The sequence below is a fragment of the Euphorbia lathyris genome, chromosome 4 (assembly GCF_963576675.1).
Source record: "Euphorbia lathyris chromosome 4, ddEupLath1.1, whole genome shotgun sequence".
In the NCBI taxonomy this organism is placed as follows: Eukaryota; Viridiplantae; Streptophyta; class Magnoliopsida; order Malpighiales; family Euphorbiaceae; genus Euphorbia; species Euphorbia lathyris.
The window spans coordinates 78,529,025-78,601,113 of record NC_088913.1 but is presented as its reverse complement, the minus strand read 5'-3'; positions in this window follow the sequence as shown (position 1 = coordinate 78,601,113).

Here is a 72,089-nt window from a genome sequence, read left to right as displayed (position 1 = left end):
TATGGCCTCAAGCAAGCTCATCGAATGTGGCATCGTTGCTTAACACAAGCCCTTTTGTCTCTTGGCTTTATATGCTCTAAAGCAGACTCTTCTCTTTATTATTTTCAATTGCAAAATGTTCGACTATTTTGTTTGCTGTATGTGGATGACATCTTGATTACAGGCAATTGTAACACTTCAATTGAGAAATTAATTCAGCAACTTCAAAGTCGCCTTGCTATTCGAGATCTTGGCAAGCTCTCCTATTTTCTTGGCCTTGAAGCTGCTTGGAGGGATACTTCCGTACACTTGTGCCAATAGAAATATATCTCTGATCTCTTACTCAAGAGCAAGATGCATGAGTCCAATGGCATTTCCACCCCGTCTTGTACCAGTACAAAGCTCAGCCGTGATGTTGGTGAGCCATTTACTGACTCAAGCTTCTATAGAAGTATTCTTGGCAGCCTTCAATATGCAACAATCACGAGACCTGACATTAGCTTTGCGGTTAACAGAGTCAGTCAATATATGCATAATCCCACACTTGAACATCGGAAGGCAGTAAAGCGTATTTTGCGCTATCTCAAATCGACTCCCTCTCTTGGGATAACCTTTCTTCGTGGCAAGACGCTTGATATTGTTGGTTTCTCTGATGCCGACTGGGGCGGTGACATTGATGATCACAAATCCACATCAGGGTTTGCTATTTTTGTTGGTCCGAATTTGGTTTCTTGGCGCTCCCGAAAACAGCACACTGTCTCTCGGTCCACCACTGAGGCCGAATACAGAGCTCTTGCATCTCTTGCCTCTGAAGTCTTATGGTTGAACATGCTTATGCATGAAATTGACTATGGCTCTTCCACAATTCCGGTCATTTGGTGTGACAATCTTGGAGCAACTTACTTGACAGCAAATCCCATTTTTCACAACAGATCAAAACATTTGGAAATTGATTTCCATTTTATCCGTGATAAAGTAGCACGAAAGGCCCTCCGTGTGTGTTACATTTCCACCCTTGATCAAGCAGCTCACATTCTCACTAAGCCCTTGTCCAAATCAAGGTTCCAACTGTTACGGTCCAAATTGACAGTTTCACCAGCGTCAATTTGAGGGGGAGTGATAAGGATATTATGGTCATTCCTCTTTAAGCTGTAGATAAGCCAGATTTAAACGCCTTGTATTTTGAATTCAAAAACTTATCTCTTCCTATTTTCTTGTAATCATATACTTCATGTACAGCCTTTATATTCGGCCAACATCAATGAGAATTCCACTAAGTATTTGAATTCTACAATAATAATATATAAATTAAGGTGTTTTCTATTACGTTGTTTTTACTAAAGTAACCCTTATTTTGTTTGTTTTTACCATTGGATGGTGGAGTGTAAAATTGATCCAATGGTAAACACAAAGAAAGTAATGGTTACTTTATCAAGAACATGAATTAATTGAGTTTTAGCAAGAAGTTTTGATTTTTTTAAGCAATTTTAGTTAGGTGAAATTCAATTTACTTAATTTTTATGATTGAATTTTAAAAAACATAAAACTTGCACGTAAGTGTTGCATTTCTCTATATTAGATCAATGTAGTGTGAGAATTGAAGTTCACATTTAGAGGATTCTTCTTTATACCTGCTATTAAGTATTTAATGGACCAAATTCAATTATTATTGTTTTCTAATTAATTATTTTGCAGTTAACTGAATTTTTGTTGCAGCACTGATATCATAATCCAAGTCAAGCTAATATTGGCTAGCTAGATGATCAAACACAATTAAAGTAAACTCGCAATGAAAATTTTCATTTTATTTAAAATATGTATTACATTATAAATTTAATTTATTTCAAGAGATATAGTCTAGCGGTGGCCAACACCAGGACTGTGGCCAGGTGTAGTAGGCCTCATGGCATACAAATGACCTTGAGGCTCTTCTTCAGCCATTGATATTGCAGCATCTGGAAGTACTGATTTTGCAGGTGGATAAATTGCATCTGAGTTTGATATTGATACAGTTACAGGTGGATTGATGCAATCTTTGCCATCCAAAACTCTTCCATTTGTGGACTGAAATATCATCAACATTAAAAGAATGAATAATGCATTCACTTTGGCCATTTTGGAAGAAAGAAAGAATAGAAATTTTTAGAGGGAGATGATACTGAAGAAGGAAGAGTGAAGAAAGAGGAGGCTACCTTATTGGTATTTATAGAGGAAGAGAGGCACCTATTGCATGTGAATTCTGAAAACCAGCAAAAGAGGATTTCATTTGTTTTGTAATTTTGCAATGTTTAAGAAGAAAAAAAAAATGATATCTTCTTTTATATCTTAAAATTAATGAAACAGATTTTCTTTCCTTTTGTAAGTTTTCTAAGTTTCACCACAATACAAAACCAATGATTCCCTCTTACATTATTTTTTAAGTCAAGAGTTACTGTTTGTCACACAAAGTTCACTAACTTCATCATTTATTTCGAATAAATTTTGTGAACTTTACATTATAAATTTAATTTGTTTAAAGATAAATAAGAAATAGTCTGGGGTGACCAATTCCACGACTAGATCTTAACTCAATTTTTGTTGTACCACTAGATATTACCTGGGTCTCCCACACAAGGTTCAAGCGATGAGTCAACAATATTGTGCTCTAAGTGATATATTCCCACCTACACCCATTCCTCAAAGACGATACAAAATGAAACTACATGAACATCAGGGTAAAAGGGATTGATTGTGAATGTGTAAAATTTAGTGAATGAATATATGAATCCCATTTAGATAACTTTAAAGTTTTAACAAATAGTAATTTTACGTGTGTTTCAAGTGTTAAATACACAAATTTTAACTAATTAGGTAATTAAAAAAATGGATTCATAATGTACTGGATCTAGTGTAATCACGATTCCTTATGCCCATTAAGAATGTTAAAAATATGCCTCCAAACAATTAACCCTTACTTTTAGGGGTGGCAACGGTACGGTGCGGGACCAGTATGCATTTATCACTCAGTCCCCAAATGTTTACGGAACTGTTTCGGGAAATCCCTATTAAATGATTCGGAAATTTTTTCATCCCCATCCCCTCCCCATAGGCTTTCGGTACGATTTCGGGGAATCCCCCTACCCAATAAATTAATAATATTAATTTTTGTATATACAAAAATTTAATTATAAAATATTTTAAAAAATAACAAAAAATATTTAGGATTGTATTTATTACATTATAGGTAACCAACAATTGATGGTTACAGATAATGTAACCAACAACAATTGTGGATTAGATTGCCTCTGTACATTTTTCGATATATAAAAGGTTACTAATTTATTATGATACATTGATATAAAAATAATGGTTAGAAATTAAAATTAATAATTTTATTCGGGGGATTCGCACGGGAATTTACACGGTAACCGGACGGGGATCCCCACAGTGCGGATATAGCAATCTCCATCCGGATCCCCATTTAGGTTTCGGGGAAAAAAATTTCATGGCCCCCAACCGCAACTCTAATTTTTAGGGTTATTCCCTATCCTCGTCAGTTCGGATACCCGCGGTTTTCGGATAATCCCCTCCTCATTGCCACCCCTACTTACTTTAGAAACTCCCTGATGAAAAACGACCTTCTATAGCCCTCAAAATCATCCTTAAATTAGCATCCATAACATAGAATCAAGTTTTTTTCCCAACCATTAATAAACTATTATGCCACATCAATTTTCAAAAATTATTTCGAACTCATTACTTAACATTTTCCCGAGTTTTCACTTCCAAATACTTCCCTTACACATGAACTTTAAACTTTAACTTTCGTTTCGCTCAAATCCGATTTCTACAGCATTCGATATTGAGCCCCAAAATCCAACGTAATTAATATTTTTGTACCAAACATTGCTACGATCTATTGAATTATAAATGGTAAATTACGGTTTTGGTCACTGAAATTTTCAAATTCACCCAGAATTACCATAAGAATACCACGATTTCTGAGACGACTTCCCAAACTTCCATACCTCATTTTCACTCATCTCAACAATATCAATAAGATCGGTTTAATTTCATTTAACCCCGTATGTATTGTTTTTTATGACTTGTTTATATTTCTAGTTTTTAAGTATTATTTCGAAGTTGTAATTTTCATGTTTTATGCTCATATTTGTAATCCAAAAACATTGAAAAATTATGAAATCAATAAAAATTTAAAAGAAAAATTTAAAAATTTGTGTTGCTTTTATTGCTTTTGTTTTCGGTACCATATTTTAAAGAATTGTTTTCCGACCGACCTGTCAAGCAACGTCGGGACCCAAGACCGTTGTTTTATTTTCAGTCCTTCTAACGGCCGTCAATCGTTTTTCGTTTAGAATTCAAGTCGTAGGCGCATTTATTTTATCCAATTACCGTTTTACCCTTCGAGAATTAGCTTCTCTGGCAATAATAAAAACAAATAAATTACAAATTTAAGAAACATATATTTAATAAACCATCAAAAACTAACAAAAATTCTAAATTATTCAAATAATCAATAAATAAAACACATTAAAAATAAATAGTTCTTTTTTCGTACAATGATAATCTTCATTTTGATATAAAAATGATGTAACAGGAGGTGTTACTTCATACATGTCATTAGTAATATTTTTTTTATCCCATTCTCATCCCAAACGTTTTTACACAATTTTAATACCTTGGAAAGTGTTGAGATTTACGAATACAGTCACATGTTGCCATGATTAACGCTAGGGTCTCAATTATACCATTTATAATATTTGAGTTAAATTGTTTTTTATTGTTAATACTAAAGATATTTTTGTACATTGTCCCTTTCCAATAAATAATCGGCTAAACACATTAGAAGCCCGCTGAACATATGGTATAAAAAACTAATTGGCCCCTTGAACTTACGTACCTAGTATCTTATTAGTTTGTTGAAATTTCTTAAAGTGATATACTAATCACCTGAACTTGTTTAAAATGATCTATTCGTCTTTGAACTTACTTACACCGACTTATTGTCACCTGGTCTTTAATAAATTCATATATATTTCAATTTCCGAAAATCTTCTCTTACTCTCCCATGTGGACTTAGTAAGATTAATAATGTAAGTTTAAGCTAGTTCAAGGAAAAATTGATCTTTTCAGGGAAGTTAACAATTTTAGATTAAGCTGGAAAAAAATATAATACTAATAACAATATATTAATTAAGATGCTTTATATGGTTATTTTGTTTTTTCCCACCATTGGAATGTGGAATGTAAAATTGATTCAATGGAAAAAACAAGCAAAGTAATAGTTACTTTGTCAATAACATGAAAATAACATGAATTAATTGAATCTTGGTAAGAAGTTTTGATTTTTTTAAGCAATTTTAATTAGGTGAAATTCAATTGATTTAATTTTTATGATTGAATTTTAAAAAACATAAACCTTGTAAGTACTTGTTGCATTTCTCTATATTAGATCAGTGTGAGAATTGAAGTTCATATTTAGAAGAATTCTTCTTTCTAATAAGGTTAATAGTGTCAATTTCTAATTAGTTAAGATAGACCTTGAATTGGTCCCCTATTTTTGAATTACAGATATCTCATGTTGTAACAAACTCAATCTGTTGTAAAGCTTATTTAAAATCTGTACGCTGTTAAGAGAGTTCAATTCCTTTACTTTCTAACAAACTATAGAAACGACTGCGTTTCATGTTGAGCAAAACGCACCGCTTCACTTATCAACGGTAACAAAGAAAGAAACAACTCATGGTGCTGGTCTATATAACAGCCACAGCAAGGATTACAATAGTTAAGTTAAGTTTTCCATTCTTCATCTCCTATTCTCAAATCTTCTGTAATTTTCCTTTCTCTCTTTGTAATTTCTTTTCATTCATCTGTAACTCCCTTCATCTCCAACATATTGTTGCAGATTATTCAAGATAATAAGATTAGTTTTGTTATGGTATAGAGAACACGGTTTGCGTTCGATTATCTTTTCGTTACAGAGTTCTCAGTCATTCATACGTTTTCGTGTTTCATTCCAAGATCAGGATCGAAACATTACTTTCTTGATTGAAAATTTCAATCAATTTCTTTTCTTGATTGAAGAAATTCAGACAATCTTTTGCTGATCCCTCTTTTCTTTTGCCAGAAAATCATAAAAATGGCACCAGAAAATACTACTACAAACGTTACTCCTGATCTTTCACAAAACCCCTCAAGCTGCTATTATCTTCATTCAGGGGAGAACCCAGGATTAGTTTTGGTAGCACTACTATTGAATGGAAGCAATTACCATTCTTGGAGCAGAGAAATTCAAAGGGCTTTACGGGCCAAGAACAAGATTTCTTTCATCGACGGCACGCTTCCTTCGCCGGCTGAAGCAGATCCAAACAAATCAGCTTGGGATCGTTGCAATACCATGATCTTCTCATGGATTACAAGATCTATCACCCCTTCCATTGCTCAAAGCATCCAATGGTTTGATAATGCGTCTGATGTCTGGAAGAATCTAAAATCTAGATTTGCTCAAGGCGATTCGTTGAAGATAGCTGAGTTGCAGGAAGAGATGTTTTCTTTCACCCAAGGTTCGTTATCTGTCACAGACTATTACACGAAATCGATGACGTTATGGGTAGAGTTGATCAATTATAGACCCTTGCACACTTGTCATTGTACACCTGCTTGTTCTTGTTCTAAATGGTTACTAGAGTATAAAAAGTATCAGGAAGAGGATTGTGTAATTCGTTTCCTCAAAGGCTTAGGACCTGACTTTGCTGCTGTTAGATCTCAGATCTTTCTTATAAAACCCATACCAGATATTACCACTGCTTTAACTTTGGTTACACAGCAAGAGAGGCAAATAGGACCTACTTCTACCGAGTCTACAGTCAACATGGCTATATCAAGACAATAGAAAGAAAGGACCTAAATGCACATACTGTGATAAACCTGGGCACACCATCGACCAATGCTATAAAAAACATGGTTTTCCGGCAGGGTTTAAATTCACCAAAAAGAAGGGCAGTGGTAGTGGGTGTTGGGAACTATTTTACCTTTTTTTAAAATAATTTGGGCAGATTTCTTTTCTTTAAGAAAGGTTTATAAAACAGTGGCACTTAACACTCAGCAAGACACTGGCTTAGTCAACTAGTGACTAGGACAGCTTCGTTGCTTAGGTCAGGAAATAGCACTTAGAGTCTATTCCTGAACCTGCTCGTTTCTAGCGCACAACTCAGCTTGACCTCTTTTACTTGGTCAGTTTTAGTTTGTTTTAAGCAAGCAATATGAATAAGGAGTTAAGGTTTAGAAATACTTCACTCAGCAGATTTATCCAGGTTCGGCTTCTTCTAAGCCTACGTCCTGTCCCCGGAACACCTCCGAGATTTCAAATCCTCTACTGAGCTCTTTAAAGGTAGAGCCTCAAACCTTTTACAATATCAGCAATTGAGTATGACAAGAGTACCTTCCTCTATACTTCTACTCAATCCTAATCTCTCCGCTGAGTACTTAAAACCGAGTACCCAGCCTCTCCTTTCTACTTCTAGAAATGATAAAGATTTTGTCCTAAACAACAATTGCTAGAACACCTTAGATGATTGAAAAACAATCACTCTAGACTTTTACACAAATGAATAGACTTTGTAGTGTAAGAACTTTGCTTTGCTTCTTGCTTGCAGAACTTGTAGAGATTTGGACAGCGTAATGGCTTGATCAAGTTCTGTGTCTTATGAAGCTTGTGATGGCACTATTTATAGAGACGTCTAGTCATTCGGTCATTTCAAATTTCGAAATAATCGTTGGAGGGAAACGGCTATGTGTCGTTGTCATCCTGACTTGCACAGAGCTCTTGGCCAATCACAATCGTGTATCTTCTGTCCTCGGTCAGCACAGCAGATGGTCTCTCCTTTCAAGGTAAAGTCAACTGGACAACATACTATGTCGTCTGAACTTTGCTAAAAGAAGAAACACTTTGTCTGGAAGTTTTCCTCTGCCGGTCTGCTGTCTTGTACGCTTTGTCGAGACTTACTCAGCAGCTTCATTGTGAAGTTGTTCCTGAAGGTCTTTTAGATCCTTCCGTTTGCTGAGTTGCGTTTTTGTCCAAAACGACAACGTCTTGACATACGCGGGCCGAGTGTACTGAGTTGTTTGACTTGGGCCTTGGCTTCCGTATTGGGCTTGGGCCTTCCAATCCTTATGACTTATAACATTTATACTCAACATTGAACAAACACATTAGTAGAATAAATCAACGCATTTAAACTTAGTGTGTTTAGAATATGTATTCTAATTTATACTTAAACAATTTTGTCAAATCAAAATTATGTGGAAAGGTGTTTCAACAAACTCCCCCATTTTGATGTTGGCAAAACTGTTCAGCAAGGAACTCAGTATGAGCTCCCCCATGATAGTTGACCTTTTTAATTATTCAGCAAACTCCCCCGTAAGGGTTGCACTACTGACTTAGTTTTAATTGCATCATTTAAGAATTTAAATGAGTGAGTCTAAGGTCAGTTTTTAGGTGTAGGTCAGCTATGTTACATATTCTATTTACTCAGTGTTAAGCGGAAGTTTTAGATATACAGAGCACGCTGAGCAAATTATTGTTCAATGAGTTCTTTATCAGAATGTTTCATAAGATCATAGTATGATGTCAAACATGTTATCAGCCTATTATTTAGTCAATAAATATTATAAGTGTTAAGTATAGCTGATTTAATTGAAGATACATAATGACTCAGTACTTAATAACATATATCATAACTCAGGATTTGAATAAGAGATGCAAATATGATATATAAATAGAAGTCAGTAATTACACAGCAAAATTTTTATAGATAAGGCAAATAGAATTAGATTACAAGTGACTCAGTCTAAGACTGGGCTAGCCTATCTATTTATTTTTCTTGTGTTGCAATGACTGACTTCGCTCATGCTGAGCTCTAGCTGCATATTCTTTCTCCCCCGTTTTGTCAACTTCAGGGAGTCTGAAAGCATCAGTTAATATAGCGCGAGTCAGTTCTTGGGATAGCTCCTTAAGCTTCTCAGCGCTTTCATTTACGCCATCAAAAATGGCAACTCCATCAACTGATACCTCATCGGGTACTTTGAGATCAGCAGCACTTAGCATATTTACACTGAATGCTTGAGCTTTGCCTTGCCAGATAAGAGCTTCAGTAAGGCCAGCAAAGATTTGGTGGAAGGTTTTTAAGAGAGCTGTGTCGTAATACTGACGTTGAATGTTGTTATGACGAATGTGGTTGAAAGTTTGTTGTGCGAGAGTCATCATCTCGTTCTGCTTCATTGCGTCAGTATCCATCTCTTGCTTATTCAGATTAAGCAACCTTATAGCCTCACCAATTTGCTCTACTGAGCACTGACTGTTCGACACCATTTGCTCATTGGTCTTAAGTTGCTCAGTATGAAGCTGAGCAAAGAGCATTTTGATTTCAGATGAAGTGGCATAGTCAGTGTTCACAGCTGACAATTTCTGGACTTGTTGATGAAGAGAGTTCAGGTGTTGCACGGTTGTCAGTTGGATCTCAGCCAACTTGGCAATTGAATCCTGCTTAGCTTGCTGTGCTTGGAAGGATATGACGACATTCAGCAGATCCTTGAGTCCCTTAACTTCAGTGAGAAGCTGAGTGACTTGGGAGAGCTGGGTGGTCTCAAGAATTGAAGATCCAGCAGCAGGAGAAGTGGAATGTTGAAGGTCTCTGATTAATGCTTGCACTGAGTCAATGATCTTTTTGCCGGACTCAGTGGCATTCAGATGGCTTTGTGAACCTTCAGGGACATCAGTATGACCGGAAGGAGGAGGAGTGAAAGGAGTAACCTGGTCAGTGACTGGAATAGTATGCTTAATCTGCACTTGAGTTGTAGGAATAGTTGATTGATCGGCAGAGAGTTGAGTTGGAGAAGTTGTAATGCGAATACTGTCTGTGCTGATGGCAGAGGTGTGTGGAGTCAGCACCATGCTTGAGGAAATAGCATGAACAGTAGATGGCTCAACCTGACTGGTTGATGTTGCAGAAGCATTGGGGTCGGCATGTTCCTGTTGAGAAGAAACAGAGGCTTGTTTTTCTAATGGCGCCGATGTAGTGGAAGTGGATTGGCGTTTGAAAAACTTAAGTTTGACGGTAGAAGGGTCCTTAGTTGTCTTTGAGATGACAAAGTCAGGAAGAGTTGGTAGGTGCACAGGAGGTTCACTGACTAGCTTCTCACTGGCCTTGACCAACTTTCGCCTTCTACGAGGTGGAGTGACAGTATGATCAGGTTCTCCTGAGTGAGAAGGGGAAGATTCTTGTTGCTCAGTATGAGGCTGGTCAGCTTGCTCTTCAGCTGGATCAACAGTCTGTTGGTCGAGTACTTGCTCAACTCCAGCGGCCAACTCAGTATCGGCATGCTCAACCTCAATCTCACTGGTCGTTTCCTCAGAGTCCTCAGCGTCATCCTGACCGCTGGCTTCTTCTTCTTCTTCTTCGGTACTGTCACCGTCAAGTTCTTCCTCAACTTGAGAGATGAAGTGATCATCTAGTTGTACCTCATGTTCATCATGCTCAGCTTCTGTACTTTGACACTGGGTGAAGTGAGAGTCACCCGGTACAACGAAGTCTGTAGGTATGGCGTTCAGTGGAGTCAGTGTTGAAGACTTCTGCTTCTTCTGAGGTTGCTCCATAGCTTCCTCAGTTCCAGGCTCACCTTGCCTGCTTCTTTTCTTAGCTGACTTACCAGCTGACTTCTGCCTCTTTGCTGGAGACTCAACGTTTTTGGAAGGAGTCTCAGCAGTTTTCCTCTTGCGGGAAGCTGGGGCCTTAGTCCTTCACCCTTTTTGGCTCAGCAGTTTCCTCAGCTTGGCCAGCAGCAGCAGCTTTACCTTTCTTCAAGGGCTGTCCAAACTTTAAGGCTCTCAGCGAGGAAGCTGTGATCTCAGTTCCTCGAGTCTTCTCCTCACCTTCGAGATCAACCTTATGGTCAATGAGGATTCTAGTGATGAGTGATCCAAGCCGCATCGTGCCAGTGCTTCGAAGGAAACCAGCAACAAGAAAGACTGGCATGTTGATGGGGGTGTATGTCAGCATATGCCAGATAAAGCATTGCTCGAAATTGGTTGCTGATGTAGTGCAGTTGATCTTCGGGTAGATGAAATAGGTCAGCAAGTAATGAGCCATCTTCTGGTGCTGACCCATTGATGAAGCTGAGACTTCTCCTGAGTGACCCTCAGGTTTGCAAAAGTTGTGTTTATAGTCAGTTTTATCCTGATCTCCCGATCTTCTCAGCCTTGCTCCTTCAGTTTTTAGCTTGAGAAGATTTCCTATGTAGAGAGGGTTGATGAAGATGGTTTTGTTTTTCACCTCAGTGCACAGGTAGTCAGTGTTGTCATTTGCAACTTTGAGGTTGTGGTAAAACTCCCTCACCAGGTCAGGATAGGTTTCATCCCTAACCGAAAACAGCCCAGTCCATCCATTCTGTGAAATCCACTCGCAGAACGGTTGTTCATTTTGCACGAAGTTTTCAGAGACCCATCTTGAGGGCTCAACTTTCCATTCGCGGACATTGTCAAAAACCTTGGAGTAGGTCCTGACCTTTACGGGTTTTCCCTGACTAAAGGTTTGGCCAGCTTGTCCTTTGCTCGGCGTAGGAGGATTTCCAGTAGGTTCATCGGAGCTAGTCTTTTGGTGGCCGACACCGGAGACGTTGTAGGAAATCTTAGTCATTTTCAAGGATGGGGAAGGTTTAGAAGGATTTTGAGAGAGAAAGAGTTTCTTTGCCTTAGAATTTCATTAAGCGTAAAGAATAAAAAATGGGGAATTACCCATTATTTATAGAAGAAATGAGCGGTGTGGATTTAATCAAATCCATGTGTCAGTTTTGCCTCGGGATTATGTATCGACAAAGATCCTGGCATTTATGACACATACGGCGAATACGTCATCCTAGGGCTATACGCGTGCTATTGCATTTATGCTAACGGATTAATCACTCAGTATTTAGAATGTCAAGCGTTTGATATTCTGAGAGGTCAGTGCATTATTTAAGGATGATTTTAAGTTCAAGTTCTAAACTAATTTACTCAATGTGCAAGTTTACTCAGTATTGTATATTCAGTCAGTTTCAAAAGATACTCAGCAAACAATAAATCATTCAGCATGTAATTCACTCAGCATTCAATATTCATTTAGCACAGGAATTTACTGAAGAGGATTAAACATACCAATTGCTTCTCTCAGTATGCTGAACTGCTCACGAGCCAGTGGCTTCGTGAAGATATCCGCCAGCTTCTTGCTGACTGTAGCCCTGAGCTACAAGCCTTGCTTTGTTTCTGACTACGTTTCCTTGTTCGTCCATCTTGTTCCTGAAGACCCATCTTGTTCCGATGGTCTTTTGACTCTTTGGATGAGGCACTAACTCCCATACATCATTTCTTCGAAATTGATCGAGCTCCTCTTGCATTGCGTTCATCCAGAATTCATCGTACTCAGCTTCAGCGAAATTCTTCGGTTCTTGTACTGAGACGAAAGCAACATTGCTGAGGTATTTCCTGAGTTGATTCCTCATCATCAGGGTATTCCCAGCAGAATCAAGGATTGCACTTTCGGAGTGCCCTTTAGGAATCCTTATTTCTTTAGGTAGATTCATGTCTTGTGTTGTTCCTGTTTCAACAATCTCTGCAGAAGTAGATGGGTCAGTAAAAGTAATTAGGTTCACTCTTACTCTTGGTCAGCCTTTTCGTGAATGACTCAGTAGCTGGTTCTGAGTCAGCGATGGTTACTGAGTTTGGATCATCTTCGGTCAGCGGCTGGTATCTACCTGCAGGGTCAGTTTCATCGAACTCTACATGTATTGACTCTTCTAAAACTTGAGTTCGCTTATTAAAAACTCTATATGCTTTGCTGTTTGTTGAGTAGCCCAGAAAGATAGCTTCATCAGCTTTTGAATCAAACTTTACTAAGCTATCTTTGGTATTTAAAATAAAACATCTACAGCCAAAGGCACGAAAGTATCCAATATTGGGCTTTCGTCCTTTCCAAAGTTCATAGGGGGTTTTCTTGAGTATAGGTCTAACTAGAGCCTTATTAAGAATGTAGCATGCTGTGTTAACAGCCTCACCCCAAAAATACTTTGGAAGCCTATGCTCATCCAGCATTGTCCTGGCTATTTCAACCAGAGTTCTGTTCTTCCTTTCTACAACCCCATTTTGCTGAGGTGTTCTAGGAGCAGAAAAATTGTGGTCAATGCCGCTGGCTTCACAGAATTCAACAAACTTTTGGTTTTTGAATTCTCCACCATTATCACTACGGATATGAGCTAATTTTAGGTCTTTTCATTTTCAATTTTTCTAACCAAATTTGAAAATGTCTCAAAGGTCTCATCCTTGCTGGTCAGCAAGATAACCCACGTATACCGAGAGAAATCATCTACAATGACCAAGGAAAATCTTCTTCCACCCAGACTCAGCGGCTGGACTGGACCAAAGAGATCCAAGTGTAGTAATTCTAACGGACGTTTAGTTGAGACAATGTTTTTACTGTGAAAAGATTGTTTGGTTTGTTTTCCAGCTTGGCAAGCGTGGCATAATTGATCTTTTTGGAATTTAAGTTCAGGCAGTCCCTCAACCGATTGCTTTCTTGCTAATTTGGCCAGGAGGTCCATGCTTACATGACCAAGTCTCCTGTGCCATAGCCAGGAATTTTCTTCCTTTGTGACTAAGCATACAGTTTTTGAAAACTTCCTTTCGAGGTTTAGCATAAAGACATTGTCTATCCGAGGGGCAGTTAAGATTAACTCATTAGTTTTACCCTCATATATTTTACATCCAGTAGCATCAAATATAACTTTTCTCCCATTGTCACATAGCTGAGCTACGCTGAGTAAGTTATATTTGAGTCCGCTGACTAGGGAGACAGATTCAATAGTAGGGTTACCTCCGACGGTTCCTGAGCCTACTATCTTACCCTTCTTGTTGTCTCCAAAACTTACACTTCCTCCTCGTTTACGTTCGAACGTGATGAATTGAGTTTCATCACCCGTCATATGCCTTGAGCATGCGCTGTCAATATACCACATTTTTTACTTCTCGGCACATCTCAAGCTTACCTGCATTGTAATCAGTTTCCTTTAGGTACCCAATTCTTTTTGGGTCCTGACTTGTTAGGTTCAATAGGTAAAGCATCATATTTTATTTTGTGGCGACATACATTAATAGTGTGGCCACTTTTTCCACAGAAGTCACAACTGACTTTCTGTTTAGGATTTTTTACTGACTTGTCAGCACCCCAGTGCTGAGCGTGCCAGCACACTTTAGTAGTGTGTCCTAACTTCCCACAAAAATCACATTGGACTTTTCGCTGGGGATTTCTTCTCTGCTGAGTACCTTGATACTGAGTTCTCAGCGGAAAATTGTTTTTGTTTGGAACCTTTAATTGGTTCTGAATGGTTGTGACATCCTTCCTCAGTTTCTTAGCAACTGACTGGACTTCAGAAACAGACTCATGAATGATTTTCATATTTTCATGCAAAACTGAGTTGTCTTGAAGAAGGTATCTGAGGTCACTCAGTTTGACCTCTTCTACTTCATCACAGCGCCGGCTGAGTGCTTTAATCTTCCTATTACACTTTTTAACAAGTGTATAGAGATCACTCAGGGCGTTACCCATTTCATTTCTGAGTTGAGAGAGTGAGATTACCTCATTAGATTGCTCTTCATTATCTGACTCATCAGATTGGTCAGCATGCTCAGAAATGCATGGCTCAGCAAGTTCGTCAGCCATAAAGCATATCTTCGCTGACTCGGTGGCCTCAGTTTCTGTTGACGAAGATTCATCACTGTCACTCCAAGTAGCCACCATTGCCTTCTTCCCACTTTTCTTGTCTTTCCTCAGCGTGGGGCAGTTTGACTTAATATGGCCATCTTGGTGGCACTCAAAGCATCTAATGGGCTTTGAGCTGTCCTTTCTGTATTTGCTGTCGCTTGAGTCAGCCTTATACTTATCAAAAAATTTGTAAGGCTTTTTGGAATATTTGTCGTTCTTCCTGAACAGCCTCTTCATCTTTCTTGTGAACATAGCCATCTCCTCATCATCAGTTGAACTCCCGTCAGTGGAGTCAGCCTTCATGACAAGTGATTTCTGCTTCTTGTCATCAGATTTTTCCTTCACCTCAAAGTTCTTCATTGATATCTCATGGGTCAGCAATGAACCGATGAGTTCGTCATATTTGTAGGTGGTTAAATCCTGAGCTTCCTCAACTGCTGTCTTCTTTGCTTGCCAGTCTTTTGGAAGACTCCTGAGTATCTTTTTGACTTGTTCTTCCTCAGTGAAGATTTTCCCAAGTCTCTTGAGCTCATTAATGATGTTGGTGAACCTTGCGTTCATGTCTGAAATTCCCTCATCATCGTTCATCTCGAACAGCTCGTACAGTCTCATCTGCTGATTCACCTTGGATTCTTTTACTTTGTTCGTTCCCTCGTAGGTGACTTCCAGCTTTTTCCAGATCTCTTGTGCCGACTCACAACCTGAGATTTTGTTATATTCTGCAGCATCGAGCGCACAGTGAAGCATATTGATAGCCGAAGCATGGTTTTGAAGCTTCTTAAGATCATCCTCTGTCCATTCAACCTCAGCTTTAACAACTGACTGGTCATCAACAACTTTCACAGGTACAAACGGGCCTTGGACTATAGATAGCCAGGCACTCATGTTTGTAGCTTGAATGAAGTTTTTCATCCTATTCTTCCAAAAGGTATAGTTTGACCCGAAGAATAGGGGAGGCCTGGTAATGGACAGCCCCTCAGGTAATATCTGAGTTGTCTGGTTTCCAGGGAGAAACCGAGTGTTGTTTTCGCCCATGGTATGGATCAACTCAAGGTTGTTAGACCTTTAGTAATGAGCTTTTAGGCTCTGATACCACTTGTTGGTCCCTTGTAAGGTTGCAAATATAGTTCTAAGGGGGGGGGGGGGGGTTAGGAACTATTTTACCTTTTTTTAAAATAATTTGGGCAGATTTCTTTTCTTTAAGAAAGGTTTATAAAACAGTGGCACTTAACACTCAGCAAGACACTGGCTTAGTCAACTAGTGACTAGGACAGCTTCGTTGCTTAGGTCAGGAAATAGCACTTAGAGTCTATTCCTGAACCTGCTCGTTTGTAGTGCACAACTTAGCTTGACCTCTTTTACTTGGTCAGCTTTAGTTTGTTTTAAGCAAGCAATATGAATAAGGAGTTAAGGTTTAGAAATACTTCACTCAGCAGATTTATCCAGGTTCGGCTTCTTCTAAGCCTACATCCTGTCCCCGGAACACCTCCGAGATTTCAAATCCTCTACTGAGCTCTTTAAAGGTAGAGCCTCAAACCTTTTACAATATCAGCAATTGAGTATGACAAGAGTACCTTCCTCTATACTTCTACTCAATCCTAATCTCTCCGCTGAGTACTTAAAACCGAGTACCCAGCCTCTCCTTTCTACTTCTAGAAATGATAAAGATTTTGTCCTAAACAACAATTGCTAGAACACCTTAGATGATTGAAAAACAATCACTCTAGACTTTTACACAAATGAATAGACTTTGTAGTGTAAGAACTTTGCTTTGCTTCTTGCTTGCAGAACTTGTAGAGATTTGGACAACGTAATGGCTTGATCAAGTTCTGTGTCTTGTGAAGCTTGTGATGGCACTATTTATAGAGACGTCTGGTCATTCGGTCATTTCGAATTTCGAAATTATCGTTGGAGGGAAACGACTATGTGTCGTTGTCATCCTGACTTGCACAGAGCTCTTGGCCAATCACAATCGTGTATCTTCTGTCCTCGGTCAGCACAGCAGATGGTCTCTCCTTTTAAGGTAAAGTCAACTGGACAACATACTGTGTCGTCTGAACTTTGCTAAAAGAAGAAACACTTTGTCTGGAAGTTTTCCTCTGCCGGTCTGCTGTCTTGTACGCTTTGTCGAGACTTACTCAGCAGCTTCATTGTGAAGTTGTTCCTGAAGGTCTTCTAGATCCTTCCGTTTGCTGAGTTGCGTTTTTGTCCAAAACGACAACGTCTTGACATACGCGGGCCGAGTGTACTGAGTTGTTTGACTTGGGCCTTGGCTTCCGTATTGGGCTTGGGCCTTCCAATCCTTATGACTTATAACATTTATACTCAACATTGAACAAACACATTAGTAGAATAAATCAACGCATTTAAACTTAGTGTGTTTAGAATATGTATTCTAATTTATACTTAAACAATTTTGTCAAATCAAAATTATGTGGAAAGGTGTTTCAACAGTGGGTATAATACAGGAGGACATAATAGCAACCACAATGCTAACATGTCTACGGATTATTCGCCTGAAGGAAATCATCAAGATCTTGAGATAGGTCAACCACCCACACTATTTTCACATGGACAGCAGACCCAAGTACATGATGCGGGCATTACTCTTTCGAAGTCACAATATAGAAAGCTAATGAGTATATTAGAAGAAAAAGACCAGCTTAAGCATCATACTTCCAATAACTATCCTAATTCTGCTAATCCATATATGGTGGGTAGTATAGTGACTGACCATGCTCCAATTGCACACGGCAATCAGCTACAACAGAGTGCAAATGGTTCAGCGAGTTACATTCACTCCACAGGTATCACTCATAACCCTATTAGTTGGTTAACTAATCTTGATCATTATGCTTGTGCTGTATTGCCTAATATTGTTGAGCATATCTCTACTAAGGTAGAATGGATCCTAGACAGTGGTGCCACAGACCACATAGCGAAACACTTGGCTTATCAATCTGTGTAGAAAGAACAGAAGAAACAACATCAATAGGTACTCTATTCCCTATATTATTTTTGCTACATCTGTTTCTGCAAAAAAACTTCCCATTTCTTTATTTCTTCATGCCTAAAGGCTGCTTTTCCCAACTTGTATAAACCTTGACTAAGCACTGCTACTCCAAGCATTTGCTTAGTAGCCAGGTCCTGTAAGAAGCAGCATTCAGGATAGAAAACAACACTTATCTTATTATCATGTAGTAATTGACCTACTGATAATAAATTGAACTGAAAATGTGGTAAATAGAACACATTTGTCAGCACAATTTTAGGCATCAAGTGTATTGTGCCAATGGATTTTATTTCCTGTGCAATTCCATCAGGTAGATACACATTTCTAGATAAATGTTGTTGCTGAACTAAGCTAAACTTAGAATCATCATGACTCGTATGAGTTGAAGACCCTGAATCAATAATCCAATCACCTTTCTCAAAATATGTAGCAGCAGAACAAGTAAAGATTGTACCTGCCATATCGCTCATGCCAACAAAACCAGCAAAATCTTTGCTGCTACCGACATTATCTGCTATTCCTTTGCCCTTTAAAAGTTTCTTTAATTCCTGCTGAACCATGTTTGAGAGTTTACTCTTAGGAATGACCTCATCTTCACTGAAATCATCATCCATAGGAGTATCAACCATATCCTGAACCAAATTTGCTCTGTTTGTTCCATAATTACCAGCATTCTTGTTCTGACCTCCTGTAGAATCTCTATTCCCTTTACACCACTCAGGGTAACCCTTCAACTTGAAACAAGTTTCTTTGGTGTGTCCTGGCTTTTTACAGTGTGTGCAAGTCTTCTCATCTCCAGACTTCTTCTTGCCTTTGTAATTATCATGTTTGACTGCATTATTCTTATGAAAAGATACTGCATTATGTGCAAACTCATTAGTAACCATATCTACAGAAATCTCTTTCTGTTTGGCTACTCTTTGTATCATTGCATACACCTTTTTCAGATTAGGAATAGGATCCATAGCCAAGATCTGTGATTTAACACCTTCATATTCCTTATTAAGGCCTAGCAAAAAATGCATAACCTGATCTTCATCATTCATTTTGACAATCTTCTCAGCTACATTACATACACATTATTGCATAGCACCACAATGACAAGTTGGTAAAGGCCTCAGGTATGACAGTTCTTCCCATAACTTTTTCAGTTTATTATAATAAAGCATAACAGAAGAACTTCCTTGAACTAAAGCCTGAATTTCTCTCTTAATTTGATACAGCATAGGACCATTATTTTCTTCAAAATGCTCAGTGATTTCTAACCACAATGCTGGAAATAGGTGCATGTATGTTTTTATGTGCATAATAAATGAAGCATTTATTATCCAGGAGATGGAGGATTATGCTTTGAACCTAGTCAAGAATTTAAAAGATTGTCTTGATCTCTACAACACATTAATTGAAGATGGAGATTAAGAAGCATCACATTCTATTTTTAGGGTTCTTTGTTTCCTATAAATAGAGGCTCCATATTTCTGGAGAATTAAGAGAGAAGAGTTGTAAAAAGGTTGTGAGTGTTTGCTTAGAAGTATTGCAGGAATTCTCACTCTGCACACCTGTGTAAATTGTGTGTGTGATCAAAACTAAGTAGGGTGTACTTGGGTTTTGGGTTGTGAGTGAGTGATTGAGTGTTGTAATACTTGTACTTCATTCTCCTATAGTGCAAAGGGCTTCTTGCAGTAGCTCCAAGGATTAGCCACTGATTTGGTGGTGAACCTTGTAAAAATTCTTGTGTTCTTTCCTGTTTGTTTATTTCCTATATTCTGAGAATTATTTCAGCTTTTTTGCTGTTGTGTCCTGAAAGAGGAATTTGGTATTCTGATCGTTTTATAAAGGGTTAATACACATATTTGTCCATGTGTTTTCTCGGAAAAACAGATTTGTTAAATTAAATAAACCCACAAAATTATCCCTGAATTTTTCACAAACCTACAATTATACCCTAATCTAACAGAGCTGTTAAACGGCGTTCACATCAAACCTGCTTGTCTCCAGAAAAACTGCAGAAAAGAACGACCAATCACAAACAGAAAAAATATGCACATTCAATTTCGATTAAAAGCAAGTTAGAAGAACAGATTGGTCAAAATTCATTTTCATAAAAGCTCAATCAACCGAATAAAACGGCGTCTAAACCTCCTAATTAATCCAAAAGCAATAGCAATAGAAAATAATAAGAAACCAAATGAATTTTGATTGTCGTCATCCATTTTTTTTGTAGACAAGAAGGTTTGATGTCATCGCCGTTTAGCAGCTCTGTTACAGTAGGGTATAATTGCAGGTTTATGGAAAATTAAGGGATAGTTTTGTGGGTTTATTTGATTTAAGGGCAAATCTGTTTTTCTGCAAAAACACAGGGGAAAATATGTATATTAACCCTTTTATAAAGTCCTAACAACTGGTATCAGAGTTATTTGGTTTGGACAATGACAGGGTCAGACGGAATAAGTTCTGGAATAAGCAAGTTTGATGGAACTGATTTTTCATTCTGGAGATTACAGATTATAGACTATCTGTATAGCAAAAAACTGCACTTGCCGCTTTCAGAAGTGAAACCAGCAGACATGAGCCAAGAGGATTGGGAACTTCTCGATCGACAAGTGTTGGGCGTAATCAGATTGACGCTAACACGGAATGTCGCTCATAACGTAGCAGAAACCAAGTCAACAGCCGAAATGATGAGACTTTTATCAGATATGTACGAGAAGCCTTCTGCAAATAACAAGGTACATCTGATGAAAAAGTTATTCAATTTAAGAATGGGTGATAGTTCTTCAGTTGCAGAACATATAAACGAGTTCAATACCATTGTTACTCAACTAACGTCTGTTGATATTACCTTTGATGATGAGGTACATGCTTTAATTATTTTGGCTTCATTACCTAATAGTTGGGAGCCTATGAGGGCTGCGGTTAGTAATTCTGTTGGCAAAGGAAAATTGTCATTTAGTGATGTCAAGGATCGAATTCTTGCTGAAGAAGTGCGAAGGATTGATTCGGTGAAGGTACATCGACAAGTTCTGCCTTAAATGTTGAAAATAGAGGTAGAAGCAATGAAAGGAATTCTAATCGAGGACGAGGTAGATTGAAGTCGAGGAATGGTAGATCCAAATCAAGAAATGGATGGAAATTGGAGTGCTGGAATTATGGAAAGCCTGGACATGTGAAGGCCAAATGCAGACTTCCAAAGAAGGAAGACAATAATAAGAAAGCTGCAAATGTTGTAGCTGATGAGGTACAAGATGCATTACTTTTATCTGTTGATTGTTCCATTGAATCTTGGGTATAGATTCAGGTGCTTCTTTTCATACGACATCAAACCGTGAAATCATGGAGAACTATTCAGTTGGAAACTACGGGAAGGTGTATCTCGCAGATGGTGAGCCATTGGAGATAGCCGGAATTGGTGATGTTCGTTTGAAGTTAGAAAATGGAACGGTGTGGAAAATCAACTAAGTAAGACATGTGCCTAGGTTGACAAAGAACCTGATTTCAGTTGGACAGCTTGATGAAGCAGGTCAGAGTGTGCATTTTACTAATGGATCTTGGAAAGTCAGCAAAGGAGCAATTGTTGTTGCTCGAGGTAATAAAACTGGTACTTTGTACATGAGCACTAATTGCTATTGATGCAGGTGTAAACTCAAGTCTATGGCACTGTAGACTTGATCACATGAGTGAGAAAGGGATGAAGTTGATGCTAGCAAAAGGTAAACTCCCTGACTTGAAAGGTGTAGAACATTGCATATGTGAAAGCTGCATCTTTGGCAAACAGAAAAAGGTGAGTTTCTTGAATGGTGGAAGAAAGCCTAGAGAAACAAAGTTGGAGTTGGTTCACACGGACGTTTGGGGGCCATCTCCGGTGCCATCCCTTGGAGGTTCAAAATACTATGTTACATTCATAGATGACTCAAGCAGAAAGGTATGGGTTTACTTTCTCAAAAATAAATCTGATGTGTTTGATACCTTCAGGAAATGGAAAGCTTTAGTAGAAAATGAGACGAATTTGAAAGTGAAGTGTCTGAGGTCAGATAATGGTGGAGAGTATGAAAATAGTGAATTCAAGAAGTATTGTGCACAGATGGGCATCAAGATGGAGAAAACTATCCCAGGCACACCTCAACAAAATGGGATAGCAGAGCGGATGAATAGAACACTGAATGAACGTGCCAGAAGCATGAGGTTGCATGCAGGTTTGCCAAAATATTTTTGGGCAGATGCAGTTAACACTGCAGCTTACTTGATAAACCGAGCTCCCGCAAGCCCGCTCGATTTCAAGATACCGGAAGAAGTATGGAGTGGGAAAGAGGTAAACCTTTCTTTTCTGAAAGTGTTTGGTTGTTTATCTTACGTTCATGTGGATTCTGTAGATAGGTCTAAGCTTGATGCTAAATCAAAGAAGTGTTATTTTATTGGCTATAATGAAATTGAGTTTGGCTATCGCTTTTGGGATAACGAAAATCGGAAGATCATAAGGAGCAAGGATGTGATCTTCAATGAGCAAGTATTGTACAAGGACAGCTTGGCAGAAGTTGTACAAACTGATTCTGAAGTTAAAAAGTCAGAAATAATTCTCCCTGAAATTCAAGTGAATATGCCAAGGCATGAAAATGAAGAGGTGATCATAGAAGAGGAGCCACGTACTCCTGAGGTTACCTTAAGAAGATCTTCTAGAACCATCAGACCACCTCAGAGGTATTCTCCTGCACTTAATTACATTTTATTGACTCACAAAGGTGAGCCAGAAACCTTTGATGAGGAAGTACAGGTGGATGATTCTAGCAAGTGGGAGTTAGCCATGAAAGAAGAAATGAATTCTCTATTGTCTAATAATACGTGGGAGTTGACAGAACTACCACCGGGAAAGAAAGCCTTACAAAACAGATGGTTATTTCGGTTGAAAGAAGAACATGACGGTTCTACAAGGTACAAGGCAAGGCTTGTTGTAAAAGGATATCAGCAAAAGGAAGGTGTTGACTTCAATGAAATCTTTGCTCCAGTGGTAAAGTTGAACACAATCAGACTTGTGCTTTCTCTTGTAGCAAAAGAAGATCTGTACCTGGAACAAATGGATGTGAAGACGACATTTCTTCATGGTGAACTAGAAGAAGAGATTTACATGAAGCAACCACAAGGGTTTGAAGTGCATGGCCGTGAGACGATGGTATGCAAACTGCAGAAAAGCCTTTATGGGCTTAAACAGGCTCCGAGACAGTGGTATAAGAAGTTTGACGGTTTTATGATTGATAATTGTTTCCTGAGATGTCAAGCTGATCACTGCTGTTATATTAAAAATTCTGGAAGTCATTACACAATTTTGTTATTGTATGTAGATGACATGTTAATTGCAGGGGCAGATAAGAGGGAAATTGATAAGTTGAAAATGAAGATGTCAGAAACATTTTCCATGAAGGATTTGGGAGCTGCAAAGCAAATCATTGGAATGAAAATCTCAAGAGATAGGATGCAAGGTACATTGAAGTTATCTCAAGAAGAGTATGTGAAGAAAGTTTTGCGGAGATTCAATATGGATGGTGCAAAACCTGTCAGTACACCACTGGCTAGTCATTTCAAATTATCCAAAGATCAGTCACCCTCAACAGAAGAAGAGAGAGCTTATATGGCAAAGGTTCCCTATGCCTCCACTATTGGAAGTCTCATGTATGCTATGGTAGGCACAAGGCCGGATTTAGCCCATGCAGTGGGAGTTGTGAGCATATACATGAGTAATCCAGGGAAACAACATTGGGAAGCAGTGAAATGGATTTTGAGGTACTTGAAAGGTACTTCTGATTATTGTCTATGTTTTAAGAAATCAGATATAGGTCTGCAAGGATACACAGATGCAGATATGGCTGGTGATTTAGCTAATAGAAAAAGTACTTCCGGTGGTGTTTTCACACTTGGTGGTACAGCTGTGAGTTGGTTCTCAAAACTCCAGAAGATAGTTGCACTATCAACCACGGAAGCAGAGTTTTTTGCTATTACGGAAGCTAGTAAAGAGATGATTTGGTTACAATCATTTCTTGAAGAGTTGGGACAGAAACATGAGACAAATATTTTACATTGCGACAGTCAAAGTGCTATTCATTTAGCAAAGAATCCAACTTTTCATGGAAGAACAAAGCACATTCAGGTGCGATATCATTTTATTAGATCAGCATTAGAAGATGGAGCTTTGATGCTTGATAAAATTCTTGGAAGTAAGAATCCTGCTGATATGTTAACAAAGACTGTGACTGTTGAGAAGTTGAAGCTGTGCGCAGCTTCGGTTAGCCTCAATGCATGAAAAGGTTGTTTGAGCTACTGCTTTGTTTCGTTGCCGTTGCACTGAAGTTGATGTGAAGACTAATTGAAATAAGTCTTCAAGTGGGAGATTGTTGGAAATAGGTGCATGTATGTTTTTATGTGCATAATAAATGAATCCAGGAGATGGAGGATTATGCTTTGAACCTAGTCAGGAATTTAAAAGGTTGTCTTGATCTCTACAACACATTAATTGAAGATGGAGATTACGAAGCATCACATTCTATTTTTAGGGTTCTTTGTTTCCTATAAATAGAGGCTCCATATTTCTGGAGAATTAAGAGAGAAGAGTTGTAAAAAGGCTGTGAGTGTTTGCTTAGAAGTATTGCAGGAATTCTCACTCTGCACACCTGTGTAAATTGTGTGTGTGATCAAAACTAAGTAGAGTGTACTTGGGTTTTGGGTTGTGAGTGAGTGATTGAGTGTTGTAATACTTGTACTTCATTCTCCTATAGTGCAAAGGGCTTCTTGCAGTAGCTCCAAGGATTAGCCACTGATTTGGTGGTGAACCTTGTAAAAATTCTTGTTTTCTTTCCTGTTTGTTTATTTCCTATATTCTGAGAATTATTTCAGCTTTTTTGCTGTTGTGTCCTAGAAGAGGAATTTGGTATTCTGATCGTTTTATAAATTCCTAACACACAACTCTCTAGCAGTCTTAACATATCTGAAAGACTCAACCAAATCTTTCGAAATAGTATTCCAAATCCATGCTATCACTAAGCTATCATTTTTCTTCCATTTAGCATATTCTGTTGGTGATTTCTTCTTATCAGGCATACAATCATCTTCAAGGATAAAATCAAGTTTATCTTTTATCTCTAAAGCTAACATCATACCACGTTTCCAAGAAAGGAAATTAGTTTCATCAAGAGATTGATTAACAAGAATCAAACCTGGATTTTCAAATTATCTTCCTCGCGATTCCGCTCGTAGGATAGGTTTTCAGTTTGAACAATAAGAGGTGAACGGCCTCCTGTACTTGGATTTCTCCTCGGACTTTCTTCCTCAGCCACCACATGAGCATAACTTCTCCGGTCAGTCATTCTTGTTGATCTTAAACCCTCAGCTCTGATACCATATAAGCTTAGTTATTATGAACTAAGCTTCCATGAACACAGAGAAGTAATGAGAAGAGAAAAATGAAGAACAATCTTATTGATAAAACTGAATTACAACGAGTTAATGAATACCATGGCTAATTGATTTATTTATACACAGATAAAAGGAATCTAATGTAGATGACAGCTCATTTAAATCTGTAACAAACTCTAACAATTTATTTGATGGAGAGTATCCTCTGTGTTGCAGTCTATGTGAGCTTATTCTATGTACAAGCTGTTTACACAGCATTTGGAAGTACTGATGTGGCAGGTGGATAAATTGCATCTGGGTTTGATATTGATACAACTACAGGTGGGTTGATGTCATCTTTGTCATCCAAAACTCTCCCATTTGTGGACTGAAATATCATCAACATTAAAAGAATAAATAATGCATTCACTTTGGCCATTTTGGAAGAAAGAAAGAAAGAGTAGAAATTTTTAGAGATAAATGATATTGAAGAAGGAAGAGTGAAGAAAGAGGAGGCTACCTTATAGAGGAAGAGAGGCACCTATTGATTCTTAAACACTAAGAAATTACATGTGAATTCTGAAAACCAGCAAAAGAGGATTTCATTTGTTTTGTAATTTTGCAATGTTTAAGAAGAAAACAAAAAGAATGACATCTTCTTTTATATCTTAAAATTAATTAAACAGATTTTCTTTCCTTTTGTAAATTTTCTAAGTTTCACCACAATACAAAACCAATGATTCCCTCTTTCATTATTTTTTATTTTTTTATCCAAGAGTTACTGTTGTTACACAAAGTTCACTAAGCTTCATTTATTTCTAATAAATTTTGCGAGCTTTACATTATAAATTTAATTTGTTTAAAGACAAATAAGATATATTCTAGGGTTTAAGGCTGTAGCCAGATGTAGCAGTCTAAAGACATATAAATGATCTTGAGTCACTAGATATTAACTCAATTTTTCTTGTACCACTATATATTACCTCGGTCTCCCACACAAGGTTTAAGCCATGAGTAAACAATATTGTGTTATAAGTGATATATTCCTACCTACACCCATTCCTCAAATAGGATACAAAATGCAACTACATGCACATAGTAAAAGGGACCAATCATGAATGGATGTATAATGTGTAAAGTTTTAACAATCAGTAACTTTCCGTGTTTTTCAAGTGTTAAATACACAAATTTTAACTAATTAGGTAATTAAAGAAATGGGTTCATAATGTAGTGGACCTAGTGTAATTACGGTTCCTCATGCCCATTAAGAATGTCAAAAATATACCTCCAAACAATTAACCTTTACTTTGGAAACTCCCTCATGCAAATAAGTACTAGGTGTGAGGTTCTTTTTCCTCGAGGTTCCTCCGGGTAAAAGGGACCGATTATGAATGTGTAAAGTGTAATGAATAAATATATGAATCTCATTTAGATAACTTTAAAGTTTTAACAATTAGTAATGTTGGGTTTATTTCAAGTGTTAAATACACAAATTTTAACTAAATTGATAATTAAAGAAATGGGTTCATACTATACTGGATCTAGTGTAATCAGGGTTCATCATGCCCATTACGAATGCCAAAAATATGCCTCCAAACAAGTAACCCTTACTTTAGAAACTCCCTCATGCAAATAAGTATTGGCCATGAGGTTTTTTTCCTCGAGGTTCCTCCGGGTATTTTGCAAGCCTTGTTTATTTGCTACTTTAATTAACTAGTTTACCCAAAAAAAATTTATATATAGTTCCTCAATGGAGTCACCACAATGAACTGTAGGATGCTGGGGTGTTCATCTCTCATCCACACGAGTTTCATTTTTTTTATCATGAGTTTTATATTGTTGCTTCTTAGGACTTCCCATATTACTTCCAAGGTATTGAAATATTATACTTAAAATTAAGTTTATTTCAATTATAAATTATGTTATATTATTATTGTTATCAAGAAGTTATTTTTTTCCAATTCTCTAAACAAAGAGATTGTAAGCCTCTAATATACTTGATAAGATGTTTATTCTTGAAGAATTTGGATTATGCTAGATACGAATTCAAAATGAAGTAAATAAAAATAAAATTTGATGCTCAAAATCCTAAAAATGTACATTAATCATGAGATATTGAGATAATTGCTTTTACAATACTGGCTTATATAGTTTTTAACTATTATATTATGGTTTGTACAAAATTGATAGTATTTCAAGTGTTTTTAACAGATGAAAATAAAACATGATCATACGACAAGTTGTTGGAAAATATTATTATTTGAATCTCTTCAAATTCTCAAATGTTGAGCATAATGATTCTAATTAATAGAATTAATTTCACATATTAATTATAAAACATTTTTTTATACGGAGTGCTTACAACGGTTTAATTCTATTTAATTAAAATTAATTTATGACTTAATACTTCATTAAGAAAAAATAAAAATTTTAATTAATCGGCAAAAAATATTACATAGAGTTTTACCACCCCCTTCTCTCAAATCCTAGATCCGTCACTGTTCGACTGGGCTCGACTTTGGACATTAAATTCGGTTCGAAAGCTCGTTTAATTAGTCATGCACTCAAATTTTCAACTAGTATCAACAAAGAAGGCCATAAAAAAACACTTTCATGTTTAGGCTCTTACTCTTCCCTAGTCTGAATCATTTTCTATTCTGAATATTAGGCTCTTGTTCTTTCATATTTATTTTTTAAAGGGTAATTAATTTATTAGTCCCTATATTTTAACAAAACACACTGTTTAGTCCGTATATTTTCAAAAACACAAGGTAAAGTCCTTAACGTTTTTCTCGGTGAACTGTTTAGTCCCTAACGTTTTTCTCGGTGAACTGTTTAGTCCCTGCCGTTAGACTCTCATGAAGATTCTGTTAGTCAATTTGGATTTGCATTCTTCTTTTCCTTTATTTTCATTTCCTTTAAACTCTAATGCATCTGAAATCAACTTTGAGTTTTATTCTTCTTGATTTTCTTCTTAATCGTTCAAATTCGTAAGCATTGGGTCTGTTCTTTTTCATGTTCTCCATACAAATAGCTTCTTTTTCTAAATTGGATTTCCTCTTCTGAAGTTTGAAGGTAAATAGTAAAGGGTAATTTAGTCATTTCCGAAGTCATAAACGGTAAAAAATCTAACAAACAGGCGGAAGGACTAAACAGTTCACTGAGAAAAAGGTTAGGGACCTTATCATGTGTTTTTGAAAATACAGGGACTAAACAGTGTGTTTTGTCAAAATATAGGGACTAATAAATTAATTACCCTTTTTTAAATTACTTGTCTCATGTGATTACCTTAACGAGTATACTATCCCATACATATCCCATTTATATTACTTATCACGTGTCAAATTTTTAAACATTGAGAATTAAGGGCTAGATTTTTGAAGAGACTTATTTTATATGTAAAATTCATTTCCAATCCTTTACACATAGAACAGAGGGAAATTGTTTGGTGTAATTTAAATTTTATTCTATAGTTAAATTTATTTAATCAATTTCATCTTTCAATAAAATAAAAATAAAAATAAAAATAAAAATAAAAGTTAAAAAGAATATAAAAAAAGAATATAAAAACAGAAAAAGGAAAAGAAAAAGAGAAAAGAGGCAAAATATGTGTAAATATGCACAAATTTTTAGCAATCCCGACCAGCAACTTTGGCCATGAAATCAGGTATCAACTCAAAGGCAGTTTGATTCGATTCCAAGGCCGTTTGAAAGTCCAGGATCTTAGCTTTCAAACGACACTTTATGGGCATCAAACAGACTTGTATTGAAGACTAGAGACTCCATCAAAAATTACTGCCACCTGGAAATTTGGAAAAAATACAGCAAATAAACCATGAAGGAATTTCATGCTCATCCGTTTTATTTAGGTTTAAATACACCTATGATCTTCCCTTAACCCATGGAAGATAATGGACATGATGGAGAAGAAAAATAAGGTTGATTGCTAAAAAGCTATAAATATAGCTCAATTCCTAATTCAAAAAAGCCAACCAATCAAACCCCCAACAAAAATCAACAAAAATAATTTTTATCAAATCAATATTTCGGATCAATTCAACATATATTATCATTTTTTTTTCACTCAAATTTGTCCTTTTTAGCTCTAATTTAGTCACTTTTAGCCTACTTTGCCTAATCAAGTCCCAAATTCTCTTATTTTACTCAATTAAATTTGAATCCGATTTTTACTTTACCTCTTAGTTTAATCATTACCAACATTTTCCAGTGATCAATTCGAGCTCTCTTAGTCTAGATTAAAATCACCATTTTCCAGTGATCAATTCGAGCTCTTTTGAAACCAAGATGGTTGAAACCCAATTTTCTGTTGGCTTAATCGTGTTTGTTGTTAAACAACACATTTTTATTCTCTGCTCCATTTTATAGGAGTTTTAGTTAGTGGAGCTTTCTAGAATTTGTAGTGGTTAAGAGAATGTGGTTTAGTTGTTTAGTTTAGTGGAAGTATGAGAAAACCAACTCTAGATCATTTCACAGTTTTCAGATGTATTACTTATGCACATGTCCCAAATGAAAAGAGGAAGAAACTTGATGACAAGGTTGAAAAATGTGTGTTTCTTGGAGTAAGTGAAACTTTTAAGGCCTATAAATTATTTAATCCTCTAACAAAAAAGATTGTGATCAGTAGGGATGTAGTTTTTGATGAGGAAAACACATAAGATTAGAATAGGCCGCAGCCTATCCTTGTAATTTTTGATAATGATATTGAGCAAGATAAGACTCCAGCACTATGCATGCCTGAAAATTCACCAATGACCCCTGAAAATGCACCAATTTCAGCTAGGACTATGCCTGTAAAATTATGAAATCAATAAAAATGTAAAAGAAAAATTTAAAAATTTATATCTTTGTATTGCTTTTATTACTTTTGTTTTGGGTACCATATTTTAAAGCTCGACCGATCCAATACCGTTGTTTTTATTTTCAGTCATTGTAACGGTCGTCAATGTTTTTCATTTAGAATTCAAGTCGTAGGCGCATTTATTTTATCCAATTACCATTTTACCCTTCGAGAACTAGTTTCTCTGGCACGCCCGCATTATTTTTACCACTCTTTAACCTTACACAAGCGTATCTGTAACTATTTGAATTGTTCAGTCCTTGTATTGATGTGTAATTATCTATATATACAGAATACAGTTCACTTTGTAGTGAATATCTATTCCTATATTCTAGGCTAGAAATAGGGAACTAAACTGTGTTGAGTATACATATAATTTATGATTTAATAAATAAACAATATAGTCTCTAATACACCCCCGTAGTCGAGAGGTTCGGAGGCTGAACACTGAGACTATCCTGGAAGTCTTCAAAGAGCGGTGAGGGCAGTCCCTTGGTGAAGATGTCAGCTATTTGATATCGAGTAGGGACATGTAGAACACGGACTTCTCCCTTTAGCAACCCTTTCCCGAACCAAATGAATGTCCATCTCTACATGTTTAGTGCGGTGGTGTTGGACTGGATTTCATGTGAGATAAACTGCACTGACATTATCATAGTAGACTACCGTTGATTTCTGAATTCGGCATCCAAGTTCAAGAAGAAGATTGCGGATCCATCATGTTTCCGACACTACATTTGCGATTCCGCGATATTCTGCTTTGGCACTCGAACGAGATAGGGTGGGTTGTCGTTTGGCTGACCATGAAAAAATATTATCTCCAAGAAACACACAATAGCCTGATGTCGATCGACGGGTGTCGTGACAGCCCGCCCAATCCGCGTATGTGTAGGAGGTTAATTGACCTGGAGATGATGCAATTAAAGTGAGACCGAGATCAAGGGTGCCTTGAATGTACCGAAGAATTCGTTTGAGTGCTGCCATGTGAGAGGTCTTGGGATCGTGCATGAACAGACATATTTGCTGAACCGCGTATGATATGCCAGGTCTGGTGAGAGTAGGATACTAAAGAGCGCCAACCAATTGTCTGTATTCTGTTGGATCGTGGTAGGTGGAGCCAGATGATATGCTAAGCTTCTGCTTGGTATCGACAGGAGTGGCGGCTGGATTACAAGAGCCAAGTCCATCTTTTTCAATGATTTCTGAACCATATTTTCGTTGAGATAGAAATAGCGAACTAAGTGAATAAGTTACAGAAATCCCCAAGAAATAGTGCAACTGACCCAAGTCTTTCATTGCAAATTCGGAGTTCAATTTGGAAAGTATAGAATCTTGAAGCCTATCAGAAGAAGTAACTTAAATAATATCATCAACATATAGTAGAATATAGGTTGTGTCTGTATCGTGTTGGTAAACAAATAGAGAGTGATCAGATACGCTGTTTGTGAAACCCACGGTGATGACAAACGCAACGAATCGCTGGTACCAGGCCCTTGGGGCTTGCTTGAGCCCATACAGTGATTTTTTAAGCAAACAGACATGGTCAGGATACTTCGGATCACAAAAACCCAATGGCTAGTGCATGTATACTATTTCACTAAGGTCTCCATGTAAGAAAGCATTTTTGACATCCAACTGACGAAGGTTCCAATTCTTGGATAAAGCAATAATAAGAACAGCTCGAATAGTTGCCGGCTTAACCACAGGGCTAAACGTTTCACCACAATCGACGCCAGCCAATTGTCCTAATCCATTGCCCTCTAATCGTGCTTTGTATCTTTCAAAGGATCCATCTGACTTGGTTTTATGACTGAACAACAACCAAGGATCCATCGTGCTATTTGATCTCTATATGTTTAAAAGATTCATAGGTATGTCTATGTACAGTCTTGATCACATGCACCTTAATGAGCATGTAGAATTTGCTCATTCACCATTAGATCTAAGCTTATTAGAATCCTAAGGTGGAGATTCAAAACATCTTGAGGCTTAGATTTAATAAGCCTATATCTAACAGTCACTTGCTCATTAAGGTGCATGTGAAAATTCCTGTGTGTATATATATACAAAATACAGTTCACTTTGTAGTGAATGTCTTTTCCTATATTCTAGGCTAGAAATAGGGAACTAAACTGTGTTGAGTATACCGATAAGATATAATTTACAAATAAATTACAAATTTAAGAAACATGCATTCAATAAACCATCCAAAACTAACAAGAATTCTAAATTATTCAAATAATCAATAAATAAAATATATTAAAAATAAATAGTTCTTTTTCGTACAACGATAATCTTCATTTTGATATAAAATGGATGTAACATGAGGTGTTATTTCATACGTGTCACTAGTAATATTTTTTTATCTCATTCTCATCCCAAACCCTTTTACACAATTTTAATACCATTAGAGCATCTCCAACAGCCTCTTAAATTAGCTCTTAAGTTAAAATTTGAGGAGGGAGAATAAAAAATCAGCTCCAACAGTCTCTTAGTGGCTCCTCAAATCACTAAGAGCCTCATCATCCTCTCTATTAATAGAGAACCTCTCTCTACCTCTTAGTGCCTCCTAACTTCATTTTTTATTAATAATTTATTATTGATGAGTCTCTCTCCTCACACTATTGGTAATATAACAATAAATAATAATCTTAATAATAAAATAATAGATAAGGAGTGAATATAAGGAGCATTGTTGGAGATGATATATCTTAGCCACTCTTAAATCACTAAGAGTCAATTATTTATATTATTTTTAGAGAGTGTACTAAGAGTCTCTTGGAGATGCTCTTAGGGTTGGAACATGTTAAGATTTGCGAGGTACAGTCACATGTTGCCATGATTAACGCTAGGGTCTCAATTACACCATTTATAGTATTAGAGTTAAATTGTTTTTTTATTGTTAATAATAAAGATATTTTTGTACATTATCGCTTTCAAATAAATAATCCAATAAACACATTAGAAGCTCCCTGAACATTGTATAAAAAATTAATTGGCCCTTTGACCTTACATGCATAGTATCTTGTTAGGTCGTTGAATTTTTTTAAAGTGATATATTAACCATCTAAACTTGTTTAAAATGATATATTCGTATTTTAACTTACTTACACTGATTTAATGTTACCTGGTCTTTAGTAAATTCATATATATTTCAATTTTCGAAAATCCTCTCTTACTCTTCCATGTAGACTTTGGAAGATTAATAATGTAAGTTTAAGCTAGTGCCATGGAAAATTGATATTTTCAGGGAAGTTCAGGATTTTAAATGTACTAAGTTGGAAAAATATATATGATACTAATAACAATATATTACTTTGTTATTAACAAAATAACAGTTATTTTGTTTGTTTTCACCATTAGATGGTGGAATGTAAAATTGATGCAATGATAAAAATAAACAAAGTAATAGTTATTTTGTTAAGAACATGAATTTATTGAATTTTAGCAAGAAGTTTGATTTTTTTTAAACAATTTTACTTAGGTGAAATTCAATTTACTTGATTTTTATGATTGAATTTTAAAAAACATAAAAGTTGCAAGTAAGTGTTGCATTTCTCTATATTAGATTAATGTAGTGTGAGAATTGAAGTTCATATTTAGAGAATTCTTCTTTCTACATGCTATTAAGTATTTAATGGACCAAACTCAATTATTATTGTTTTTTAATTAATTATTTTGCACTTAACTGAATTTTTGTTGCATCACTGATATCATAATCCAGGTCAAGCTAATATTGGCTAGCTAGATAATCAAACACAATTATAAAGTAAACTCCCAATGAAAATTTTCATTTTATTTAAAATATAAATTTAATTTATTTCACCAGAAATAAGATATAGTCTAGCGGTGGCCAACACCAAGACTGTGGCCAGGTGTAGTAGGCCTCATTTCATACAAATGACCTTGACGCTCTTCTTCAGCCATTGATATTGCAGCATATGGAAGTACCGATGTTGCAGGCGGATTGATGCAATGTTTGTCATCCAAAACTCTCCCATGGACTGAAATATCATCAACATTAAAAGAATGAATAATGCATTCACTTTGGCCATTTTGGAAGAAATAACGAAAGAGTAGAAATTTTTAAAAGGAAATGATATTGAAGAAGGAAGAGTGAAGCAAGAGGAGGCTACACTATTGGTATTTATAGAGGAAGAGATGCACCTACTGATTTTTTTTTTTTTTTGATAGGAATGCTAATATTTCATTAAATCATAAAATTGCAAGTACACTATGAAACCAGTAAGGAATATTCAAAATCGAGCCCCAAAGTCCCACGTAATTAGTATTTTTGTAACAAAAATTGCTGCTATTTATTGAATTAAATGGTAACTTGCGGTTTTAGGCGCTGAACTTTTCAATTGGCCCAAAATTACAATAACAATACGACGATATTCGAGACGAGTTTTCGAACTTCCATACGTTATTTCACTCATCCCAACAACATCAATAAGATCAGTTAATTTCATTTAACCCGGTATATATTATTTTTTTATGACTTGTTTATATTTCTAGTTTTAAAGTATTATTTTGAAGTTGTAATTTGCATGTTTTATGCTCATATTTGTAATCCAAAAACATTGAAAAATTATGAAATCAATAACAAAATATAAAAGAAAAATTCAAAAATTTATATCTTATGTGTTGGTCCCTTGGCATTTAAGAACGGAGTGGTCGAACTGCCTCCGAATTTTGCAGCATATGCAATTCAAGGCTTCACATATCTATCGCGAAGGAAACCAAGTGGCAGGTCAAATTGCCAACCACGGTCGCATCAACATTGACAATTGTTGGTGGGATTTGCCTCCGGAATTCTGTCAGCTTTTAATTAGGGACAACGCTTGGGGACCAGCTTGATTCCGTTTTGATGCGGACATCCTAACTGGGATCGCTGATCACACGCGCTCTGGCGGATCCTCAGGCATCAGATCCACGGAGGTTGTACCTATGAGGGCGGATCCCCAGGACATACGAGCGGGGCGGATCTAGGAGTACACAAGGAGGCGAATCAACATCTACCCCCTGGGCGGATCTCGGTTTACTTCCTCCCGAAGTAATTCACCAACAACCCTGACAATTCGTACCTGTACCATTGTACTGATTGTCGGGGCGTATCACCTATTTTACACTTTACGGATAGCCTTGTTGAAACCCTAGTAAGGGGTAGTCCTTGTCTTTTATTATCATTAGGAGGATGTATTTAAACCCTCATTTTTGTAAGGATGAACTAACTTTTGTCAATCAAAATCATTCTCTTTGAGAACCTAAGGTTTATACCTTGTTTATTGGGATTCATTCCTTCTAGTTTAGCTAGAGAAGAACCTCTTTGTTGGTTTACGATTAAAACCTTCATTTATCGCTTTCAATCTGTATCAGTTGGTATCAGAGCCGATCGTTTCCTGACCCGAAACTTCTTTTGGCAATGGTTCAACCCCGACAACCGCAAGGCTCTATGGAAACCTGTGACCGGAGATATGAGGAGATGAAGGAGCACCTCGCGGAGCAGATCCAAGCCAGCCTTGAGCGGCAGAAACAAACTGACCAACGGTTCCTGGAGCTAGCCACCTCCCTAGAAAACTTCAAACTGGAGGTTCTGGCTCTAATCCGACCAACCGCGGGAGGCTCAACCCAGAGAAAGGAAGGAGTCCCTGAACCGTAGCTTCCACAAATGGGTCCTAGGGATCCTGAGGTAAGAAGACCCAACTATGTCTTTGTGCATAATGCGGATAGTGATAGTGATGACTTTGAGGGTATTGGGGATGATAATACCGTTAAAACTATGAGGGATGTTGGGCCTATTGACAACAGACGTGTGGATGTTGCTAGAGTATACCCAGGTCTAGGAAACTTTGATAGAGATGATGCCTTTAAGCTAAAAATAGACTTACCGTCTTTTGGAGGCGAACTGGATATAGAAGGATTCTTAGACTGGTTATCGGAAGTGGAACGTTTCTTTGAATATGCTGGGATTCCTGATGAGAGGAAAGTGAGGCTGGTGGCGTATCGCCTGAAGGGTGGCGCATCAGTTCGGTGGGATCAGATGAGGGAAGAAAGAAGAATAGGGGGCAAAGATCCGATTAGATCTTGGCTATGGATGAAGGCGATGTTGAGGGAGCGGTTCCTATCGCCGGATTATGAGCAGTATATTTACAGCTCCTACAGGGGATGCTCTCAAGGGACCCGAAGTGTCCATGAGTATACCTCCGAGTTCTTGAGGCTTTCGGTAAGGGCCAACTTGTCAGAAACTGAAAGCCAAAAGACCTCTAGGTATCTAGAAGGGTTGAGATACAACATCCAGGAATTTAGCCCTCAAGGCTGAGTCTCAACTAACCGGGAGATCCAGGAGATCCGCCACTACTGAGTATACACCTGGAGGAAGAGATAACGTGAAGTCTTATGACAAAGGCAAGAAGGTGGCGAGTGCCAGTGGGGCCAAGATCAATAGTGTGGGAAGGGGGTCTGTCGGAGATACTAGGCCATACAAGGAAGCATATATACCACCTAAGAGCAACAATCCATATGCGAGGCCAGCGCCTTTTAAATGTTTTCGGTGCAATGAGCCAGGCCATAGATCCAACGAATGTCCTAGGAGGAAAAGCGCCAACATGGTGGAGAGGTATGAAGATGACTATGACGAAGGGGATGAAGTATTTTGTGAACCCTTGGGAGAAGATGATGATGAGGCGGATGAAGAGAGATACGCCATTCATGTGGTATGGCGTTTGTTAGTCTCCAGCCGGATAGAGGGAGATCAGAGGCACCGACTATTTAGGACCCGCTATCTCGTGAGAGGTGGGCAATGCAATGTGATAATAGATAGTGGGAGCCAAGAGAACATTGTGAGCAGCAGCGCCATTCAGAAATTGGGGTTGTTGGCAGAGGCGCATCCTGACCCCTATAGGGTGGGATGGATCAAAAACGTGGGTGAACTTAGGGTGACCCAGAGATGCAGGGTACCTATTGCGATTGGTGATTACAGTGATGAAGTCTGTTATGATGTGGTCGATATGGATGCCTGCCACCTATTGTTGGGCCGACCCTGGCAGTTTGATAACGATGCCACCCACGCAGGAAGAGAGAACACTTACAGATTTGTGAAGAATGAGGTGAAGTTCGTACTTACACCCATTGATGAGAGAGCCAAAGGCCGACGAGAAGTCTACCTTGGTAGTCTGTCCTACACACAAATCATTTGTCAGCGAATGTGAAGAGAGCCAGATGGTGTATGTGGTAATGGTTAAGGCGAATCACGAACCCTCCCAAAGGGGCGAAAGGGAGATGCCAACTGAGGTGACCCGCCTACTTGGCGAATATCAAGATCTGTTCCCTGAGGAATTGCCAAGTGGGTTACCACCTTTGAGGGACATCCAACATCATATCGATCTTGTGCCCGTGGCTAGTTTACCAAGCCTCCCCCATTATCGAATGAGTCCAAAGGAAAATGACATCATGAGGCAGAAGGTGGAAGAGCTCATTGAGATGGGATACGTTAGGGAAAGTATTAGTCCATGCGTCGTCCCAGCCCTACTTACGCCCAAGAAGGATGGATCTTGGCAGATGTGTGTGGACAGCAGGGCTATTAACAAGATCACTATCAAGTATAAATTCCCTATTCCAAGGTTGGATGATATGCTAGACCAACTTGGCGGATCCCGAGTTTTCTCCAAGATTGATCTCATGAGTGGTTATCATCAGATACGAATTCGATCTGGGGACGAGTGGAAGACGGCTTTCAAGACCAGAGATGGATTGTATGAGTGGTTAGTAATGCCATTCGGGATGACTAATGCCCCCAGTACATTTATGAGGCTGATGAATCAAGTGCTTCGCCCGGTGATTGGAAAATTTATAGATGTGTATTTTGATGACATCCTGATTCATAGCGAGACCTTGGTGGAACATGTGGAGCATTTACAGATAGTGTTTAACCTGTTAAGGAAACACCAGTTATACGCCAACACTAAGAAGTGTGACTTCGTGATGGAGAGCCTAGTTTTCCTTGGGTTCGTGATTAGTGGCGATGGGGTCCAAGTTGATGGGGAGAAGGTAAGAGCCATCCGGGAATGGCCCACTCCGAGGAAGGTGGGGGATATCAGAAGTTTTCATGGGCTAGCAACATTTTATCGCCGATTCATCAAGAACTTCAGTGCCATAGTGGCCCCGTTGACAGAATGTTTAAAGAAGGGAAGGGGGTTCGAGTGGGCGGATGCCCAAGAGAAGAGCTTCACCCTGATCAAGGAAAAGCTGAGTACAGCGCCAGTGCTGGCGTATCCCAATTTTGATAAATTGTTCGAAGTTGAGTGTGATGCCAGTGGAGTTGGGATTGGTGGTGTCTTGATGCAAGAAAAGAGGCCCATTACATATTTCAGTGAGAAGCTCTGTGAGGCACGGCAAAAGTGGGCAACGTATGATCAAGAATTTTATGCTGTAGTAAGGGCGTTGAAAGTGTGGGAGCATTACTTGGTGGGAAAAGAATTCATCCTCTACACTGACCATCAAGCTCTCAAGTACCTGGGAAGTCAGAAGCAACTTCGAAGCTCCATGCATGCCCGGTGGTCCGCCTTCATAGATAAGTTCCCCTATAAGCTTATCCATAAGGCTGGAAAAAAGAACAAGGTGGCGGACGCCTTGAGTCGAAGGGTGTCACTAATCAAGACAGTAAACCTGGAGACCGATTGTTTTGAACACATCCGAGGAGAATACTTGGCGGATCCTGAGTTTGGCAGTATCTGGGAAAAGTGTCAGCACCAGCATGGGGATGGGGCGTATCACCTGATGGATGAGTATCTCATGAGGGGCAACCAACTTTGCTTACCCTGCACTTCCATCCGCGAGAAGGTTATTCGTGATCTACATGGCGGATCCCTTGGAGGACATTTTGGGCGAGACAAGACATTTGAAGCAGTGAGTTCTCGTTATTTCTGGCCTAAGATGAGAAGAGATGTTGCCTACTTAGTAGAACGATGCTATATTTGCCAGACCGCCAAAGGACGCACTACAAATGATGGCTTGCAACTACCTTTGCCTGTGCCAGAGACCATATGGGAGGATCTGTCCATGGACTTTGTCCTAGGGTTGCCTAGAACTCAGAGAGGCATGGATTCCATCTTTGTCGTGGTTGATCGGTTCTCAAAGATGGCCCACTTCATACCTTGTCGTAAAACTAATGATGCCTCAGCGACTGCTAAGCTATTCTTCAGAGAGATTGTCAGGTTACATGGCGTACCTAAGAGCATTGTTTCGGATCGTGATACGAAGTTCCTCAGTCACTTCTGGCGAACGTTGTGGGCTCTGTTTGATACGTCTCTGAAGTTTAGTACCACCGCCCATCCTCAAACAGACGGACAGACCGAGGTGGTCAATAGAACTTTGGGAAACTTACTGCGCAGTAAGTGTAAGGATAAGCCCAGGATGTGGGATGTGGTTTTAGCCCAAGCTGAGTTCGCCTACAACGGCTCTGTACATTCGGGAACCGGGAGATCCCCATTTGAGGTGGTATACACGAAGACCCCGAACCACGTCCTTGATATAGCCCATCTTCCTAAAGGAAATGTGACTGCCAACCAGCTGGCCAAGGACTATGTACAGATGCACCAAGAGGTGAGAAAGACTCTTGAAGAGAGGAATCAGACATTAAAGGCTAAGGCGGATGAGCACCGCAGGGACCTACAGTTTGAGGTTGGGGATGAGGTTATGGTCTATTTAGGCAAAGATAGACTCGCCAACGCCACAAGCAGCAAGCTTCGGCCTAGGAAATACGGGCCATACAAGGTCACCAAGAAGGTCAATGCCAATGCCTATCATATAGCATTGCCGAATTGGCTTAGTAAAATCTCACCAGCGTTCAACATCCGTGACCTTAGCCCGTGGAAGCCGGATGGTACTTTGGAGTTCCACACAGACAAATCAGTGCCGAACTCTTTTAAAGAAGGAGAGAATGATGCGGACATCCTAACTAGGATCGCTGATCACACACGCTCTGGCGGATCCTCAGGCATCAGACCCACGGAGGTTGTACCTAGGAGGGCGGATCCCCAGGACATACGAGCGGGGCGGATCTAGGAGTACACAAGGAGGCGAATCAACATCTACCCCCTGGGTGGATCTCGGTTTACTTCCTCCCGAAGTAATTCACCAACAACCCTAACAATCCGTACCTGTACCATTGTACTGATTGTCGGGGCGTATCACCTATTTTACCCTTTACGGATAGCCTTATTGAAACCCTAGTAAGGGGTAGTCCTTGTCTTTTATTATCATTAGGAGGATGTATTTAAACCCTCATTTTTGTAAGGATGAACTAACTTTTATCAATCAAAATCATTCTCTTTGAGAACCTAAGGTTTATACCTTGTTTATTGGGATTCACTCCTTCTAGTTTAGCTAGAGAAGAACCTCTTTGTTGGTTTACGATTAAAACCTTCATTTATCGCTTTCAATCTGTATCACGTTTTAATTAATTTCGTGCTTTGCTTTGTTTAGCTCTTGTATGAATGTTTTCCTTCCTTTCTTTAATAAATTGGGTCCGGATAAGAGTTTTTAGAGGGTGACAACATAGTTGGGATATCCTATCTTTTGTCTCCCTCCTCACTTCCAATAAAAAATGCGTTGCTTTTATTGCTTTTGTTTTGGGTACCGTATTTTAAACAATTGTTTTCCGACCCATCTGTCAAGCAACGTCCGTACCCAAGACTGTTGTTTTCATTTTTAGTCCTTATAACATTCATCAATCGTTTTTCGTTTAGAATTCAAGTCGTAGCGGCATTTATTTTATCCAATTACCGTTTTACCCTTCCAGAACTAGCTTCTCTAGCATGCCCGCATTATTTTTACCACTCTTTAGCTTACAGAAGCGTATATAAAGGTTGAAAATTGAGATATTTCGAAAATATCACCAACAAAAACAAATAAATTACAAATTTAAGAAACATACATTTAATAAACCATCCAAAAACTAACAAAAAATTCTAAATTATTCAAATAATCAATAAATAAAACACATTAAAAATAAATGGTTCTTTTTCGTATAATGACAATCTTCATTTTGATATAAAACGGATGTAACATGAGGTGTTATTTCATACTTGTCACTAGTAATATTTTTTTTATCTCATTCTCATCCCAAATTCTTTTACACAATTTTAATACCATTAGGGTTGGAAAGTGTTGAGATTTGCGGGTACAGTCACATGTTGCCATGATTAATGCTAGGGTCTCAATTGTACCATTTATAATATTAGAGTTAAATTGTTTTTTATTGTTAATAATAAAGATATTTTTTGTACCTTATCCATTTGCAATAAATAATGGGCTAAACACATTAGAAGCCCATTGAACATGGTATAGAAAACTAATTGGCCCCTTACGTACATAGTATCCTTTTAGTTCGTTGAAATTTCTTAAAGTGATATATTAACCATGTGAAATTGTTTAAAATGATCTATCCATCCTTAAACTTACTTACACTGATTTATTATCACATGGTCTTTAGTAAATTCATATATACTTCAATTTTCAAAAATTCCCTCTTACTCTCCTATGTGGACTTAGGAAGATTAATAATATAAGTTTAAACTAGTTCGAGGGAAAATTGATCTTTTCAGCGAAGTTTAGGACTTTAGATGTACTAAGCTGGAAAAAAATATAATACTAATAACAATATATTAATTAAGGTGTTTTCTCCCTACCAAAAAAAATTAAGGTGTTTTCTATTACTTTGTTTTTAACAAAGTGCTGCAACGTCTTGAATTCTCCATTGTTTCTCGTTGTGCTCTATGTGGTAGGGATCCTGAGTCCATTAACCACTTATTCATTAGCTGTTCTTTTGCAGATTCTCTTTGGAGGACCATTGAGATTCATTTTGACTGCTCTTTGCCTCGTCATTCCCAATTCATCCACTTCTTCAGCACACTTCGTAGCATTCATTTTAGCTCTCAGGTGTTGATGATCTGGCGTGTTGCCGCTGTCACTTGCATCTGGTTAATCTGGCATTGCAGGAATGAAGTAATCTTTAAGGAAGTTTCTCCTTCTATTCAGCACTCGAAGGTCACCCTCTTTTGAATGATTCGAGAGTCCTTGGCCACTTCTAAAGTTTTTTGCTCTTCTCGGAGAGATGCTGCTATCTTATCCCGCCTTCTGGCTTCTCCTAGGCCGCCTCCTACTCCCAACATTATTCCGGTCCTTTAGCTTGAACCTCTTCCGGGTTGGGTTAAAGTCAATGTGGACGGCTCTGCTTTTGGAACTCCTGGTGAGGCAGGAGCGGGAGGAATTTTTCGCAACTATCGTGGCTTTCCCAAAGGTTGTTTTGCCTTTTCTACCCCTCCTTCTTTTGCTTATTTGGCGGAATTGAGAGCCGCTATTTTCGCAATTGAACTTGCTTGGGAGAAAGATTGGCATCAGCTTTGGGTTGAGTCAGGCTCCATGTACGTAGTTAATCTGTTTCGACATCGTTCCATGGATGTTCCTTGGAGTATTCGTCAAGAGTGGTTGCATTTGCTTTAGGATGAACATTCTTTTTACACACATCTTTAGGGAATGAAATAGAGTTGCTGATGCATTGACAAAGTTTGGAGTCTCTTCCTCAGTGATCAATTGGTGGCCTTCAGCTCCTGCTTTTTGCCACAGGTTCATCAATGATGACATTTGTAATATTTCTCACTTACGTTTTTCTTGACCTTTCCTAAACTTTTCTCCTTCCCCCTTCTTCTTGTTTGTTCTCTTTCTTCTTCTCTTGTTCAAACACCCATTTTTTCTTTTTTAATATATTGTGGGTTTGTCAGTACTTGGGTCTCGGGTGCTCACCCTGCCCAAGTTCTGTCTCGTCCCAATTTCTATAAAAAAAAAACCATTATTTGGTTTGTTTTTACCATTAAATGGTGAATGTAAAATTGATCCGATGGTAAAAACAAACAAAATAATGATTACTTTGTCAAGAACATGAATTAATTGAGTTTTAGTAAGAAGTTTTGGTTTTTTTTAGCAATTTTAGTTAGGTGAAATTCAATTTACTTAATTTTTATGATTGAATTTTAAAAAACATAAAACTTGCAAGTAAGTGTTGCATTTCTCTATATTAGATCAATGTAGTGTGAGAATTGAAGTTCATATTTCAAGAATTCTTCTTTATACCTGCTATTAAGTATTTAATGGACCAAATTCAATCATTATTATTTTTCAATTAATTATTTTTCACTTAAATGAATTTTTGTTGCAGCACTGTTATCATAATCCAAGTCAAGCTAATATTGGCTAGCTAGATGATCAAACACAATTAAAGTAAACTCGCAATGAAAATTTTCATTTTATTTAAAATATGCATTACATTATAAATTTAATTTATTTCAAGAGAAATAAGATATAGTCTAGCGGTGGCCAACTCCAGGACTGTGGCCAGGTGTAGTAGGCCTCATGGCATACAAATGATCTCGAGGCTCATCTTCAGCATCTGGAAGCACTGATGTTGCAGGTGGATAAATTGCATCTGAGTTTGATATTGATACAGCTACAGGTGGATTGATGCAATCTTTGCCATCCAAAACTCTCCCAAATATCATCAACATTAAAACAATGAATAATGCATTCACTTTCGCCATTTTGGAAGAAAGAAAGAATGAGTAGAAATTTTTAGAGGGAAATGATATTGAAGAAGGAAGAGTGAAGAAAGAGGAGGCTACCTTATTGGTATTTATAGAGAAACAGAGGCACATATGGATGCTTAAACCCTAAGACATAAAAAAGATTGCATGTGAATTCTGAAGAAAACAGCAAAAGAGGATTTCATTTGTTTTGTAATTTTGCAATGTTTAAGAAGAAAACAAAAAGAATGATATCTTCTTTTATATCTTAAAATTAATGAAACAGATTTTCCTTCCTTTTGAAAATTTTCTAAGTTTCACCACAATACAAAACCAATGATTTCCTTTTTATCATTTTTTTAGCCAAAGATTTACTATTTGTTACACAAAGTTCACTAACTTCATTTATTTCGAAATTTTTTTTTGTGAGCTTTACATTATAAACTTAATTTATTTAAAGAAAAATAAGATATAGTCTAGAGGTGACCCACTCTAGGGCTATAGCAAGGTGTAGTAGGTCTAAAGATATACAAATAATTTTGAGTCACTCGATATTACCTTGGTCTCCTATATAAGGTTCAAGTGATGAGTAAACAATATTGTGTTATAAGTGATATATTCCCAGCTATACCCACTGATCATTAATATATAAAATGTAGTGAATGAATATATTAATCCCATATATCTTTCCCTCTCTTTTAGATCTATCTTCTCTTTTTCAGATCTGTCTTCTCTCTCTCAGATCTGTTGTCATGGTTAAGAATTTTTATGAAGATTGAGAGTTTTGAGATCTATCTCTTCTCTTTTAGATCTTTCTCTCTCTTTTAGATCTATCTTCTCTTTTTCAGATCTAGCTTCTCTCTCTCAGATCTGTTGTCATGGTGAAGAATTTTTATGAAGATGGAGAATTTTGAGATCTATCTTCTCTCTCTCAGATCTATTTCTCTCTTTTAGATCTTTCTCCTCTCTTTCAGATCTCTCTTCTCTCTCTAAAACACAGGATCAATTTTATAACTCAATTTTCTCTCTCTCTCTCTCTCAATTAGTTATAACTAAATTAACTATAACTAATAGTAGAATTTAAGAAAAGTAAATCTCTCTCTCTCTCTCTCTCTCGACGATGACGAAGGTGATCGTGAAGGTTAAGGGGGATGGGTCGGTGAAGGCAGGCGGCTGGCCTGTGTCGGATCTGGTGGTGGCGGGGCGCGGGCGGGGCAATGACTCCGGGATCGATGAGGCGTGGGCGGCGGCGGATGATGGGAGATCCGAGGGATCTCCTCGGGGGAGGAGGCGGAGCAGCGGGATTCGGAGGGATCGGTCGAGGGATAGGAGTAGATCGGAGTGGGTGGATGGTGGGGAGGCGGATCCGGCGGTTTCGACGGGGGATGCTAAGGGTGCGTCGGTGCCGTTGGGGGCTTCTGGGGATGCGGCGGCTGATCGGGGGCTGGAAGATGTTGGTGCCGCGGCCGCGGCCCTGGAGTCGTTTTTCACGGAGGGACGCGCGCATGATTCCGGAGTTAGAGGGCCGCTTCCGGTGCTTGGGCCACAGGGAGTACCGGCCGTCTCTCCCCAGCAGGATGAGCATGTCGTGCAACTTTCGTTGGCTGCGCAGGCCGTGCTGGCCGCGCAGGCCGCGCAAGCTGCGCAAGCCGCACAGACTGCGCAAGCCGCTCAAGCGGGAGTTTCCATGGATTTGGGAGGCCCCTCCTAGAGGGATAAGTTGCTAGGGGTGTCAGAGGAGGATCCCATGATGGAGGTGGATGCTTTTGAGAATGATTCCAGGGATTTTCTCTCTGATTCCGATTCTGAGGATGGAGAGCCTGATAACCCGCTGTGTCCTAGGATCCGGCTGTCCTCAGATGACAAGCGGGTCATGAGATCGAAGTGGAAATTGGTGTTAATCGTCACTGTGTTGGGGAAAAGGATCAGTTTCAATTATTTTTCCCAGAGGATCCAGGCTCAATGGGCAAAGAAAGGAAAGGTTACTATCACAGACCTTGAAAATGACTATTATGTCATTAAATTCACAAGGGCTGAGGATTTCAATGCTGTTGTGAATGGTGGTCCGTATATTATCTCCAATCATGTGTTGGCTCTGAGACCTTGGGTCCCAAATTTTGATCCCCATGATTGCTCTGTTAACAGGATCCTTACTTTGGTTAGGTTCCCGGGCCTACCTCTTGAATACTACAGTGATAGGTTCCTGAACAAGATAGGTAGCCTTGTTGGGAAAGTCCACCATGTTGATAAGACTACCATTGGGGCAGTGAGAGGCAAGTTTGCCAGGGTCTGTATCGATATTGATCTCGCTAAGCCTCTTCTTTCTCAGTTCTGTACTCAAAACAAGGTCAATCATATTGAATATGAAGGTATACACAACATCTGCTATGAATGTGGTATGTTTGGCCATACCCTTGAGGGTTGTCCTAAGAGGAGGAAGGACGTGGAGGAGTTGGTGCAACCTATCATAGGCGAAGCTGAGAAGAGTCAAGGGGAAGTAAGGAGCTTTGGCCCATGGATGCTTGCCAAGAGGCCAGTGAGAAGGAAGCCACGGGCTAATGTTAATGCTAATCATTCACCAGATATCAGTACGAAGATGACTACTCTCCAGATTGCTCCTGAGATCAAGGTCAGACCCCCGGATATTAAGAAGGGGATTGAGACTGGATTGGACTTAGCTTCGGGTTCCGGGTCAAGGTTCGGTGTTTTGTCTATGGAGGAAGATCAGGACTCGGATCCTTCTGATAAGCAGATTGATTTAAGCATGCATGGTCTGGAGTCGGTAGAGCATGCCTCTAGTCTGGGTAATTCTATTAATCCTCTCTTTGTCTCTAATGCTTCTGCTAAAGGCAAAGAGATTCCCCAGTCTATCCTGTCAGCTGGGAAGGGTTTGAGTAGGGAGGCGAGTACTCTACATCCTCCTGTTGATGCTCCTATTGGTAAGACTATAGGAGTGAGTAAGTTAAACATGAAGAATCCCAAAGGGAAACCTAAAAAGAACCTTCATGGTTTGAATTCTTTGGATAAAAGGGGTCCTTCTGGGACCGCCTCTAGGCTCTCCGGAGCCCCGAACAAATACCTGATCTAGGGTTTGGGCCTGCGTCTGTAGTCTCCCCCTCTGATGGACTTCTTCGTTTGGAATGTTAGAGGTGCGGCGAGCAAGGCTACCCGCATTCATGTCAATGATCTCATTAAACAGTTTAACCCTTCATGCTTTGTCCTTCTGGAGACCAAGGTTAGTGGAGCCAAAGCAGATGAGGTGGTTAGAAAGTTTAAGAATTGGAATTGCGTCAGGTCGGAGGCTACTGGCCGGGCAGGGGGGATTTGGCTCTTTTAGAAGCCAGGTCAAGTCAATATTGATATTGTTACTATGGATAGTCAATTCATCCATAGTAAGGTGTGTTACCTGGGTAATAAACCCTTCTTTATTACCTTCATCTATGCTGATCCTGTTTTGACTAACCGAAGAAGGCTGTGGGAGATCCTTCATTCTTTTAGCTCTAACATGGTGGAGGCGTGGTTGGTTGCCGGGGATTTTAATGACATTGCCCTCTTGAGTGATCAGAGAGGAGGGGGTAATCATTATGTGAACCGGTGTCTTAATCATAAGCAAAGTATGGATATGTGCGGGCTTTCGGACCTAGGTGCTGATGGCCACAAATTTACCTGGAAAAGGAATAGTGTGTTTGTTAGGTTGGATAAGGTGTACGCTAATGTTGCAGCGATTTATAGGTTTCCTGAGGTCAAGGTACTTAATCTCCCTTTCCGTCACTCAGACCATTGCCCTATCCTCATTAATTTGATCAAATGAAATCGGCTGAAAGGTAATAGACCTTTTAGGTATCTGGTGGCTTGGGAGTCTCACCCCGAGTTTAAGGATTTCGTTAAAAGCAATTGGCATCCCCACTCTGATGTTCTCCTCGCTACTGAGGAATTCAGGAGGAATGTGGCTGTTTGGAATAAAAATACTTTTGGTCATATTATCAAGAGGAAGAACAAACTCTTGAGGAGAATGGAAGGTGTTCAGCGTTGCTTGGAGGTTCGTTTTGATCATAGCCTGAATGGTCACCTAAGAGCTCTTCAGAACGAGTTGGAAGCTGTGCTTAGACAGGAAGAGCTTCTGTGGTTCTAGAAATCTAGGAAGGCTTGGATTCAAGACGGGGACCAGAATACCAGGTTTTTCCACCTCTCAACGATCATTAGGAGACAGCGAAATAGGATCGAGGCTATTAAAGACGCCAGTGGTGAGTGGATTTTTGAGGAGGAGGACATTCGGCGCCTTGCCCTAGATTTCTACAAGGACCTGTTCAGAGAGGAAGTTGTGGACCTAGAGAGTGCCCACTCTGGCATTTCCTTTCCTCGTTTGGGGGAGGATGCTATTAATAATGCTTTCCATCCCATTGAGCTTAAAGAGATTGATCTGGCCTTCTCCAGCATCGGTTCCACTAAGGCTCCTGGTATTGATGGTATCCCCGCTAGTTTCTATCATAAACACTGGGACACTGTTAAAGAGGGTATATACAGCTTTGTGTTAGGTGTCTTTGGTGGTTCGAACGATATCAGTTTGGTTAATAAAACCCTCCTTGTCTTGATTCCTAAGGTTGCCAAGCCTTCTTCCTTTCTCCAGATGAGACCCATCAGTCTTTGTAATGTCTTGTATAAAGCTATTACTAAGATTGTGGCTAATAGAATCCGGAAGATCCTTCCGGATATTATCAGCCAAAATCAAGGGAGCTTTGTTCCTGGAAGACAATTGATGGATAGCGTTGTTATTGCCCAAGAGGTTGTCCATTCTATGAAGATTAAGAAAGGCAAGAAAGGGATCGTGGCTCTCAAGCTGGATCTAGAGAAAGCCTATGATAGGTTGAACTGGAGCTTTCTTCTGGATAGTTTAGCCAAAGATGGTATCCCGGAGAACTGGAGGAATTTGATTGGAAAGTGTATCTCCTCTCCTGTTTTCCAGGTTATGATCAATGGGGATATGTCGGATGAGTTCTCTCCATCCAGGGGTATTCGTCAAGGGGATCCTATGAGCCCCTTCCTTTTTGTTATTGCCATGGAAAGATTGTCTCACCTGATCCAAGAGGCGGTGAGCAAAGGGACTCTCCACCCTGTTTCCATCAACAGACATTGCCCCCCTGTTACCCATTTACTCTTTGCTGATGATGTCATGCTTTTTGTGGAGGGTAATGAGGAACAAATTAAGGCTGTGATGGATATCCTCGACTACTTTTGTGAGGATTCTGGCCAGAAGATTAACATCCATAAATCCCGTATGCTTTGTTCCAAGAATATGGATAATAGCTTGTGTAGAAGACTGAGTGAGATGTCTGACATTCCCCTGACTCAATCGTTTGGGAAATACCTTGGGGTCCCTCTTCATAGTGACAGGGTGTCCAAAGCCTCTTTTAAAGACATTTTGGACAAATCTAACGGTTTGTGTGCTAGCTGGAAAGCTAATTCTCTTTCCCTTGCAGGTCGCCTTACTTTAATCCAGTCTATCAACTGCGCTGCTCCAAATCACATCATGCAAGCCTGCCAGCCTAAGAGCAGGGGGGGTCTTAGTATAAGGCAAGCTAAGGACAATAATAAAGTCCTGTTAATGAAGCTTCTTTGGAGAATGTGGCAATCCCCCTCCTCCCTTTGGGTTCGTCTTCTGTGCGGCAAGTATAGGAAAGATAGAATCTTTGGTGGCCCGAAGGAGAGGGTTGTCAGCTGTTCCTTCCTCTGGAAAGGGCTTAGTGCTGTTTTTGCTGAGTTCTGTACGGGGATTGGTTTGGAGGTGGGTAATGGGAGATCCATTAGTTTCTGGTATGACACCTGGATTGGTGACAAACCGTTGATTGAGGTGTGCATCGCCCCTCCGCCGAATGATCTCCTCTCTTGGAGAATTGCTGATGTGGTGGACTCGGAGGGAGACTGGATCTGGTCTAAGTTCGACTCCTTTCTTAGCCTGGAGACCCTCCTTAATATTAGAGGTGTGAAGATTAGTAATCAGGAGGAGGATAAGGACAGACACTGCTGGGCCTTGACTAATAATGTTTCTTATTCTTGCAAATCGGCCTATGAAGCTTTTACCTCTAATAGGGCTGATCCTCCCTTGGAAATTTGGAAGTCCATTTGGGCCCTCAAAGTCCCCTACCGCATTAGGAGTTTCCTATGGCTGGGAGTCAAAGACAGGCTCCTCACGAATGCAGATAGACACAGAAGGCACTTGGCTGTATCTGGTGCCTGTAGCAGATGCAGCGGCCATGTGGAAACCTTGTGCCATGCTTTGAGGGATTGCCCGAATAGTAGAAAGGTTTGGGAAGGGGTCCTTCCTCACCACATCCTTCCTTCCTTTATGGGGTTCTCTGATATTGACTGGTTCTCTGAAGGCGTTAATGGGAATTTGTTGGCCAGTATGGAGCACGGGGCTATTCTCTTCGCTATTATTTGTCACCAAATGAGGAAATGGAGGAATGAAGAGTTATTTGCTGAGAAGACTGTCTTTATTCCTGACCTCCGGTTTTACTTCTCGAAAAAACTCTCTGTTATTACAAAGAGTTTTGAAGGAGAGCCCCTAGTTCACCCCTCCCCGGTTAAAGAGGTCTAGTTAGTTGGTTGGAGGAAGCCCAGGGAAGGGGTTGTCAAGTTGAATACGGATGGCTCCTGCCTTAGTAATGGCAGAATTGCTGCTGGTGGAGTTCTTCAGGATGCTGGTGGCGCCTGGCTGGCTGGGTTTACCCATAACTTAGGTACGGGCTCCTCCTTTACTGCAGAGCTCTGGGGGATCTTGTCTGGCATTAAACTCGCCATTCGCATGGGTGTTAAAAGACTTTCAGTGGAGTCTGACAATTTGGAGGCTATCAACAGGATTTCGGATAGACAGGATGTTTATCTTAAGAGTCAGAATCTCATTAAAGCCATCTTGAGGCTTCGTCCTGCCTTCGATTCTCTTACCTTCTCCCATATTTATAGGGAGCAAAACCGCGTGGCGGATCGCTTGGCAGCTGCTAGGCATGGGGGGATGTTAGGTGTTTCTACCCTTTCCGTTACTCCTTTTTTTCTGTTACCTTCTCTTCTTGAGGATAGGATTGGGGTCAGTCTTCCTAGACTGATCCCGGGTTAGGTTTTTGTTTGTTTGTTTTTTTTTCTTCCCTTCTTACCAAAAAAAAAAAATATTAATCCCATTTAGATAACTTTAAAGTTTTAACAATCAGTAATTTTCTTCTTTCGAGTGTTAAATACACAAATTTTAACTAATTAGGTAATTAAAGAAATGGGTTCATGATGTACTGGATCTAGTATAATCATGGTTCCTCATGCCCATTAAGAATGCCAAAAATATGTCTCCAAACAATTAACCCTTATTTCGTTAAAAACATCTTCTATAGTCTTCAAAATCGTCCTTAAAGTAGTATCCATAACACACAATCAAGCTTTTGTTATCCAACCACTAAACAACTATTATGCCAGATCAATTTCCAAAAATTATTCCGAGCTCGTTACTTCACGTTTTCCCGAGATTCCACTTCCAAATACTTTCGTTACACATGAACTTTAAATTTTAGCTTTCGTTTCGCTCAAATCCGATCTCTACAGCCTTCGAAATCGAGTCCCAAAGTCCCACGTAATTAATATTTTTTGTACCAAAAATTGCTGCTATTTACTGAATTAAATGGTAAATTGCCGTTTTGGTAGCTGAACTTTTCAAGTTGCTCCAAATTGGCCTAGAATTACCAGAACAATAGGACGATTTCCGAGACTAGTTCCTGAACTTCCATACCTCATTTTCACGCATCCCAACAACATAAGATCGGTTAAATTCATTTAACCCCGTGCATATTGTTTTTTTATGACTTGTTTATATTTCTAGCTTTAAAGTATTATTTCGAAGCCCTAATTTTCATGATTTATGCTCATATTTGTAATCCACAAACATTGAAAAATTATGAAATCAATAAAAATATAAAAGAAAAATTAAAAAATTTATATCTTTATGTTACTTTTATTGCTTTTGTTGTTGGTACCATATTTTAAAGAATTGTTTTCCAACCGATTGTCAAACAACGTTGTTTTTATTTTCAGTACTTGTAACGTTCTTCAATCGTTTTTCGTTTAGAATTCAAGTCTGAGGCGCATTTATTTTATCCAATTACCATTTTACCCTTTGAGAACTAGCTTCTCTGGCACGCCCGCATTAATTTTACCATTTGTTTAACCTTACACAAACGTATCAAGGTTGAAAATTGAGATATTTCGAAAATATTGTGAACAAAATCAAATAAATTACAAATTTAAGAAACATACATTTAATAATAAACCATCCAAAAACTAACAAAAATACTAAATTATTCAAATAATCAATAAATAAAACACATTAAAAGTAAATGGTTCTTTTTCGTACAATGATATTCTTCATTTTGATATAAAACCGATGTAACAGGAGGTGTTATTTCATACATGTCACTAGTAATATTTTTTATCTCATTCTCATCTCAAACCCTTTTACACAATTTTAATACCATTAGGGTTGGAAAGTGTTGAGATTTGAGGGTACAGTCACATGTTGCCATGATTAAGGCTAGGGTCTCAATTGTACCATTTATAATATTATAGTTAAATTGTTTTCCATTGTTAATAATAAAGATATTTTTGTACATTATCCTTTTCCAATAAATTAGAAGCCCCCTGAAGGAGTTCTTATATTAAGCATCCGTCTTCCATGTCACTCGGAGGATTTCCAATTCACATTTGGTCATGTGTATTGTGATCCCACGTAATAATTAAAATAGAGGGTCTCTTATAATATGTGTGGATCCATGTTACACGTGTCAAACTATATATGTGAGGTCCTCCATTTGACATGGAGAACCGGGTTCTTCTAATAATTTGTCCCCTTGAACATGGTATAAAAAACTAATTGGCCCCTTGAACTTACATACATAGTATCTTGTTAGTTCGTTGGAATTTCTTAAAGTGCTATATTAACCACCTATTCGTCCTCAAACTTACTTACACTGATTTATTCTTACCTGGTTTTTAGTAAATTCATATATTTCAATTTTCGAAAATCCTCTTACTCTCCCTGTGGACTTAGGAAGATCAATAATGTTAGTTTAAGCTAGTTCAAGGGAAAATTGATCTTTTCAGGGAAGTTCAGGATTTTAGATGGACTAAGCTGGAAAAAAATATAATACTAATAACAATATATTACTTAAGGTGTTTTCTATGGCGACTTTGTTTTTAACAAAATAAGGGTTACTTTGTTTGTTTTCACCATTGGATGATGGAGTATAAAATTGATTCATTGGTAAAAATAAACAAAGTAATGATTATTTTTAATTGAATTTTAGCAAGAAGTTTTGATTTCTTAAGCAATTTTAATTAGGTGAAATTCAATTTACTTAATTTCTATGATTGAATTTTAAAAAACATAAAACTTGCTAGTATGTGTTGCATTTCTCTATAATAAATCAATGTAGTGTGAGAATTCAAGTTCATATTTAGAGAATTCTTTTTTCTACCTGCTATTAAGTATTTAATTGATCAAATTCAATTATTATTGTTTTTTAATTAATTATTTTGCAGTTAACGGAATCTTTGTTGCAGCACTGATATCATAATCCAAGTCAAGCTAATATTGTATAGCTAGATGATCAAACACAATTAAAGTAAACTTGTAATGAAAATTCTCATTTTATTTAAAATATGTATTACATTATAAATTTAATTTATTTCAAGAGAAATAAGATATAGTCTAGCGGTGGCCAACACCAGAACTGTGGCCAGGTGTAGTAGGCCTCATGGCATACAAATGACCTTGATGCTCTTCTTTAGCCATTGGCATTGTAGCATCTGGAAGTACTGATGTTGCAGGTGGATAAATTGCATCTGGGTTTGATATTGATACAGCTACAGGTGGATTGATGCCATCTTTGTCATCCAAAACTCTTCCATTTGTGGACTGAAATATCATCAACATTAAGAGAATGAATACTACATTCACTTTGGTCATTTTGGAAGAAAGAAAGAATGAGTAGAAATTTTTAGAGGGAAATGTTAATGAAGAAAGAGGAGGCTACCTTATTGGTACTTATAGCGGAAGAGGGATTCTTAAACACTAAGAAATTGCATGTGAATTCTGAAAACCAGCAAAAGAGGATTTCATTTGTTTTGTAATTATGCAATGTTTAAGAAGAAAACAAAAAGAATGATATCTTCTTTTATATCTTAAAATTAATGAAACAGATTTTCTTTTCTTTTGTAAATTTTATAAGTTTCACCACAATACAAAACCAATGATTCCCTCTTTCATTATTTTTTATTTTTTTTAGCCAACAGTTACTATTGTTACACAAAGTTAACTAAGCTTCATTTATTTCTAATAAATTGGGTGAGCTTTACATTATAAATTTAGGCCTAAAGGTATACAAATGATCTTGAGTCACTAGAGATTAATTCAATTTTTGTTGCAGCATTAGATATTACCTAGGTATCCTACATAAGGTTCAAGCCATGAGTAAAAAATATTGTGCTATAAGTAATATATTCCCACTTACACCAATGCCTACATGCACATCTGGGTCAAATGGAAAGATGGTGAATATGTGAAGTGCAGTGAATGAATATATGAATCCCATTTAGATAACTCTGAATATGTTAAATACACAAATTTTAACTAATTAGGTAATTAAAGAAATGAGTTCATAATGTAATGTAATGGATCCAGTGTTATCATAGTTCCTCATGCCAATTAAGAATGCCAAAAGTATGTCTCCAAACAATTAACCCTTATTTCGTAAAAAAAACTACCTTTTATAGCCTTTAGTCCTTAAATTAGCATCCATAACCCAGAATCAAGCTTTTATTTTCTAACAATCAAACAACAATTATGCCAGATCAATTTCCAAAAATTATCCTGAGCTTGTTACTTAACATTTTCATGAGACTTCACTTCCAAATACTTCCCTTACACATGAACTTTAAATTTTAGCTCTCTTTTCTCTCCAATCCCATCTCTACGGCCTTCGAAATCGAGCCCCAAACTCCCACGCAATTAATATTTTTGTACCAAAAATTGCTACTATTTATTGAATTAAATGGTAAATTGTGGTTTTGGTCGCTGAACGTTTCAAATCGCCCCAAATTCACCCAAAATTACCATAACAATACGACGATTTCCGAGATGAGTTCCCGAACTTCCATACCTCATTTTCACTCATCCCAACAACATCAATAAGATCGATTAATTTCATTAAACCCCATACATATTGTTTTTTTATGACTTATTATATTTCTAGTTTTAAAGTATTACTTAGAAGTTGTAATTTTCATGTTTTATGCTCATATTTGTAATCCAAACACATTGAAAAATTATGAAATCAATAAAAATATAAAAGAAAAATTTAAAAATTTATATCTTATGTGTTGCTTTTATTTATAGTATGGTTCATGTCATAAGATGTGGCTAAGTTTTACGCTGGCCGCCACAAACCTACCGCAACCCTCCTCCTTTGTCCGGGCTTGGGACCGGCTGTAAAGGCCACTAAGGCTTTGTTGTTGTTGTTGTTGTTGTTGTTGTTGTTGTGTTGCTTTTATTGTTTTTGTTTTCGGTACCATATTTTAAAGAATTGTTTTCCGACCCACCTGTCAAGCAACGTTCGGAACCAAGGCCCTTATTTTATTTTCAGTCCTTGTAACGGTCGTCAATCGTTTTGCGTTTAGAATTCAAGTCGTACATGCATTTATTTTATCCAATTACCGTTTTACCCTTCGAGAACTAGCTTCTCTGGAATGCGGACATTATTTTTACCACTCTTTAACCTTACACAAGCGTGTCAAGATTGAAAATTGAGATATTTCGAAAATATCGCCAACAAAAACAAACAAATTACAAATTTAAGAAACATACATTTAATAAACCATCCAAAAACTAACAAAAATTCTAAATTATTCAAATAATCAATAAATAAAACACATTAAAAATAAATGGTTCTTTTTCGTGCAAAGATAATCTTCATTTTGATATAAAACGGATGTAACATGAGGTGTTATTTTATACATGTCACTAGTAATATTTTTTTTAGGGTGTTGTTAAACCCAGCCCCAAATTCCCACCCCTAGCCCCGTGAAAGGACGAAATTACCCTTTCATGGGTTTTGGGGAGGAAAAAGCTATTTTTTTTTGCACTCTCGACACGCGGGCGTGTGTCTATCACGCCTCACCGTGTGGTTGGGCGTGATCTCTACACGCCTCACCGCAAGGTCGGGCAGTTGGCTGTCACGTCCGACCACGCGGTGAGGCGTGGGGCTATCACGTCCGACCACGCGGTGAGGCGTGATATCCACACGCCCGCGTGTCGGATTGGCAAAAACAATAGCTTTTTAACCCCGTAAATAGTTCATTAAACCCATAAATAGGCCGTTAAACCCGTAAATAGGCCGTTAAGCCTGTAACTACAGAATTGTACTTAACAAATAAAATTTAAAAACATAAAAATTAAAATAAACATTAATAAACATAAACATTTATAAACGTAAAGGAGTAAATATAATATCTACAATAAAAAGTGTTTAAATGTATGAATTTCTACAACAAAAAATCAGATCGCCCGACGTCACGCATCCATAAACTCATTCATCTTCCTCTTAATCCGTGGAACATCCTCGTCAGATCGGTGGGTAGCCGATAGTTGGGTGACACGCCACAACCAGCTAACCCACTGTAAAAAAAAATAATAAATAAATATTAAAAATTAAACACATATAAACTAATACTAAATAATAATATTAAATAATAATAAACTTACAAATTCGTTGTTGGCGCGAGCATGCTGTACCGGTCCAGCCTGTGGTGCATGAAGGAGATGGGGATGCGAATATCGCCTATACCAGTCCATATAAGCAGGATCACAAGCAGTGGGATCGTATCCAACTGGTCGGCATCTCCTCCGATCAATGCCCCGAGCCGATGGAAATCTCCGCCAGGTATCCTCAACTGTGACTAAGGAATGCGTGAGCTTATACGCTATAGATCTCCATGGTCGTACTGCTTTATCAGGTCTAATACGCTCAGCTGGGATAGGCTGAGTATATCCGACCTGTCGCAACGCTCGATCGGGCATATACGGCTCGACGATGTCTCTACACCGTATCCAACCGGCGTATGACACTCGAAGCCGATCATCATCAGGGACAGGACCATAAGGCAACCACGTCACCTGGAAAAAAAATAATCAATAAAAAATAATAATATACTATAAATAATACTTACATTAATTCTAAAATTTTATAAAATACCTCTGCCGCCATCATACGGTCCAGCTGCCCGCGTATGGTATCTACTCGGGTGGTCGTCTTGCCTGGTACCCCGACCTCCCATCTCAGTGCACGGGCATGGTCAGCTGGGATCAAGTGAGCTCCTCTATGTGGCCGGAACACTGGAAATACTCGTATATCCATGCCTGCAGTAGGGTCAAACATCCGTATATACCTGAACAGTCTCCTCTGCTCGCTATCCCCAGCTGCCGGAACAACATGGCTAGTGTAGCAGACCCCCATGATAGTCCAGCTGCCCCGCTGACACCGCTGTAAACCTCAGCAAGATGGGCCGGCCTAATCCTATCTCCACTCTTGTCAACAAACAGAGTGGATCCAAGCATAAGCCACATCCACGCTGTGGCCCGAGTAGCGTCATCCCTACCCTCAGTGAGAAGCCCCTATACAGCCCCAACAAATACACCTCCACCACCCCATAAATGTCGGGTCGGCAACAGAAGCTCAACCTGACTCACCCCAAACATCATCATGCACATGGCATGAAGCCCGTCGGTAGGGGGAGACTCGGACACCATCGGACTGTTGATCGGGATCCGAAGAATCTGCCACACATCATGCAGCTGGATAGTCATCTCCCCGAACGGCATGTGGAAGGAGTTCGTATCGGGCTGCCACCGCTCCACGAACGCAGTCAATAACGGAGTGTCGAGGTTCTTAAACATGGTCTGTGGAAGGTGAGACAAACCAGTCCTCTCGATCATCTCCCTCAGCTGTAAAATGACACATATACAATTTATACAATTATTGAATGTTTTTTATGTTTATAGTTAAAAATACAAATTACAATAAATGTTGACACACTATATTATTCTTACCTCGGGTGACGCACCAGAAAACCACTGACACAAATCTCGGCATGCTGATGATCTGTTGTAGCATGTCAGAAACGACCGAATCTCTCCTCCCAACATCCGTGAGGCAACATGTCCTAGAAAAATAGGAATCACGGAACCATCAACGGGACCACCATCAACCGGTGCAGTAACTACCCAGCTCTCGTCCTCACTAGCTTTGGGACGTTTGCTTGTCCCTGAACATTATAAAATTATACTAAAATATACTAAATTATACTAAAATATACTAAAATTATACTAAATTATACTAAATTATACTATAATTATAAAATTATAATAAATTATACTAAAATATCCTAAAATATACTAAATTATACTAAAATATACTAAAATTATACTAAATTATACTAAATTATACTAAAGTTATACTAAAATTATACTAAATTATACTAAATTATACCTAAATTATACTAAAGTTATACTAAAATTATAAATATACTAAAATATACTAATATACTAAAATATACTAATATACTAAAATTATACTAAAATTATAAAAAATACATGTACTCGCAAAACGACCTCCTACGCGTTGGGTCGGCTGCTCATCGCTCTCCTCAACCTCGCGATCATGTGCAACTGCAGACTGTCGCACTGCCCGGGCTGCCACATCCAGGTAGTCCTGAAAAGAATCGCTATCAGGCTCTCTGTCATCATAATCGGTCGCCCCCTCCGATCCATCAATATCGGGCTGCTCCACAATCGATCCCCTCCTCAACTAGTCCGTCGCAGCCCCTCTCCGCCTACGACCGGAAAAATCAATACCACGCAATCTCGTATGCCGTGGTGTATCATCCTCGCCGTCCATATCTAGACGACGAGAAGATGACGGGATGGATTTCCCACCCCTAGTAGGCCGCTCCGTCTACAAAAAAAAGTACACTAAATTAATAAAATTGTAAATAATGTAAATTATACTAAATTTATAAAATTATGCTAAAATACTACTAAATTAATACAATTGTAAATAATTGTAATTATACTATAATTATAAAATTATACTAAAGTTATAATCAATTTATACTAAATTATACTAAATTTATACTAAATTTATAAAATTACCCTAAATGAATAAAATTGTAAAAATCATGCTAATACTATACTAAATTTATACTAAAATTAAACTAAAATTATAAAATTACACTAAATTACTAAAATTTTAAATAATATAAATTTTTATTAAAAAACAACGTGGGCGTAAGGGAATCACGCCCGAACCACTGGTCGGGCGTATGAACATCACGCCCTATCAATGGTGCGGGCGTATGAGCATCACGCCCGATCAGTGGTTCGGGCGTATGCGTATCACGCCCTACCATTGGTGCGGGCATGTGGCTATCACGCCCGCGCCACTGGTCAGGCGTGATACTCATACGCCCGAACCGCAGATCGGGCGTGATTCTCATACGCCCGACTGCGATTCCGACGAATTTATAAAAACCCCCCACAGATTCATTTCGATCTAAAAATCAACGAAATAAAGCGGTAAATCTTACCACTTTAGCTTTTCCTTTACGGTTTCTGTCACCATCCATGATTCGGTTCACTAATTTGTCCGGATTTGAGCAAAAATCGTATAGGGTTCTTGAGAGGTTTTGGGTTTTTTCAAATTTAGTGCAAAGGGTAGTTCGGGTAATTCACGGGGCTAGAAGTATAAATTAGTGGCTAGGTTTAGTAACCCACTTTTTTTTATCTCATTCTTATCCCAAACCCTTTTACACAATTTTAATACCATTAGGGTTGGAAAGTGTTGAAATTTGCGGGTACAGTCACATGTTGCCATGATTAAGGCTAGGGTCTCAATTGTACCATTTATAATATTAGAGTTAAATTATTTTTTATTGTTAATAATAAAGATATTTTTGTACCTTATCCATTTCCAATAAATAATCGGCTAAACACATTAGAAACCCCTTGAACATGGTATAAAAAACTAATTGGCCCCTTAGGTACATAGTATCTTTTTAGTTGGTTGAAATTTCTTAAAGTGATATATTAACCTCCTAAAATTGTTTAAAATGATCTATTCATCCTTGAACTTACTTACACTGATTTATTATCACCTAGTCTTTAGTAAATTCATATATATTTCTATTTTCGAAAATTCTCTCTTACTCTTCCATGTGAACTTAGGAAGATTAATAATATAAGTTTAAGCTAGTTGAAGGGAAAATTGATCTTTTCAGGGAAGTTTAGTATTTTAGATGTACTAAGCTGGAAAAAAATATAATACTAATAACAATATATTAATTAAGGTGTTTTTTATCACTTTGATTTTAACAAAGTAACCATTATTTTATTTGTTTTTACCATTATATAAAATTGATCCAATGGTAAAAACAAATAAAGTAAAGATTACTTTATCAAGAACATGAATTAATTGAGTTTTAGCAAGAAGTTTTGATTTTTTTAAGCAATTTTATTTAGGTGAAATTAAATTTACTTAATTTTTATGATTGAATTTTAAAAAACATAAAACTTGCATGTAAGTGTTGCATTTCTCTATATTAGATCAATGTAGTGTGAGAATTGAAGTTCATATTTAGAGAATTCTTCTTTATACCTGCTATTAAGTATTTAATGGACCCAATTCAATTATTATTGTTTTTTACTGAATTTTTGTTACAGCACTGTTATCGTAATCCAAGTCAAGCTAATATTGGCTAGCTAGATGATCAAACACAATTAAACTAAACTTGTAATGAAAATTCTCTTGTAATACATTATAATTTCATTTATTTGAAGAGCAATAAGATATAGTCTAGCGGTGGCCAACTCCGGGACTGTGGCCAGGTGTAGTAGGCCTCATGGCATACAAATGACCTTGAGGCTCTTCTTCAGCCATTGATATTGTAGCATCTGGAAGTACTGATGTTGCAGGTGGATAAATTGCATCTGGGTTTGATATTGATACAGCTACAGGTGGATTGATGCAGTCTTTGTCATCCAAAACTCTCCCATTTGTGGACTGAAATATCATCAACATTAAAAGAATGAATACTACATTCACTTTGGCCATTTTGGAAGAAAGAAAGAAAGAGTAGAAATTTTTAGAGGGAAATGATATTGAAGAAGGAAGAGTGAAGAAAGAGGAGGCTACCTTATGGTATTTATAGAGGAAGAGAGGCACCTATTGATTCTTAAACACTAAGAATTGCATGTGAATTCTGAAAACCAGCAAAAGAGGATTTCATTTGTTTTGTAATTTTGCAATGTTTAAGAAGAAAACAAAAAGAATGATACCTTCTTTTATATCTTAAAATTAATTAAAAAGATTTTCTTTCCTTTTGTAAATTTTCTAAGTTTCACCACAATACAAAACCAATTATTCCCTCTTTCATTATTTTTTATTTTTTTTAGCCAACAGTTACTGTTGTTACACAAAGTTCACTAAGCTTCATTTATTTCTAATAAATTTTGTGAGATTTAGATTATAAATTTAATTTGTTTAAAGACAAATAAGATATATTCTAGGGTTTAAGGCTGTAGCCAGGTGTAGCAGGTCTAACGACATACAAATGATCTTTAGTCACTAGATATTAACTCAATTTTTCTTGTACCACTATATATTACCTCCGTATCCCATACAAGGTTTAAGCCATGAGTAAACAATATTGTGTTATAAGTGATATATTCCCACCTACACCCATTCCTCAAAAAGGATACAAAATGCAACTACATGCACACCGGAGTAAAAGGGACCAATCATGAATGAATGTATAATGTGTAAAGTTTTAACAATCAGTAACTTTCCGTGTTTTTCAAGTGTTAAATACACAAATTTTAACTAATTAGGTAATTAAAGAAATGAGTTCATAATGTAGTGGGCCTAGTGTAATTACTGTTCCTCATGTCCATTAAGAATGTCAAAAATATACCTCCAAACAATTAACCGTTACTTTAGAAACTCCCTCATGCAAATAAGTACTAGGCGTGAGGTTATTTTTCCTCGAGGTTCCTCCCGGTAAAAGGGACCCATTATGAATGTGTAAAGTGTAATGAATGAATATATGAATCCCATTTAGATAACTTTAAAGTTTTAACAATTAGTAATTTTCGGTTTATTTCAAGTGTTAAATACACAAATTTTAACTAAATTGGATAATTAAAGAAATGGGTTCATAATATGCTAGTGTAATCAGGGTTCATCATGCCCATTACGAATGCCAAAAATATGCCTCCAAACAAGTAACCCTTACTTTAGAAACTCCCTCATGCAAATAAGTACTAGCCGTGAGGTTTTTTTTCCTCGAGATTCCTCCGGGTATTTCGCAAGCCTTGTCCATTTGTTACTTTAATTAACTAGTTTACCCAAAAAAATTATATATAGTTCCTCAATGGAGTCACCACAATGAGCTGTAGGATGCCGGGGGTGTTCATCTCTCATCCACACGAGTTTCATTTTTTTTTTACCATGAGTTTTATATTGTTGCTTCTTAGGACTTCCCATATTACTTCCAAGGGTATTGAAATATTATACTTAACATTAAGTTTATTTCAATTATAATTTATGTTATATTATTATTATTATCAAGAAGTTATTTTTTCCTAATTCTCTAAACAAAGAGATTGTAAGTCTCTAATACACTTGATGAGATGTTTATTCTTGAAGAATTTGGATTATGCTAGATACCAATTCAAAATGAAGTAAATAAAAATAAAATTTGATGCTCAAAATCCTAAAAATGTACATTAATTATGGGATATTGAGATAATTGCTTTTGCAACATTGGCTTATATAGTTTTTACCTATTATATTATGGTTTGTACAAAATTGATAGTATTTCAAGTGTTTTTAACAGATGAAAATGAAACATGATCATAGGACAAGTTGTTGGAAAATATTAATTAAAAAATATTATTATTTGAATCTCTTCAAATTCTCAAATGTTGAGCATAATGATTCTAATTAATAGAATTAATTTCACATATTAATTATAAAACGTTTTGTTTTTGGTACCGAGTGCTTACATTTGCGGTTTAATTCAATTTAATTAAAATTAATTTATGACTTAATACTTCATTAAGAAAAAATAAAAATTTTAATTAATGGGCAAAATATATTTCCACTCTCCTCTTTATATGCTTATATCTTGACATTCTCTCATATTTTCGGAAAAAAAAACAAGAGGAAGATAAATATCTCCTAATTATCATTTTTGTCCCTTAATTTTTGTTTTCCATTCTTTTGTTGGTTTTTCTTGCTTACAAAATTCAAGAATATATAATTATTAGAAAATATTAATGAAGTCAAATAAGTAATATCTACAAGCGTGACTGATATTATATACAGTGAAAGAATGAAGAACAAATTGATTAAATGTCTTGATGAGATATTGCGAGATGAAAATAGGAGCAATCATCACATTAAGCCGATTCAACTAGATATATTGGGTTATTGTAGCATAATGAATAATTTTTTAATAAGGATCTAGGACGAGGAGATGTGTTAGCCTGACATCCCAACTAGGTCGGCACCTCAGGCTTTCACAGACTCCAAACCCTTAAATAAATAAATAATATAAAAAATGTATGTACAGACGATTAGGAGAAACGAATGTAAAAAATGTTCAGACGGTCATTAACAATAAAAGAGGAGCAAAAGGATGGCACTGAGGGCCACCAAGTGATGGCGGAGAAGCTGTAGCCGAAATTAGATAAGGCATCAGCCACCTGGTTGCCTTCACAAAAGATATGAGATATCAGAATGTTCATGTTCAAGAGCTCTGAGCCAATTTTGCTTGACAGCCCAAGGGACAGCAGTAGAATGCTGCTTTAACAAGTTAATAACAAAAGTAGAGTCTGATTCAATCCACAAGTTCCGCCATTCTTTCTCCCACGCTAGGTCGATTGCGAAAATCACAGCTTTAAGTTCAGCAATGTGGGCATGCGCATGTGTAATAGGGAAAGCAAAACATCCCTTCGGAAAACCTCTGCAATTCCTGAAGATGCCGCCCGAGCTCGCTGGTCCTGGAAAGCCTTTCGCAGAGCCATCTGTGTTTACTTTTATCCATCCAGCAGAAGGAGGGGACCAACGCACAAAAGTGAAATTAGGGGAAGCAGGTGGTCTAGTCGGCCTCGGGTTAAATTGATGCACTTCCTTGATGAAATGACAAAGCAGCGAGGGCACCATTTGGATTGAAGGGAGCGCACTGTTGAAAATTGCCTTGTTTCTGATATGCCAAATAAACCATGGCGCCGTGATGACGGCAACTCGCCAAAATTTGACTCTGAGACGCGGCAGTTACTGCTGCAGCAAAGACAAAAAGAAAGTGGAAAAGGTACCTGAACATGTAATCACCGTGGTTAGAAGCAAGCTAATCGTATTCCAAACCGATCTCGCATAGGAGCAATGAATGAACAAGTGGTCGAGAGATTCAGTAGCATAATGAATAATTAAAGTCGAATACTTGGTGATCATGAAATTCCATCAAGCAAAATGATTATCATCAAGATGAATTTGCGACTAATTCTTATGAATTTTATTTTTTTATATGTAACATTTTGAATTGATAAATTTTTTTCATGTGCAACATTAGAAAAGTATTGATTGTAATAGTTTATAACATAATAAATTGATGTTGCTTCCATTTTAATGTAGATTGTAATTATTTTGTATCGTAGATATAATATTTAATTTTAATTGTAGTTTAATTCCATTTTTGTTAACATAGATTGTAATTCTATTGTATCCTAGATATAATATTTAATTTTAAATTTAGTTTAATTCAATTTTTAGTTTTTCATTATATTCTAATGTATTTCTCAATAAATCTCCTATTTTATTATTATTGTTTCACAGAATTCAAGTTATAAAAAAATATGAAAATGTATTAAAATTACTAAAAAGTACAAATCATTGAATTTTATAAAAATAAATAATTCATTCACCTTTAATTAAAAATCTATAAAAAAATTAATTAATTATTTTCAAAATTAATTTATTTTTTTTTATTTTTTTGATAGAAGCTGGGACGATACAGTAGCAATGATCCTTGAATCCCAACCAGGTTAGCACCCCCAAAAGCACGCACTAAAAACCCGATATTATTAAAAAAAGAAAAAAATAATGTAACACAGGGAGAGAAACGGAAAACAAAGTAAAAAACAAAAAAAAACAATAAAAAGTAAAAAACAAACAAACAAATAAATCAGCGAAATCTAAAGTGACCAACATTACAGATATCATCAAAAAGCAGTGAGTGGTAGATTGCGGAACCGATTGCCACCACGTAATGCCGGAGGAGGAGACGCCAAAGCGGGCTAAAGCATCAGCAACCTAATTACCTTCTATGTAAGTGTGGGTAATCACGACCGATATCTGCGAGCACCGTTGTAGACATTACAACCAGTCTTGATGGATGGGCCAAGGAACGTTGGTGGAATGTGACTTTAATTTATTGACCACTAACAAGGAGTCTGATTTCATCCAAAGCCTGTGTCAGTTCTTCTCCCATAATAGGTCAACTGCAAAAATTAACGCCTTCAAATTTAATTTAATTTAATTTAATTTGAATTAACAATAAAAATATATATTAATTTCAAATATACATAATATAATTTTTTTTTGCATAACATTATATAAAATTACTTAAAAATAAATATGTCAATTTATTTTTTTTATCTAAATTATATAAAAGTTTCATATCTCGTGCATCGCACCAGTTTTCGACTAGTTAGTAATTGATTTATAAGATATTAAAAGTGCTTTTCTACGATTTATTAATTACTAATTGATTTTTTCGATATTAAACGTGTTTTTCAAACAAAAACAAGAATTAATGGAATTTTGCAAGATTTTTTTTTCTAAATAGTGTATGTTCGGTAAAAAAAATTCGCAAGCCTTGTTCATTTGTTACTTTAATCAACTAGTTTACCCAAAAAAATTATATATAGTTCCTCAATGGAGTCACCACAATGAGCTGTAGGATGCTGGGGTGTTCATCTCTCATCCACACGAGTTTCATTTTTTTTTATCATGAGTTTTATATTGTTGCTTCTTAGGACTTCCCATATTACTTCCAAGGTATTGAAATATTATACTTAACATTAAATTTATTTCAATTATAAATTATGTTATATTATTATTATTATTATCAAGAAGTTATTTTTTCCCAAATCTCTAAACAAAGAGATTGTAAGCCTCTAATACACTTGATGAGATGTTTATTCTTGAAGAATTTGGATTATGCTAGATACGAATTCAAAATGAAGTAAATAAAAATAAAATTTGATGCTCAAAATCCTAAAAATGTACATTAATTATGAGATATTGAGATAATTGCTTTTGCAACATTGGCTTATATAGTTTTTAACTATTATATTATGGTTTGTACAAAATTGATAGTATTTCAAGTGTTTTTAAGAGATGAAAATGAAACATGATCATACGACAAGTTGTTGGAAAATATTAATTAAAAAATATTATTATTTGAATCTCTTCAAATTCTCAAATGTTGATCATAATGATACTAATTAATAGAATTAATTTCACATATTAATTATAAAACATTTTTTTTGTACAGAGTGTTTACAATTGCGGTTTTTTTTGGTAGGCAAAGGAAAGAAAAAACAAAAAACCAAAACACTAACCGGGGATTAGCCTGGGAAAGCTAACCCCAACCCGATCCTTAGAAAGCAAGGAAAAAAGGAAATCCGGAGGTGACGAGAAGGTAGTGACTCCCACCATCCTCACCTGCCCCTTAGTAGCAAGTCGATCAGCAACCCTGTTCTGCTCCCTAAAGACATGCTCAAAGTTGATGGAATCAAAGGAAGAACATAACCTTTTGATTCCTTTTACTAAATTTTGGTTGCCCAAACATAAGGTCTTATTTTTAGAGATAATTTTAACTGCTTCAAGGTTATCCGATTCCACCAGAAGATTTTTCAATCCCAGATTTTTAGCGAGCCTAAGCCAGAAAAGATTCCCCAGAGCTCAGCAGAGAAGGAAGATCCCACTCCAAGGTTATGAGCAAAGCCAGACACCCAAGCCCCTCCAGCGTCTCTTAAGACCCCACCATCCGCAATCCTACCATCCGACAAACAGGAACCATCAGTATTTAACTTCAGAGGACGTGATACTGAAAAATCCAAGGTGGAGTGCTTCAGATGCCATAACTATGGTCACTATGCATCTGACTGTTACACAAGATTGCCTAATGTCAGAGAGAAGGGAGAGACTTCAAATTTTGCTGAAAAGACAAAAGTAGAGACATTGTTGATGGTTGTTCAAGGGGAAAATAAAGCCGAGTCAGAAATCTGGTATGTGGATACAGGTTGCAGCAATCATATGAGTGGAAGTAAGTCTTCATTTTCTTATTTAAATGAAAATTTTCATTCCACTATGAGTTTTGGTGATAATTCTACTGTGGAAGTGATGGGAAAAGGAGATATTAAAATAAAAACCAAGAATGGTTTTGTTGAGATAATCTCTAATGTGTTGTATGTTCCTACTCTAAAAACCAATTTATTGAGTGCTGGTCAATTGCAAGAAAAGGGATATATAATCACTATTAAAAATAGTGTTTGTGAGATTTACGATCCAGTTAGAGGTGCCATTGCAATTGTCCAGATGGGTCAAAACAGATTGTTTCCATTAAAAATTGAAAATATTCAATCTTGTTTATTGGTTGAAAATAAGGAACCATCCTGGTTGTGGCACTTTCGGTATGGTCATTTGAGTTTCAATGGATTAAAAACTCTCAATCAAAAGAACATGGTGATTGGTCTACCTCAAATCACTCCTCCTGATAAAGTCTGTGAAGAATGTGTTGTTGGCAAACAACAACGTTCTCAATTTCCTAAAGGAAAGTCGTGGAGAGCAAAGCATGTCTTGGAGCTGGTGCATTCTGATATTTGCGGTCCAATAAACCCATCTTCTAATGGAGGTAAAAGATACTTAATTACCTTCACTGGTGATTTCTCTAGAAAAACTTGAGTTTATTTTTTGCAGTACAAATCAGAAGCCTTCTCTACATTTAAGACTTTTAAAGCCTATGTGGAAAATGAAGCAGGAAAAAACATCAAAACTCTTCGCACAGATCGAGGAGGTGAATATTGCTCCAAAGAATTTGGAGAGTTCTGTGCAGAATATGGAATTAGAAGAGAATTGACAGCTACATATACACCACAACAAAATGGTGTATCCGAAAGGAAAAATAGAACCATCCTAACATGTTGAGAAGCTTGTTAGCAAAAGGGAGAATTCCAAAAAATTTCTGGCCAGAAACAGTAAACTGGAGTGTCCATATTCTGAATAGAAGTCCCACTTTTGCTGTTCAAAACATGACACCGGAAGAGGTATGGAGTAGGAGAAAACCAACTGTAGATCATTTCAGAGTTTTCGGATGTATTGCTTATGCACATGTCCCAGATGAAAAGAGGAAGAAACTTGATGACAAGGCTGAAAAATGTGTGTTTCTTGGAGTAAGTGAAACTTCTAAGGCCTATAAATTATTTAATCCTCTAACAAAAAAGATTGTGATCAGTAGGGATGTAGTTTTTGATGAGGAAAACACATGGGATTGGAATAGGTAGCAGCCTACCCTTGTGATTTTTGATAATGATATTGAGCAAGAGAAGACTCCAGCACCATGCATGCCTGAAAATTCACCAATGATGCCTGATAATTCACCAATTTCAGCTAGGACTATGCCTGGAAATTCACCAATTTCAGCTAGGACTACGCCTGAAAATTCACCAATTTCAGACATAACTTCACCAACTGGTGAATGAAGAAGCAGCGCAATCCTCCCAACGTATTAAAAGAAGGGCTGTCTGGATGGAGGATTATGAGGTTACTGGAATTTCAGATCCTGTTACTCACTTTGCTTTGTTTGCAGATTGTGATCCTACAACTTTTGAAAGTGTTGTTAAAGAACAGAAATGGCGGAAAGCAATGAATGAAGAAATTGATGTTATTGAGAGAAATGATACATGGGAGCTATGTGACCTTCCAAAGGGAGTTAACACCATAAGCGTAAAGTGGGTCTTCAAAACAAAGTTGAAAGGAAATGGTGAGATTGACAAGTACAAAGCACGTTTGGTGGCGAAGGGGTACAAACAACAATATGGGATCGATTATATGGAAGTATTTTCTCCCGTTGCAAGGCACGATACAATCAGATTGGTGGTTTCTATAGCTGCACAAAATTCATGGCCTATTTTTCAACTAGATGTAAAATCTGCATTCTTGCATGGATTCTTGGATGAACATGTATATGTTGAACAACCCCCTGGTTATATCAAATATGGAAATGAGCATAAAGTTTACAAATTGAAAAAGGCTCTCTACGGACTAAAGCAAGCCCCACGAGCTTGGTATAGTCGTATTGAATCTTATTTTCTTAAAGCTGGTTTTTCGAAATGCCCTTATGAACATACCCTCTTTGTCAAGGGTGGAGATAATGGAAAAATGCTCATTGTGTCTTTGTATGTTGATGATCTCATATTTACTGGAAACTGTGATGTCATGTTTCAAGAATTTAAGAAATCTATGATGGATGAGTTTGAAATGTCTGATCTAGGTATGATGCATTATTTTCTTGGCATAGAAGTGGTACAATCAGATGGTGGAATTTTTCTATCCCAAAAGAAATATGTAGGTGAAATTTTGGACAGGTTTAAGATGCAAGATTGCAATCCTGTAAACACTCCAATGGATTCTAGCTTGAAGTTACACAAAGATCTTGAAGGGAAGAAAGTTGACAGCACATGTTATAAACAAATTGTAGGCAGTCTGATGTATCTAACTGCTACATGGCCAGATATTATGTATTCTGTGAGTGTAATCAGCAGGTATATGGAGAATCCCTCACATTTGCATCTATTCGCTGCTAAGAGGATCCTTCGTTATTTGCAAGGAACAAGGGACTTTGGACTGTTTTACAAGAAGGGTTACACGTCCAAGTTATTGGGATTTACTGACAATGATTATGCAGGAGATCAATATGATAAGAAGAGCACTTCTGGTTATGTGTTTAAGTATGGGACAGCTGCAATTTCATGGTCTTCTAAGAAGCAATCAATTGTCACTTTATCAAGTGCATGCTAAAAGAGAGAAAAGTTCCACCACAAATGTGGGGAGAAGCAATAAGACATGCTGTGTACGTGCTGAACAGGTTGCCCACTCGCTATCTGTCAGGAATGACTCCCTATGAGGCTTAGTTCGGTAAGAAACCCTACGTTGATTATCTACGTGTTTTCGGATGCATTGCTCATATGAAAATTCCTAGTGTTCATGTAAGGAAACTAGACGACAGGAGTGAACAGGTTGTGCACTTTGGAAGGGAACCAGGTACTAAGGCTTATAGACTATACGATCCAAGCACAGACACTGTGCACGTAAGTCGCGATGTTGTGTTTGAAGAAGCAAAAGGCTGACCTTAGAACGATGCAGAGGCTGAAAAGGCTGCTTCAGGAAATTTCACAATAGTGGGGCATGCAGACGAGACACAACGAGATGGCGGTAGTTCTGAAAGTTCTAAAAGCACAGCCTTATCGACTGGAGAAACTATGGAGTCAATGCCTCAATCATAGAGGACAAGCAACGGATCAGGATCAAACTCGAATCTGGTCACATCACAGTCAAGGGAATCAGTTATGCACAATACTGAGGAAAGTGAGGAAAGCAGGTCTGAGACGTCTAGCAAGAACAATGAGCCAAGAAGATTCAGACGCCTCAGCGATATATATGATCACACTGAAGAAACTGAACTGGCGGAAGAATTACTGCTACTAGGCATTGATGAACCAGTTGTGTATGAACAAGCTATGAAGAATAAAGTTTGGAAGGTGGCAATGCAAAGTGAAATCGATGCTATAGAGAAGAACAAGACTTGGGTGCTGACTGACTTGCCAAAGGGACATAAAGCCATTGATTTAAAGTGGGTATTTAAAATTAAGAAAGATACAAGTGGTGAGATTATCAAACATAAGGCGCGAATTGTTGCAAAGGGGTATGTTCAGAAGCATGGTATAGACTATGAGGAAGTCTTTGCTGCCGTTACAAGGTTGGAAACGGTTCGTTTACTGCTGGCGCTCGCTGCGAAAAATAATTGGGAAGTGCATCACTTTGATGTCAAGTCAGCTTTTCTAAATGGAGAGTTGCAGGAAGAAGTGTACGTGTCTCAGCCAAGAGGGTACAAAAAAGAAGGACAAGAATCAAAGGTGTACAGGCTATTAAAAGCGTTATACAGTCTACGCCAGGCACTAAGAGCGTGGTACGCTCAACTGAATAAATGCCTTCAGAGACTTGGCTTTATCAAATGTCCCTTCGAACATGCTGTGTACACCAGGAGGGATGGAGATGAGTCTTTGATCATTGGGGTATATGTCGATGACTTGTTGATTACTGGAACGAGTGTGTCAGCCATAATCAAGTTTAAAGAACAGATGAACAAAGAGTTTGACATGAGTGATTTGGGCAAACTGTCATACTATCTTGGGCTGGAGGTTGATCAAGGTAAAGGCTATATCGAGTTAAAGCATGCTGCATACGCTAAGAGAATATTGGAGAAGGCAGGGATGAGTGATTGTAATCCTGTAAAGTACCCGATGGATCACAAATTACAGCTGAGCAAGGATGAAAGTGGAGTACCTGTAAATTCAACACAATTCAAATCGATGGTAGGAGGCTTGCGATATTTAGTACACACAAGGCCTGACATAGCTTATGCCGTTGGTGTAATCAGCAGATTCATGGAAAGACCTACTATGCTTCACCTGAATGCAGCAAAACGAGTTCTACGTTATGTGAAAGGTACATTGAATTTTGGCTTAGTATATAAAGAAGGAAGAGGTAACTATCTATTGTCAGGTTCCTCAGATAGTGACCTAGCTGGAAATATAGATGATCGTAAGAGTACATGTGGAATGGCCTTTTATTTGGATGATAGCCTGATCACATGGATTTCACAGAAGCAAAGGTGTGTCGCACTGTCCTCATGTGAGGCGGAGTTCATGGCAGCAACAGCCGCTGCTTGTCAAGGAATATGGCTGCAAAGAGTTCTCAGTCAAATTTCAGATGTGAAAGCTGGTCCTGTCATGTTGTATATTGATAATAGGTCAGCTATTGATCTAGCAAAGAATCCAGTGTTTCACGGGAGGAGTAAACACATAGATGTCCGATATCACTTCATTCGAGAATGCGTAGAACAAGGTTTGATTGTCATTAAACATGTGAGCACAAATGAGCAGAAGGCGAATATATTGACCAAGGCGTTGTCTGCTATAAAGTTCGAGAAGATGCGGAATCTACTGGGAGTTAAAGAGCTTCACTGAGTTTAGATTAAGGGGGAATAATGTACTTGGCCTATATAAT